Here is a 72,089-nt window from a genome sequence, read left to right as displayed (position 1 = left end):
GCAGTCACATCCTAATTGCACAGGAGAGAACTCCGCAGGCCATGCGGAGGTTCCCTCCTACTCTATGGTGGCGGACGGACTCAGGTCCGTCCGCCATCATTATCGGCCCCATAGTTTGGCGTATTCATGCAACCATGGAGCACAGACAGGTTTATGTATATGCCTAGAGTTAAGGACAGATGGACAAAGGGACAAGTGGACTGATGAATTCATCATCATGAACATTTAGGAGTAATTTAAAAATAATCCAGGCTTCCAGTTAGTGTTGTTTTAAGGATTTGTGGGACTCTGAGCAAGGCATATTTGGGGGACCCTATACGAAACAACTTTTAATTTTAGTACCGATTGTCTGCTAACTAAAGCCTGAATAACGCCAAACTTTCAGAAAGGATCACTCAAGAACAGTTGAATAATGCCCTGTCCATGTAAAGATGAAAATGCTTTCGCTTTTTAGGGCCAATAAGTTCCAGCAAATCTAAAGTATTTATTTAAAGAAATGACATATCCCTTGTTTCGGTCCTAAATTCTTTAACAACACTTTCACACAAGGAGAAAGAGTTAGAGGTAGGAAAAGAGGAGAAAAGCTTGCATAAAGAAATAGATAAAGGTGAGACTGAGGGGCCCCTTGAAAGGTGAGGGCCCTGGGCAGTTGCCCACTCTGCTGATGCCTCAAATGTCTCTGCTGCGCCTCAACTCTGTCAGGCATGCAGAGGCAAGGCTGACATAGTTAACGATCTCAGGTGGGGACTTTTTATCTATACAGCTCAAACCTACACAGCAAGACCACTTTCATTGTAATTGTATGGCTGGCTATCTCATTTTTGTTTTGTTTTATAAATACAAATCCCCACAGTGGGTGCTGTTTCTAAAATACAATATAGGAATGGCACTGATGCTTTGGGAGTTTGTATACTCTATGTTGAGGTCATTGGAAATTTGTATTTCTGTTTTCACCCACCATAATCAATAACATTCATAGCAGTCATGACCAGGAAAGATTGGCGCTGGAACACCCAGCTTAAGAGCCTTATTGCAAGCAGTATCTCCTGGGGATATCACTCCTCCGGTTTATATGTGTCCCAGAGTTCCCATGCCCAGGAATAATGAGTATGGGAATACTGGGCCCTATTTTACCAGGCAGAAATGGAAATGAGAGTTTGAGCACATGAAGAGGGCACCAGCACAGGCCAGCCCCTTTCCAGCCACTCCCACTGCATAGGGGGGCATTCATTGACCCCCCCATCCAGGTACCAGCCTCTCCAGCTTCTGGACACTGTCTTGACCCCAAGGCCTGCATTGGCACCCTCACTCCTATTTACTTCCTGCTCAGAAGAAACACATTTATCTAACATATTCACCAAATCAATAATATAAAGAAAAGCCATCTTCGCAGAAATCATTGGTTCAGGAAGTGCTTTGCCTAGTGGTAACAAAGTCCCTTTATTCTGTTATCTTTTGCAAATTCCAACACATGATTTTTGGCACGGACCCTGTGCTTCTGTTTTAATACTCTAACACTGGCAGTGGCAGTTAATGGAAATATGTGAAATTATTATTACTTTAGATACATATATTTTTCTTAATGGGACACCAAGATGCAAAGAACAGCAAAAACACAAACAACGCAAATTATCAACATCATAACGATAAACAGCAGTTTTTCACTTTCATCCAAGTACATTGTTGACAGGTATTTCTTGTCATTTGTGACACCTTTAGTTAGTTTTGACTTTTTATCTAATAAAACGTTGAATTGGGGGACGAATAGTTTTGCACTTTTACAATTATGGTGATTAAGAATCCCAACATGCAAAATGCGAATTGTCAAACAACTCAAGAGAGTCTGCAAATATCCATACTGTAAACCACACAATGCCACCTGCTGCAGCACCAATCTGTGTTCTCCTCATGCACATCAAACTGTTCTCTTGTATGACTGTTGCTGTGTGTGCATCGATACCTGTACATTTCCTGATCCATGTACATTGGTATGTCTATTGGAATTCATGAAAATGAATGCATATATATATGTTGTTTTGGTTGCTTCTGTTCATGCTGAATGTATTCATGGCACCAGTATGTAATGTGCATTTGCTTGTATGCAATACTCAAAAGTCAACCCTATTGGCTTTGTCAACACTAATTTCTTGTTGTGCACTGGCAGTGCTTGGGGTTCTAGGACCCTTTAACTTCCTCCATCCGCACAGAGTACCACATGGAGCAGACACTGCTCATCCCTACTGTCCCTTCCTTGTCCTGACCCCTACGAAGCCCAACCCTACTTTCTGCCCTAACGGGCACATTAGCTGACCTTTTCTGCCGCAACAAGCAGGTGGAACATGTTAGCACATTTGTCAACAGAACTGGGGAAAACCGAACCGTTTTCCAGGGTCAGTGTAATTATTCCCCATTCTGGGCGTATAACGTGGAATAGCTGGAATTTGGTGCAAGTATGGCAACCAGAAACAAAGGTTCCCACCCCCAGTATCCCATAACCAAATTCTCGTCATCTGATAATGATGAGCATAAGTGCATAACCTCCCACAAGCCCTCTGCTTGCTTGGGTGACTTGAGTATACTGGAAAGCTGATCTTTTGGACATTATTATTTTTGCTTGGTATTTACTAGTTTTGCCTCTTATTAATAGGTGTCTTTTACTTTGCAGGTTAAGCGTAAATTACTTATATTTGCTCTGTGGCCTTGTCCAAGTTGTTTTCTTCGTCATCTTCCTGGTTGTCCATGTTCTCCATTGGATTCATCTTCCGTGTTCAACTTCATTGATGGGCTCCTCAACTGGTAACTTCTGCTATTTACGAAGAAAACATCCTCGTCTGAGTCTCTTCTTCCCTACTTCAGAAGGACAGATTTCCATTCATCTTTAATTTGTGCTGGTGTCGCTTACACTAAGAGAGTGGGTTGATGAATGAGGCTGCCTCAAAGAGCCGCAACTGATGCACCATATTGTTTGTCATCAACTTCTATTGCTTCTGGTCCAGCCAGCAATAAAGGAATTTGCATATTGAATTTGCTTCTTTGTCTTAATAGTATCTTAGATTTCCTCTGCAGAAAGCTGGGAAAATGCCTATTGGAACTGAGGACTTTGGAGGGGAAAAAGGCTAGACCCACAGGCAATAGGTTCATTGTATGTTACAGGCAATCTGAAATAATCCAAATACTCTTGACCACATCAAGCCTGTAAAAAGACTGGGAGAGGTAAAAGGTATTTCATTCTACTAGTCTTTCTGGTTTGGCTAACTGCTGATCAACTTACTGTAGCTTACAGACGAGCTTGACAGGGAGAGAGAGAGCTAATGGTTCTCTTAGGATACAAGCCAGTGCACAGGAAAGCAGTGATCATACACACCTCTTATATAAGTACCTGAACAGTTGTGATGTTGTGCTGCTAATTGGGTTGATAAAGGCAGGAATGGCCCACCAGGATAGTTAAGTTCCTCATCAATGACTCGAGAGAAAGGAAGGAACCCTAATAAGGGCCCCAGAGCTCAAAGTAGCAGATGTTAAAACAATCATCACATAATTTGACTTCAGTTTCTGGTGTTTATTGCTTAAAAACTAGCCTTCCACAAAAGACATGAATTGAAACCAGTATGCAGGAGTAAGAGAGAAAGATGGCGAATTAGCAAGTCTCCATATCTCCCTCTGATTTGAGGTATCTGTGCCTACCAGAGGCTCAGCCAATGGGGAGGTAAAAATCTGAGTTCACCCCGGTAACTGCCTCCAAACTTCACTGGGAGACTAGCAAAGGTTCAACCAATGGAGGGGCTAGATCCTGACACAGCCTCAAGCGCCCAGCTACAGACATGTTTTCTTTTTTAACTGAGCCTAGCTGAGTTTCAGTAAAGGGGAGGGGAGGTGTGGACCTGGGCTGGAAGGGATGGGGAGCTGTCATTGTAAACTTTATTCTCCGGCCCCTGCAGATTCTCACATGCCTATCAATCACCAACCCCACACATAATTCCACTACCCACATTGCCCCTGCTGCCATGCAGTTCCTGAAGTCTTTTGATGGGTCTCAAAACCATACAGTGGAGTTGATATCAAGATCACAGGGATGTTATGTAAAAGGAAATCAAGTAGGTAAGTGAGACAGATGTGTGAGTGTGTTTTTATTCAAGGAAATGCTCAGCGTATTAACACCAGCCTTGAGGCTGGAACTGTACATCAGCAATGGAAAATGTATACATAATTTTTCCCATTATTCATAAGTCCATTCTTTTAACACTTGGACCTCCAGTTTTGGCCTCTAACGGTGCTGCTGCCTATTGGGAGGATATTGGAAAATGTGATGGGCTAATATGAATCCAGCTGTCTGGAAGATCAGGCAATTCTCTTTCTTTAGCAGACTGACTTTTTTCTAGGGCAGTGCAATGACTACTTTGTTGGTAGAACTTGCCAAAGACAGGTGTTTTAGATGAGGATGTTGCAGCCGGATATAGTGGAGTACTGGCTTTAATGTGGCTTTCTCCTGCCTGCAATTGCCTCTTCTTCATTAGAAGTCAATGGGAGAAATACTTTCACTTGATTATTTTTTTTAATCTCCCTCTTTCCTGTTCTTAAACATTGCCATGCATGCTGTGTATGGAATGTTGTGTTCCACATTATATTTTCCTGATGGGGCTCTCCTGTCTGGCTAGTGTGCATAGGGTGACCCACTGCATCTGACTAACTTGAATAAAACACTCTTTTCCGGATCCTCCACCAAGTGTCTGCTGCATTTCTTCTAAGTGGTTGCCACACCTTTATTTATCAGCGCAGAGCTTCTCTCTTAGCCTGTATTTTTTCCCATTTTTATCCAATTAGTCTAACTGCCTCCTCCATTTCCTTTTTAATCCGCTGGAGATTAACCTATTAGCTGGACAAATTGTTTTGATGCCTATAAAACTTCTTTGGGGGCCTTTGGTGCTTTGAGATTTAGTCAAGAGCGAAATTATGTTTGCTACTCGATTCATTAAGCTTCAAAGGAAGGGTCATTTTCAAACATCTTCCAGAGTTAGAGCTGAATGCTGATGAATCAGTACTCGATCAGTCCTTATGGAGCCTGGATCCACATTCTAGAAATGGATGTATGACGTTACAACGCATACTTTTACAACGACTACCTTTACCACGCATTTTTTACAACGCAGGATCCATTACAACGAAGTACCATTACAACGCATGTATTTACAACGCAGATACCTTTACAACGCATACCATTACAACGTAAGTATTAGTAAGTATATAATATTTTATGAAATATAAATTAATTAAAATTAATTTAATTTAATTTATTTTAATTAATTTAATTTAATTAATTTAATTTATTCTAATTTAATTTAATTATTTTATTTAATTTAATTTAATTAATTGTAATTTAATTTAATTATTTAATTTAATTTAATTTAATTACTTTTTTGTATTTAATTTAATTTAATTATTTAATTTAATTTAATTTATCCTGTACACCTTTACCCCAAAAACCCAAAACTGACCCTGAACCCTAAAAATACCCCTTTACCCAAAAACCCAAAACTGACCCTGAACCCTAAAAATACCCCTTTACCCAAAAACCCAAAACTGACCCTGAACCCTAAAAATACCCCTTTACCCAAAAACCTAAAACTAACCCTGAACCCTAAAAATACCCCTTTACCCAAAAACTGAAAACTGACCCTGAACCCTAAAAATACCCCTTTACCCAAAAACTGAAAACTGACCCTGAACCCTAAAAATACCCCTTTACTCAAAAACTGAAAACTGACCCTGAACCCTAAAAATACCCCTTTACTCAAAAACTGAAAACTGACCCTGAACCCTAAAAATACCCCTTTACCCAAAAACTGAAAACTGACCCTCAACCCTAAAAATACCCCTTTACCCAAAAACTGAAAACTGACCCTGAACCCTAAAAATACCCTTTTACCCAAAAACTGAAAACTGACCCTGAACCCTAAAAATACCCCTTTACCCAAAAACTGAAAACTGACCCTGAACCCTAAAAATACCCCTTTACCCAAAAACTGAAAACTGACCCTGAACCCTAAAAATACCCTTTTACCCAAAAACTGAAAACTGACCCTGCACCCTAAAAATACCCCTTTACCCAAAAACCCAAAACTGACCCTGAACCCTAAAAATACCCCTTTACCCAAAAACCCAAAACTGACCCTGAACCCTAAAAATACCCCTTTACCCAAAAACCTAAAACTAACCCTGAACCCTAAAAATACCCCTTTACCCAAAAACTGAAAACTGACCCTGAACCCTAAAAATACCCCTTTACCCAAAAACTGAAAACTGACCCTGAACCCTAAAAATACCCCTTTACTCAAAAACTGAAAACTGACCCTGAACCCTAAAAATACCCCTTTACCCAAAAACTGAAAACTGACCCTCAACCCTAAAAATACCCCTTTACCCAAAAACTGAAAACTGACCCTGAACCCTAAAAATACCCTTTTACCCAAAAACTGAAAACTGACCCTGAACCCTAAAAATACCCCTTTACCCAAAAACTGAAAACTGACCCTGAACCCTAAAAATACCCCTTTACCCAAAAACTGAAAACTGACCCTGAACCCTAAAAATACCCTTTTACCCAAAAACTGAAAACTGACCCTGCACCCTAAAAATACCCCTTAACAAAAAACTGAAAACTGACCCCGAACCCTAAAAATACCCCTTTACCCAAAAACTGAAAACTGACCCTGAACCCTAAAAATACCCCTTTACCCAAAAACTGAAAACTGACCCTGCACCCTAAAAATACCCCTTAACAAAACCCAAACATATAACATTTTAAATATAATTATATACTTACCAATACTTACGTTGGAATGGTATGCGTTGTAAAGGTACCTGCGTTGTAAAAACATGCGTTGTAAATACATGCGTTGTAATAGTTTTTGCGTTGTAAAAGTTTCGTTGTAATGGTACTGCGTTGTAAAAGTTGCGTTGTAAAGGTTGTTTTCCTCTAGAAATACTCTGGAACTCCTGGCAGATGGGACTTTGTTGCTTGCTGTACTAGTGAGGAGGGGGGGAAATCATCTATAAATTATACATTACCATTTCCCATAAGGATAAAGGAACACAGATGCCTAATCCAATTTTAGTAGGTTTATTATAAGGCCAAGAAAAGTTGAACATAATAACACCTCAAAACGAGAGTGTAGCTATACATGGGCACTAATACAAAACCAAATCTACGAATGACCAATTCCAGAATTAGGACACAAAAGATTATAGAAACTACATCAGGAGTCTTCTTCATTGGTGGGTCATAAATAAAAGCATTAGTCTGTCCCTACTCTACATCTAGTGTGACATCCCTACTTAGCATTTCCCCAGGCAAGGTCTCCTAAAGGTGTCAGCTCGTGATGACTTCGTAAGAAGCACACTCATGTTAAATGGGTCGAGTAGCGTAAAGCTACAGAGCTCGTTCTAAGATGCTCTCTTCTCTCCAGGTAAGGCGGAAGTGCCGGACTCTATCCCTAACCCCAATACAAAAGCCGAAGATCACACCCTCAAATACATCACGTGACCACCTTATTCAGTTAGACACCTCCTTGTAGGTAATTTTACAAGAAGGAACGAAACTTTCAGGCTCTTGCCTAGTGACCTTGGTTCCCAGGCCTTCTAGTCATGAAAGACATCCTCCTACATTATCAGCTCCGCTTGTTCAGAGGCCTCCTCTCCTCCCTAGATTCCTCTACCTCCTGAAACAAAGATGTTATTCTAACTAACGAAGATGAATTCTTGCACCTGCAGCAGAAACATGAAAAGAGAAAATTCCACAAGCACACACATTTTCATTAGCAACCTTCAACTTGTGAGCAAACAGGGAGAAACAAAAGTTAGGCCTGCTAACTTCAGCTAACTTAAGAACAGTGTGCACGTTTAAAACACATATGAGCCATTAATATACACACTGATATGAGCACTAATAAGAAAACGTTCATTAATCATGGATACATTGTACACAAGTATAATGTCCTCTAAATACGTACATTTACTACTTTAGTTATTTGTTTACTTGAAGAAAATACCCAACACTTCACTTATGATTTATTACAGTTTACGTTCTAATACCCTAATATTAACACATCAAAACAGATTATATGTGGAAGCGAACTAGCCATGATTATAATACACACCTACAAATGAAAGAACAAGTTGCTCTCTCTCAGTACCAAGAGGGAGTTGCGAAGTTGCACAGTCCTTTTGATCTGTCGCACGATTGGTTGTGTAAAATTTATTTTTATCAGGAGAACAATAATTTGTGGAGAAAGTGTAGACTCATACATCAAAGCGCCACAAAGTCTGGCTGCAGAATGCCAATTTGGTGATGAATACAGTGGCCAGTTGATCGGAGATCAGTTTATTAGTCACTGTTGCTAGAAGAGTATCTAATAGAATCTTATCTCCACAGTAAATCCATTTTTTGATGAAACTATTCGCATTGCAAAAAGCCTAGAGACATCTCAAATATCGGCTAGAGAACTGGGTAACAAACTCTCAGAGGTGGTGTGCACTGTTCAAAGAGGGAAGGAGACATTTTCTAAAGAACTATCTGCCGTGAACAGTTCCATTTTCAGACATACAAAATGTATGGTTTTACCAGAAATCTTAGGTGTAGATTGTGTAATAAGCTGAGAACTTTGCAAAGGTGTATCAAAAGATGAGGTGTGAAATATGGTATGAACAGAATAATAAATTTGCATGAGAAGGATGCCTCCTCATTCGCGATAAAGATAATGGAGAGTGACTTCCATGACGTGGTTCTAGTTGTAAAAGGCGACAAGGAGCTGCAATGGAATGCGACGATCAATACGTTTATATTTAGGTAGGGGATAAGGTACTTCATGTGCTTGTGGATTTTCGAGCGAGAATTACAATAATGACCAAGGAGTTAATTGTGAGCGCCCGAGAAAACAGGAAACTTTAGCCCCATATAGGGCACCACTTTCATATGATCGGGAAAAGATTGAGTTTTTCTAGTCATTGTTTGGAGTTCAGAAGGAGACACATTCAAGGTAAAGTTGATGTTGCCAATAAAGGCTTGAACATTCTAGGGTGGCACCTTCAAGATTTTTCTCATATGGTACTGAGACTGACAGCGAAGGACCAATAGCTGGTCATTCAGGAAGTGGTTGGTTGTTGGAACGTTTGAGTAAGTATTACAAAAAAAGGACATATCTTTGTGAATGCTAAACAGTTTCAAAAACAGGATCAGGACGAAAGAGATTCCTGTGCCTATTAAGCATAATCTGAGGGGTGTGAGTTTTAGTGGGAGGGGAGTTGTTAATTTTTTCAAATACATTTTCTGAAAAACGAAAATTTACAGCTACTGTTCGGATCATATTCATATAGTACATTGCAATAAGTACTACTGCAAATTAAATGTCCATTACAGTATGCCGACCCATTTCTTCAAGTGAACACTTAGGTAAGTAGTACCCTAATATCCCATTTGAAAAAGCATACTGTTAAACCTTTGAAAAAATAACTAACATTGGCAGGTGCTAATATTAAAGACGAGCCTATGCAACGTCTACGTATACACTTGGAAGCTATATCATATCAGAACCTATGTTATGTATTTTCTTGAAAACCAACAAAACAACCTAATGTCATTGTATTATACTGCAAAGGTTTCAAAAAAGTGTGTTAAAAAAAAACTTTGGCAGGTGGATTTGTCCCTGAGTCACCTTGTTCTCACACTGTCCACTCAGTTGGCTGTAAACTATTGCCCTTTGTGTATCATTGGATTGTAACCTTTAAATTAACATCAACAACACTTGCTTGTTTATAGTCACCGCCACCTATCTTCCTCTTGGGTTCTAGTGTCTCCAAGTAATTGTCCCATTTAGTGTACCTCTCTCCGTTGAAGTCACCGCATCTGGTAGTCAATCATGAAATAATTTCTGGCTGTTTTAATACATCTTTGCACCACTCTGATATCGGGGGAACGACGGGAGACTAGCATGCCATGGCTATACGGCTCTTCACCAACATCAAACCCACAAAGGCCAATGTTGGGTTTTTTGTAGCAGGACGGGCACTTGACAACCCTGGAGGTGACTACGACTACTTTAGACAACTCAGCACCTCCCCCCAAGTTCAGTAGATATTGGCCATTGTCACACACAGTGATAGACATGTGCAACCATTAAATACGTATGGTATATAAAGTTAAATGTCTGCCAGTTTTCGAGATTTACTGCACTGAGCCAAGACTTCTCTTCTGTTGGACCTGGCCCTCTCTGCTTGGTCACACCCAAAATATTTTCCTTCAACCCTCCTGCTTTCTGAAACTGTTTCTCTATGCCATTTGCCACTGCTAACCAGTGCTAAAGTGGATGTGCTCTCTCTTTTAAACATGGTAAAATTGGCTTACAGACAATTGTCATATTTAATTTAAGCAGTCAGAGATAGTGTCGCAAATACCCTATGTTCATCATCCATTGACTCAATTTCTGCCAGGGAATGTTGATTCTAGTATGCAGAGCATGCATGTCAGAGTAAAAGGAATACTCCCTAACATCAGAATGCATCTCCCGCCACACATCCATTACATTTGTATTAATGGCCCACTATTGTAACTGGTGTGTATTTACACTTGATTCAGGACTGTGAAGTAGTGGAGTGGATCTGTCCAGATTTAGATCAGGGGCACAATTGAAATCTCCACACCATAGCATAGGGCCATGAGGGTTCTGGAGAATGACTGGTGTAAATCATTATTAGGGTGAAGGGATCTCTAACCAAACCTCCCACAGTAGCCACATATCTGCTCACTGGGTAAATCACAGAATGTTTTAACACAAACGGCAACCGGGGGGGGGGGGGGCAATCATTATCAGAATTCCCCCTTGAAAGCCCTGAATATATGGTATCACAGGTTGAGCTACACCATCTCTTACGGAGCTTGTGTAATTCCCACATAAAATAAAATCTCCTTCAAGCTTGCAAAGTGAATGCATCAACATTTCAGGTATGTATATATCTTATATCTCTTCGTGTGGGTCACTTGCCTTATTCAGGAGGTCCCATAGTGATAATCACTACTCGCCTCCTTTCCCACTAAAACAACAAGTATATACTAATATTGAATAGCCTATCTTAACATAAACAAAGCCCACACCCAGGCTATGGTCATCGATCTTACATGGCCAAACATAACGCACTATAAACCTCTGCGGATAACAAGTTCCACAAGGAAAGGCGGGTCTAGTGAATAACAGCAGGTTATGTGTCCTTACAAAAATGCTCTACCTGCTTGCCCTTTACTGACAGTATCTGCCCTCCCCCCCAGAGGAAGGTCACACAAAAAATTGCAAAATGATATAGTCAAAAAAATGCATGGTCAAACTGTAAATCAAGAAAAAGAATATTGACATGCTGCTTCGTTATATAATGAACTCAGCAGTCAATGGGGCACTTCTGATGTCCTCGACAATCTCTTCCTTTGCGGCATACTTAGGAGTGTCCTGTGTCTGTAAATCTGAGACATGAGTGTATGAGCCACCAAAGCCTGACTTTTCCAGTACCGCCAAGACCAGTGTCCTTTCTCACACTGCCTGCTCTTTCATGGTCTTCTGCACAGCTTTTTTGGAGGATCGGGTTCTCCCTTCAACCAAGGTACAGCTCACCTGCAAATTCCCAGCACCTGGTGGAGGTATTTCTCCTTTAGTTTTCAGTGAGGTCCACGCTGCACTTGTTGTTCAGAAAAAAAGAGTGTTATCCACTTTGATCACCTTTGGTGTCACTGAGAACATTCCACTGCACCTGCCAGCCAAGTCTAATCTTCACTAAGGGCCAGATGTAGGTAGCCCAATACCGGTCGGAAACGGCCGAAAATACTGATTTTCGGCCGTTTCCGACCGGTATTGGGCTATGGAGATGTAGGGGCTTACAAAACATACAGATTCGGTAATTTTACCGAATCGGTAAAATTACAGAATCGGTAAATTTTCCGATTCTGTAAATGTTACCGATTCGGTAAATTTACTGATCGGTAAAATTACCGAATCTGTATTTTCAGATGTAGGTAGCACTTTTAACAGTGCTACAGGCCTTTCAGGATTCGGTATTTACCATGTAATACAATTGCATGGTAAATAACGAATCCCTGTGTACATGCACATCTGTGCATGTACACCTGTGCCATGTGGCACACACACATGCCCTAAGGGCATGTATGTGTTTCACATGGCACACAAGCCTGAAACAGGGGTGCAACAGGGTGTCAAAGTGACACCCTGTTCCCCTTGTCAATTCGGTATTTTACCGATTCGGTAATTACCGAATCGGTAAATACCGAATCCTACCGAATCGGTAAAAATTACCGAATTTTTACCTACATCAGATTTATCGATTCATAAATACCGAATCAGTAAAATTCGGTATTTATGATTCGGTAAATCTGATTTACCTATATCTAGGGAAAAACTAAGGGAGTCAGAGGGTTACTAGCTAGGCTCGCCCTCCAGTCATTAAAGTCAAAAAAAGGTTTCTGTTTCCAGATACCTGAGAGCCTTGCTATAGGAAAGGACAGCCACTACTCAATGGGGTTGGCTGTTGGGATAGTGTATCATATGTAACAAAGGAAAAATTGTTCCTTTTTTAGGTGTCCCCTCACTCACCGGGGTTGCCCCACGGTGACATGCTTCATCATTGGGGCCATCCCAGTCCTCTACGGGCTGGGGCGTGCTACGACTTGCGGAGTTACGTAGGAGCACTTAAAAGGACTATGTGTGGTGCATGTGTATTTGTGGGGAGTGGACTATGTGATGAGTTAAAAAATACCTGCCCAGTAGGTTACTAATAAACTTTATTCTGGCCTCTAGGTGGTAGTATTAAAAACGGGGTAGGGAGATAGGCTATCCTAAACTTAATGTGTTCAGAAGTACCTATCAACTCCTAAGTCGACATGTTTCGTGCATACCCCAAGCACTTCTTCGGGACTACACAGGGACCAGCCCTGTGTTCGCCACTCCTTACTCTGTCACTGAGATATTTACAAAAAGGGTTTTATGCTGCAGCAAACTCTGTTAAGTGCATGCATTTATACCTACGTATTTTGTTCCAAAAACACGTGGTTCCTGAAAGATAGAAAACAACTTTAAAATTCAAGGGGTGGTTGGCCCCATTAGTTATCACACACAGTTTTTTACAGAAGTGATGTACTCTGTGAATTCGGACCCGGACTCATTGGCCGTGCTTGTTTTCATGCACGAAGACGTGATTGATTTCGTGCATTTTTCGAACGTGATTTTTAACAAAACACCTATCGCAGTGTCACACCCATACATTCAACAGTCATACACACTCATACATACTTTCTTATGAGACCTAACTGGGCCCCATGGAGTCGGAGGGGTATCGGTATCCTCGCAACTCTGATGAGAAAGAAATGGAGTTGTTAAGTCACCCAGTACTGTTCGTTTTCTAGGCATTTTCTCCGTTTCAAAAATCGGCATTCCTTCGTGCCCTATTCCACTTACTTGTGCTCTGGTTACCTCCTGTATTCAGGCACCTACTCTTTCTCCCTCCGGTCCGGATGTTATCGGACTGGAGGTTCCGTGTTGTTTAAATGCTGATGCCATTCGCGGTATCCCAGCGCTGTCGAGGGAACGCCCTTTGCGCACGCTAGAGCGTGTGTTTCTCTACCCATGCCCCGTCTACGTGGCGGCCATCTTGGGGGTGTCGATCTTCGCTAATAGTCGGGATTAGGTGTCTAATGTGACTATTATCGCGTTACGACACCTCTAAATCAATTTAGGGTGATATACAAAGTACTTGCCATATTATCAGGGTTTTTACCCGCCGTGTTTGAAAAAAGTGGAAATAAGTTCAAAAATGAACCGATTGAACTGTCACCAATATCTCATGGTAGTTTATAGCTAGTAAAGTACAGTATTTTCAAGGGATCATAACCTTCCAGTGGTGGATTCAGCCACACAGGATAATATTTCATCAGTGATTGTACAGTTATTGCCAAAAGATGGTAAGAACTATATATACATGAGACTTCGTGAATTTCACATGTACCGGGTCTGGTTTTATAATGTTTACATGTGTCTTTTATGTAAACTGTCCCCAGGGAATGTCGTCATTCAATCCCACGATATGGGAGCGAAGTTTAAACACCCAGCGTTGCTCCTTTTCTAATAGTTTCTTTTCCATGTCAGCATGGGGTGGTTGGGTTTCCAGCACCACCCAGCGCATATCGTTGGGTGTGTGTGCTTTTTCCAAAAAGTGTGTTGTCATTTTGGTGTTCGAGTGTTTGCACCTAAAGTTGCTGCGATGTTCAACCATTCTGGTGTTAACCTTTCTGGTTGTCATTCCAATATAATGCAAATTGCACACACATGTGATCATGTAGACAACTCCTGATGTATTGCAGTTTGAAAACTGTCTTAACTCCCATTTGAGGCCTGTATTACAAATCACCTGTTTGGTGGTTTCAGTCAGGTGGCACACGCTGCAGTTGGAACATGGATGGTGTCCAGTTGGCAAGGGGTGCATACGTCGGACTGGGCCTTCCATAGATCTAGGGCGTGTGTGCACCATCAAGTCCTTCAGGTTTTTCCCTTTCCGATGACTGAACATTGGTTGGGTGATGTTAAGACCCCCGCTGTTCAGAGTTCTCCAATGTTTCTTCACGATCTTTGTCACCTGTTGTGAAGCTACTGTATACGTGGTGATGCAGATGGGCCTTCTTTCCAATGGATTTGATGGTGGTTCCTTAGGTTTGGGCTCCAACAATGCATCCCTGTGGTTATTGGATGCCCTTTTCTTAGCTTTCTGAACAATCTTTTTCGGGTATTGTCTCTGATATAGTTTGTCGCATAATTCCTTGGCCTGCATTTCATAGTCACATTTTTCTGAACAATTCCTTCTTAGTCCCAGGAACTGCCCAAATGGCAGGTTTTCACGGAGTTGGCGTGGGTGGAAGCTCTCAAAGCTAAGTAGGCAATTTCTAGACGTTGGCTTAAAATGTGTCGTAGTTATTAGTGTCCCTTTTTCTGCCTTAATGTTTAGGTCTAGGAAGACTAGATGTTCACGGCTCATTGTGGAGGTGAACTTCAGGAAAGGGTCCTGGAGATTCAGCCAGTTTAGGAACACATCTGCCTCCTGCTCAGTTCCATTCCAGATGAGGATGACGTCATCGATGTAACGTCTCCACATCTGGATTTTGGTGGCATGGGGGTTGTCTGTATTCAGGATCTTTTTTGTCTCTAGCCAGTGCACATACAGTCCCGCCACGCTCGGCGCGAATGTGCTTCCCATGCTGGTTCCATGGGTCTGTTTGTATATAGTTTCCTGGAAGAGAAAGAAGTTCTCGGTTAGGGCAAGGCGGCAACATTCTAGCACTACATGCCTAGGTGTTTTGTAATCCCATTGGTTTTCGAATAGAATGTCCTCTAGGATCTGTAGGGTCTCTATGTGAGGTAAGCTTGTATTCAGGCTCTCTACGTCGAGACCTATTAGTATCTGTATGGAGGGGTCAAAAGGTAGGTCTTTTAGGAGGCACAGTACTGATTTTGTGTAGAATAATAGCCTCCATGCTCCCCCATTCAAGCACTACCTACAAGGATACTAGTGAATCCCAACAGAGTTGGGATGAAATAACAGAACTTAAACGCAATCTAGTCAAAACCATAATACATGGGGTAATGATGAGTGAGTATCATAGGGCCAACGCAGCACCGCGCGGCCTTATAGTGAATAACGAACCTTTCATATTTCAAGATGACCTCGTTTTTAAGAAAGATTGGTCACTGATAAGCTGGCATTGCACCAGGGACTGGCTAGTCCTCATTGTAAAGACCGCGGCACGCAGAGCTGAGGCGTTGAAGGTGCAGATCCAGGACCTGGAAGTTAAACTAAAAACATACCAATCACCGGCAGAACTTAAGAAAAGGCTGGACGAGCTAAACAAGTCAATGACTGAATTCGAGATATCCCTGAAAGACACTAAGTATACTAAATTTTACAAAGATAAAAAAACTTTTTCTCATGAAAAGGTGTACCCATACATTAAAGCCGAGTATGTACTTTCTGGGAGGAACCCAGGTTACAACAGTGACAGCGGAGCCTCAGACACAGGATCCGACTCCTCTGATAACAGTTACAATCGCAACCAACCGCGAAATAAACGAGGCAGAGCGGGGAGAAGAATGAACAGGGGAAACAACTGGCAACCCTACCAAGGACCACCACCGCAGTTCTTCTATGGACCCCCTCCTTTTCAGCAACCATACCCACAACAACCTTTCCCATTTTGGGACAATGCCCAGATGTCAGGAATACCACAACAGCCTTTTTTAGGGAGGGGCAAAAAACCAGGCCGAGGCAAAACCAGAGGACAGCAAGTCCAATGGGCCCAACCTCTGGAAACCAACAGAACACACACAAGGAGCCAAGGACCGGTAACAACACCATCAACCAGCAACATCTAAGCCTAGTGGTAAACCTCTCTGACAAAATTTTGACACCAGCTCAGGAGAGAGTCTTAGAAAAAGGTTTGGGTTTTGTTCCGACCACAACCCTGGATAAATTCAAGCTGTACTGTGAACTGAAAGAATTTGTACGCAGCATAAAATTACAAGTTTTTTTCAAAGACAAACCACAACCTATAGGAACTACTAGTGACACAGGACTAAAGAAAAAATCATCTTTCACCCCCCCCACGAATAGCCTACCAGTTGAGGTACTGGCTTTCGAAAAGGCAATTTTGAAAGATGTAATGGATCTGGACACCAGGGCTTTGAATACATTTTATAATACCAGTAGAGCTGAAAAGGAAGCCATAACTGAACTAGCCAACGATGCAACAATAACAATAAAACCAGCCGACAAAGGCGGGGCAATTGTTATACAAAACTCAGAAGACTATGAGACGGAATGCATGAGACTACTGGCAGACCAAAGAAATTATGAGGTACTGAGGGCAGACCCAACAGAACGCCTAAGGATTGAGATAGCTGGGATGGTGGAAGAATGTCTGGTCAACGACTGGCTAACTAGAAAGGAGGCAGATTTCCTGGAAAACAAACACCCTAGGACCCCGTATTTTTATACTATCCCCAAAATCCACAAAAGGTTGGAAAAACCACCTGGAAGACCAATCGTCTCAGGCATAGGATCAATACTTGAGCCTTTGTCTAAGTTTGCGGACGCTTTCTTGAGACCTTTGGTACAGAAGACAGTAACATACCTACAGGACACAAAATCAGTACTGTGCCTCCTAAAAGACCTACCTTTTGACCCCTCCATACAGATACTAATAGGTCTCGACGTAGAGAGCCTGTATACAAGCTTACCTCACATAGAGACCCTACAGATCCTAGAGGACATTCTATTCGAAAACCAATGGGATTACAAAACACCTAGGCATGTAGTGCTAGAATGTTGCCGCCTTGCCCTAACCGAGAACTTCTTTCTCTTCCAGGAAACTATATACAAACAGACCCATGGAACCAGCATGGGAAGCACATTCGCGCCGAGCGTGGCGGGACTGTATGTGCACTGGCTAGAGACAAAAAAGATCCTGAATACAGACAACCCCCATGCCACCAAAATCCAGATGTGGAGACGTTACATCGATGACGTCATCCTCATCTGGAATGGAACTGAGCAGGAGGCAGATGTGTTCCTAAACTGGCTGAATCTCCAGGACCCTTTCCTGAAGTTCACCTCCACAATGAGCCGTGAACATCTAGTCTTCCTAGACCTAAACATTAAGGCAGAAAAAGGGACACTAATAACTACGACACATTTTAAGCCAACGTCTAGAAATTGCCTACTTAGCTTTGAGAGCTTCCACCCACGCCAACTCCGTGAAAACCTGCCATTTGGGCAGTTCCTGAGACTAAGAAGGAATTGTTCAGAAAAATGTGACTATGAAATGCAGGCCAAGGAATTATGCGACAAACTATATCAGAGACAATACCCGAAAAAGATTGTTCAGAAAGCTAAGAAAAGGGCATCCAATAACCACAGGGATGCATTGTTGGAGCCCAAACCTAAGGAACCACCATCAAATCCATTGGAAAGAAGGCCCATCTGCATCACCACGTATACAGTAGCTTCACAACAGGTGACAAAGATCGTGAAGAAACATTGGAGAACTCTGAACAGCGGGGGTCTTAACATCACCCAACCAATGTTCAGTCATCGGAAAGGGAAAAACCTGAAGGACTTGATGGTGCACACACGCCCTAGATCTATGGAAGGCCCAGTCCGACGTATGCACCCCTTGCCAACTGGACACCATCCATGTTCCAACTGCAGCGTGTGCCACCTGACTGAAACCACCAAACAGGTGATTTGTAATACAGGCCTCAAATGGGAGTTAAGACAGTTTTCAAACTGCAATACATCAGGAGTTGTCTACATGATCACATGTGTGTGCAATTTGCATTATATTGGAATGACAACCAGAAAGGTTAACACCAGAATGGTTGAACATCGCAGCAACTTTAGGTGCAAACACTCGAACACCAAAATGACAACACACTTTTTGGAAAAAGCACACACACCCAACGATATGCGCTGGGTGGTGCTGGAAACCCAACCACCCCATGCTGACATGGAAAAGAAACTATTAGAAAAGGAGCAACGCTGGGTGTTTAAACTTCGCTCCCATATCGTGGGATTGAATGACGACATTCCCTGGGGACAGTTTACATAAAAGACACATGTAAACATTATAAAACCAGACCCGGTACATGTGAAATTCACGAAGTCTCATGTATATATAGTTCTTACCATCTTTTGGCAATAACTGTACAATCACTGATGAAATATTATCCTGTGTGGCTGAATCCACCACTGGAAGGTTATGATCCCTTGAAAATACTGTACTTTACTAGCTATAAACTACCATGAGATATTGGTGACAGTTCAATCGGTTCATTTTTGAACTTATTTCCACTTTTTTCAAACACGGCGGGTAAAAACCCTGATAATATGGCAAGTACTTTGTATATCACCCTAAATTGATTTAGAGGTGTCGTAACGCGATAATAGTCACATTAGACACCTAATCCCGACTATTAGCGAAGATCGACACCCCCAAGATGGCCGCCACGTAGACGGGGCACGGGTAGAGAAACACACGCTCTAGCGTGCGCAAAGGGCGTTCCCTCGACAGCGCTGGGATACCGCGAATGGCATCAGCATTTAAACAACACGGAACCTCCAGTCCGATAACATCCGGACCGGAGGGAGAAAGAGTAGGTGCCTGAATACAGGAGGTAACCAGAGCACAAGTAAGTGGAATAGGGCACGAAGGAATGCCGATTTTTGAAACGGAGAAAATGCCTAGAAAACGAACAGTACTGGGTGACTTAACAACTCCATTTCTTTCTCATCAGAGTTGCGAGGATACCGATACCCCTCCGACTCCATGGGGCCCAGTTAGGTCTCATAAGAAAGTATGTATGAGTGTGTATGACTGTTGAATGTATGGGTGTGACACTGCGATAGGTGTTTTGTTAAAAATCACGTTCGAAAAATGCACGAAATCAATCACGTCTTCGTGCATGAAAACAAGCACGGCCAATGAGTCCGGGTCCGAATTCACAGAGTACATCACTTCTGTAAAAAACTGTGTGTGATAACTAATGGGGCCAACCACCCCTTGAATTTTAAAGTTGTTTTCTATCTTTCAGGAACCACGTGTTTTTGGAACAAAATACGTAGGTATAAATGCATGCACTTAACAGAGTTTGCTGCAGCATAAAACCCTTTTTGTAAATATCTCAGTGACAGAGTAAGGAGTGGCGAACACAGGGCTGGTCCCTGTGTAGTCCCGAAGAAGTGCTTGGGGTATGCACGAAACATGTCGACTTAGGAGTTGATAGGTACTTCTGAACACATTAAGTTTAGGATAGCCTATCTCCCTACCCCGTTTTTAATACTACCACCTAGAGGCCAGAATAAAGTTTATTAGTAACCTACTGGGCAGGTATTTTTTAACTCATCACATAGTCCACTCCCCACAAATACACATGCACCACACATAGTCCTTTTAAGTGCTCCTACGTAACTCCGCAAGTCGTAGCACGCCCCAGCCCGTAGAGGACTGGGATGGCCCCAATGATGAAGCATGTCACCGTGGGGCAACCCCGGTGAGTGAGGGGACACCTAAAAAAGGAACAATTTTTCCTTTGTTACATATGATACAATATCCCAACAGCCAACCCCATTGAGTAGTGGCTGTCCTTTCCTCTAGCAAGGCTCTCAGGTATCTGGAAACAGAAACCTTTTTTTGACTTACCTATATCTAGCCCATAGTGTTCAGTTTTTCATAATCCATTGGATCTTGAGATCTGCAGTATATTATCTCGGTTTTGATGTGCCATCACGTTTCATTTCTGTTAAGTTTACTCATGTGGATATAAAAAAGTTGTCCCTGTTACTAGGTTTAAAATATTAAAAAATAAAAGTCAGGATTCGATCATCATTCCCCTGTAGTCATAGACCTGCTCGCCGATCATATGATAAACTTGAACAGTAATCTATCTTCATGTTGTATATTGTGTGTAGGTGATTTTAGTTGCACTTTATGTCCACTTAGTGGGAGTATGGTTTGTGGCCTGGGGGATAATACGCATCAGGAGGTGACCCATTTTAGGCACACAATATATGGAGACACGATCAATAATATGTTATTGAACTGTGATCTTCTCTTTGCAGGAGAGGGTGTTTGGGATACACCAAATCCCTGCCCATCCTTTATGGGGGGTGGGGGGGGGGACGACTCATATAGTAGTATTAATTTCATTCTAGTTTCTAAAACATATAGTTCCCTAGTATCAGAAATTGAAATTGTTTCCTATTGATCTTAACCCGCTGGTAGTGTTAGTTCATGCTTTAGGTACAGAAGCTGCCCATTAAATGTTCTGCTAATAGCGGAGTTCGTATTAAGTGGGCCTCACTTGATCCGCCGTCTTTCCTGAAGTTTATGGTGTCCCATAACTTGAATTTAGTGAATAAATGTTTAGAAATTAATGTTCCTGCTTCCCAGATAATTGAGAGTTTTGCTTGTCTTTCTCCTTCAATGTCAGCAGCCTTAACCACAAAAAACAAACCCTGCCCCTCTCCTCCTCTTTGGTGGTTTAGCTCAGCATGTTCTAAGGCACATCAGGCATTGAAGTTGGCCCAGAAGGCCATGCAGACAAATCAGACCATTAAGTCTGCTAGAACATTGCATAAAGTCACACATATGGCTAGAAAGACTGAGCTACGAGAGTCAGCATGGGTGGACCTTCAGATCACAGGAGAACTAAAGGATTCAAAACTATTTTAGCAGGTGATAAACCATACTTTTTTTACAGTTGGATCCCTGTCACATATTGATTCGGTAATATTACCTGACTCTTAGGTTTCCCATTTTTTCTGCAGTTTTCCAATCTAATACCGATTTAGCTTGTGAAGAAGATACAGGGGCCATGTCATTAGATGACTGTGAAAGTGCTATTGATTTTAGTCTGACAACTGAGGTTAAAGATGTTGCATTGGAAATTAGATAGAGTAAAAATGGGAAAGCCCCGGATTCGAGCGGCATCCCTGTGCAACTGTTCAAGGAAAACATAGAGTTCTGGGCCCACTTCTTACAAATGTCTTTCGTGCTGCAATAACTGGTCCCATTCTTCCATCTTGGAAGGAGGCAGTTATTGTGCCGATCTTTAAGAAAAGGGACTAATCAAATCCTGTCTGTTATCATCCAATATCTTTATTGGACTCAACCGTTAAGATACTGGTGAGGGTACTTTTGGCGAAATGTGAAGCTTGGGCAGAGACAAACAACATTATTTCTGACCTTCAGTATGGGTTGAGACAGTCCCTTGGACGAGAGAACAGTGCCTAACTCTCTCTCTTCTAATAGGAAAATATGTCCATGTTAAAAAGTCTGCTTGAACTTAGCTATTGATGGAGCAAGGTTGCGCATGTAAAGCGACTTGCTTGTAATCAACCCTCTCTAATAACTCGTAATATACTAATCAACATGTTTTGTCTTATTAATATTGCATTACACGACATCTAGGAGAAGCTTGCATATGTGCTTTTACTAACGATAATCCGCTTGCACTAAAATGGCCGCTGCTACGCGGGATTTCTTACTGCGCATGCGTCTGTCACACTCACGTGACATGACATACTTTCTGCTTTTAAGGGAATCTTTTGCTTCGGCGCACTAGAACTAAGATGGCTGCTTTATGTCCTCACATGCAAGATGCTTGCACTGCTGCTTGTACTAAGCTGTTCGTTCTGCCTAATTTATAACGCAATAGTTAAAATAAAGTAATGGGAATAGAATAGAGATAAGTGGTATACAGTGCATTCATTTATTTCGTGTTCTCAAACTGTTTCTTTTCTATTCGTACATGTAAATCAATTTGGGCCTGATGCCTATTTCTGAACTCCATCTTGGAGAAACTGCGACTGCACATAAATCACAAAGTCCATAAAGCAGACTGATCTTTGAAATGCTGCCAAACAGCCAACTTGCTAGAAGATGCCTGTGGGAATCTTAACTCTTGACCCCTCCGGAGGAAGCAAAATTCTCAAATGGACTAAAATGTAACCAATATTGGAACATTCATTGTTGGGTGGGATAAAACATACATGGGAAAATAAATTTGATGGGGGGAACGCAAATATTAATATTCATCGTAAAAGTTTCATTTTGGTATGGTGTGATGACCTCTCCTCATCCTTTTGTCCAATCAAAATTGGGGATCCTTACACTTTTTTTTGGGGGGTGATACACTGCCCTGGAAAAGGAGTCAGTTGCAGAGCTGCACTGACGTCACTAAGAGCCGCGCTGGTATTGGTTGAGACAGCGGGCGTGTAGCTGAGGTAATAATTGTAAAGGAGGGGTGAGTACACAAATGTGAGAACTAGTCTCAAGGGAAAAGCCGCAAAATTATTGGTTGGATTTATTTGAATTCAAAATTTTGATTGGCCACTGAAAAATAAGAGACGCACTGGTATTGGAAGTATTTTGTAAACAAATTGAGAAATTACCACAAAGGTTTAAAATGTTCAAATTATATGTAGCACTTCGATCCAGGATTTATTGGAAATCGACCTGATAGAAAACACCTAGGTTTTGCAAAAGAACAAATGATAAGAGGAAGACCTTATATCATGTACGGAGGTGAAAGAAAAATGTAATTTGTCAAGAAAATTAAGAATTTCTTTAAAAGGATAAACCGATTAAAACAAGAGAAGGAATTATTGTCCCACCACCAAATACGCCCGCATCATACATGATGTTTGAAAGGGGCTATCACACATGTGTGTGGTTAGAGAATTGGGTGGAATACACTAAAAATTATGGAGTTTTAGCATTCCCAGAACATGGTACCTTTAATGGCAGGATTTTGTATAATTTGAGAAATTGCATGAATGAGTTAGATCCCAGACCTAGGCTAACGCAGTATGAGGCACTAGAAGAATTGGAGATTGAGGCTTTTGAGCGAGATAGACCCAGCAGTGACAGAAGTCAGATATTGAAAAAGTGCCTTGAATCTCTGGTACTGCCCGGACAGTCAGTCCTGGTCCAGTATATAGATGACCTTTTGGTGGCGTCTAAAACTTGAAATGACTGTGTTGTTGATACCATTGCCTTGCTGAATCATTTGGATGATGGAGGGTATAAAGTGTCACCTGTGAAATTACAATTTTGCACCACGTCAGTGAAATATCTGAGGCACCATATAGAAAGAGGGGTCAGAAGAGTCACCTCAGAAAGGATCAGGATAATCAAAAACATGAATCTACCTCAGACTCAAAAAGTGATCAGAATGTTTCTTGGAGTTGTAGGATACTGCAGGCAGTGGATTGTGGGATTTGCAGTCCTAGCAAAGCCATTGATACAAATGACAAAGAAGAGAGCAAGAGACCCAGTAGAATGGGATGACGAAAGCATGACTGATTTCTTGAAATTATGAGAATGTTTGTGTACAGCTCCAGCATTAGGGATGCCTGACTATTCAAAAGATTTTGCGCTATTCTGTGATACACGAGATAATTGTGCACTTTCAGTTCTGACCCAAACTCACGGTCTGATGAGACGTCCTGTGGCATATTTTTCTTCCACACTGGACCCAGTGGCATCTGCATTACCAGGGTGCCTGAAAGCAGTAGCTGCAACCTGCATGAGCCTTGAGCAAAGTGAGTCCATTATTATGGGACATCCAGTGACAGTGTATGTTCCACATGAAGTTGTGATTTTGTTAACAGGGACTAAGACTCAGTACCTAACTCCTAGTCGGCTGACTAAGTATGAGCGAATCATTGTAGGTGCAGGAAACATCACCATTGCCAGGTGAAATATTCTGAACCCAGCAACACTGCTGCCTGATTCACACTTTGCAGAAGTGAAGGGAGAAGTTGAACATGATTGTATCGACCTGACTGAATACAGTACAAAGCCACGTCCAGACATAAAAGAAGAGCCATTCATAAATTCCGAATATGAGCTATTTGTAAATGGCTCATGCATGAGACATGAGGAAGGAGGTTTGAGTGCTGCCCATTCAGTGTGTACTTTGGGGGGTCCAATTGAAGCATTTACCTGTAGTCAAGTCTGCACAAGTAGCCGAATTGGTTGCATTAACAAAAGCTTGTAAATTTGGGAAAAATTGGAAAGTAACCATTTACACTGATAGCCAGTATGGTTACGGGGTTGTGCACGACTTTGGCCAGCTCTGGATGCAAAGGGAGTTTCTGACTTCTTCAGGTACTCCTATAAAAAATGGTCATTATGTAAAAGATCTGCTGGAAGCAAATCAATTGCCAAAAGAAGTGGCTGTGGTCAAGTGTGCTGCTCACCAATCCGGAAATGACAAAGTGACAGCTGGTAACCGATATGCTGACCAGTTAGCCCAGCATTGTGCCAAATTTAAAATGGCCGTAAACAAGAAAATTGAAGCGAGTGGAAACAGCTGCCAACTTATGTTGCTTGAAGGTGTGAGAGGAAGTGAGAGATTTGCAAAATGAAGCAGAACTAAAGGAAAGGGAAGATTGGAGAAAGATAGGTTGTCAGAGAAGGGCTGAAGATGGTGTCATTGTTTACCTTGATGGTAGGCCTGTGTTACCAGACTGTATGCTTGCTCCTATGGCTAGGATGTACCACGGAGACTCTCCACCATGATACGTTTGTTCAGACAGTCATGGTTCAATGCGAAGTTCAGGAACATATCAGAAGCACTTTGTCATAGATGTTTAATTTGTCAACAAATGAATCCTGGGAAGAACACTGTGGTGTTACCAGGAAAGATTGGGAAGGCAGAGGGTCCCTTCATACAATTACAGATTGATTTTATTCAGTTACTCCCTTGTCGAGGACTAAAATACATTCTTGTCATTGTCTGCCTATTTTCAAAATGGGTGGAAGCTTACCCCACACGTAGGAATGATAGCATCACTGCAGCCAAACTCCTACTTAGAGAACTCATACCTAGGTTCAGTTTTCCAGTAACGATTTAATCAGACCGAGGCTGTCATTTTAATAATTAAATAATTGGCCTAATCTGTGAAGCATTCAACATTAAGCAAAAGCTGCACTGTGCTTACCGCCCAGAGGCTTCTGGAGTGGTAGAACAACTGAATGGCACAATCCAGTCAAGATTGGGAAAGATGTATGAATCTACCCGATTAGAGTGGCAAGATGCTTTACCTCTTGTTCTGATGGGACTCCAGACCGGAACACCGGCTTGAGTCCTCATTAAATACTGATGTGAGGAGCAATGAGACAAGCATGGATGCCAGGACACAAGCTGATAAATATATCTGATGAGTTAGTACTGTAGTACTGCAAAGAACTGGCTGACCAAGTGCGTTCTATCTCTCACCAGGTTGGGGAAGATGCTGTCGCCAGACAAGCAACTCTAGCACATGACCTGAACCCAGGTGATTGGGTAGTGTTAAAGAAACACACTCAAAAATCTTGTCTTGCACCAAGGTGGGGAAGGCCACGTCAAGTAATCTTGGTTACCACCACAGCTGTAAAGTGCGAAGGAGTTCCACACTGGATTCATGCCAGTCACTCAAAAAGATTGACTGAACCTGATGAAACTGAAGCTGAAGGTTGTGCAGCTGAGAAGTCTCAAGATATCGATCCTGAAGTAGCTGCAGAGGAACAACCGAGCACCAATCAGGATGATTGGATTCCAGTAGTCAACATACCTGCAGAATACGTGAGAACCCGAAGTCAAACTTATGTAGACAGTCAGAGTGATAGTGAGGACGAGCTAGGTCTAGAAGAGCGTACTCAGATTACAGAAATCCAAGCCAGTAGTAATTCTGAGGAGGACCAGATAAGGAAAGATCAGAATACTCAGACAAACGACACTCCACCAAGAACTCTAGAGTCTGAGGAGAGACAGATAGGAAATAGGGCAAGAGCTCAGGCAGAAGAAAATCAAGGGTTCGAAGAGCTTGAGCAGGACCAGATAGGTGTAGAAAAAAGTGTTCAGGAAGAAGAAGGTGAAACAAATCAAAGTCAAATTCAGCAGACATATGAATAAGGCCAGATTAGTAACCAGGCAGAAGAGACAGAAATAAGACCTGGACCTAGTTAGATAGAGAGGGATACAGAAGACAGCGTTGAAATGAATGTGCCACAACTGAATGAAAATAAGAGAACACTTGAAGAAGGGCAGAACACAGTGCCAGCTAAAAGACTCAGAAAAGGAGACAAGTGGCCTAGGTTTGTCAAAAGACTGAGATTTCGTCTAAAGACAATAAATGAAGAACCAGAATAAGTAAATGAAATAACAAGTCAAACTGAACAATCTATAGTACAATCAAGAAGGAGAAGTCCACAACTGAAAAGGCTGAATAACAAATTCAGAGGCCCTGAATGGACTTACGTCATCCTTGAAGATTTCGAGAATTTAGAAATAAGTGACAAGAGTGATGACGAATTAATTGATGATCAGACTGACGGAGAAGTGAAACCCACTTGAAAAATTCACAGGTTAAAAGACTGTGTAAAAGCTACAAAGAGGGGTTAAGTCTCCTTGGTCAGAAATGGCTGATCATACTGTTAATGGAAGACCGAAAAGAAACTTTCTTAAGACATGCTGTAGAACATGCACATGTAGTATAGTAATAGTACTCTTAATATGGTTAGGATTGACAACAGCTATTCCCTATCTAATGGGTAAACATGTACAGAATGACACTAATATACATGAAAAGGTAGATGCTCTTGAAAAGATAGATACACATGAGAAAGCATTTAGCATTAAACAACAGAAGTTAGATTTAGAAGCATCAGATGAGGGAGGATTACATTATACTAGAATTAAAAACAGAACTCACTTAAATGTATTTGCGAATCTATTAGTACACTATGTAGAAGCTATGGAAATAGAAGATTTCTATGTGTGTATGAAATTACCTACATCAGTTGCTGAGGGGGTTACGTATCATCATTTACCGCTAACATATGGTATTTCATGTAGTATTTTAGCTACTTTATTCTATAAGAAAGGACCTTTGCGGTATTACTATTCTAATTCAGATGTGATATTTTCTGAACTTCCTATACGTAGTAACCTGAATCCTGTACATACTAAAAGTGATGTAACACATTATATGGGTGAATATTTTCTAACAATAGATACAATAGATATAGCTGAAGCACACAAGAATAATTTAACATGCTTATTACGTCAAAATGAGATATATATTTTTGAATATGGTTGAGAAAAAGAGAGAGAATTTCCAAAGAAGGGCAAATTATAAGAATCATAAAATTCCTAAATGGGCTGAAAATATAGGGTTCACCCCAAATGGCAAGACTCATGCTGCTATGTTGCTGGATTTTGAAATGAAAAGGAAACTCTGTCTCCATAGCGAAAGAACAAGCTATAACAATATATTTATTGGTTCCAGTGAATGTGAACACAATTATAAGGTAATTGGGGGTTGGGGTTTCAAAGATGGAACTGAACCTGTGTTTCCTGGAATTTATTTTATGTGCGCAAACTTCATTGGTATGGGAGCTGTTATTTTGGAATAGTATTCCCAAAGATATATCATGTAAACAAAATCACTGGAAACAATAAAGAAACGATTGGATTAATACGTAACAAAAGAGCTAGCTTTGGAGAAATTGTAGGCAATATATTTAGTGCATTAATACCTACAGTGGGAGTGGCTCTGAATACGCAAAGAATTCGCAAATTGTCAACAGTAGTGGATCGTTTATTGACTGATACTGCTGGAGGGTTCTTAATGGTCAATTCCGAATTGGTTGCGATCAGATCAATGGTTTTACAAAATCGACTTGCTCTTGATACATTATTAGCAAAAGAGGGCGGAGTCTGTAGAATGTTGAAAGCGCAACATTGTTGCACTTACATTCCTGACAAAAGTGTCAAAATTAAAAGGTATGTAAGAAATATTACTAATTTGGAAAAAGAGCTTAAACCACTGGAGGTTGATAGTGCATGGAAGAGACTTACCGATGGTCTCTCCTCTATATGTAGTTGGTTTTATAATGTAGGAAAAAGGTTTGTAGCTAGAACACTGATGCCAATGGTGGGAATAGTATTAGGTAAAAGGGTTAACCCAATAAAGTCACTGGGACCTGGGTAGTATAGCGATAAAAGGAAGGGGTCCCAGTTGAGGAGGGATGCGTTTTGTCGCAACCAATTGAAAAAATCAAATCAACAAAAAATGCATCTATAATGTTTAATTCACATTATAGGGAAAAAAGCAACAATAGTAATTTCAAACATTGCAGTTGTCTAAGTGCCCCTGGAGGTAAAGGGGGGGACGTGCAGTCGTGAAGGTAGTGTAGAAAGGGGATCGTGACAATAAAAACATGTATATATCAGACGTTAGTACAAATTCAATGAACGATATATAACAAAAAACGGTCTTAGTTCAAACCAATAATTTATGTAACACATGCCCCATTGTCCATATTATATAGGAATGGTGGGTAGGAAGAGGCCGTGTCGTAAGTCGGGGAGTAAGTCGACGTTTCGACCCCAGGAGAAGCAGGAATCAATGGAAACCTTGCACGAGGGTCTTCATCAGGACGGAGAAGGGGGGGATGGGGCTAACAACCTAGTTCAGAGAATAATGAAAGTTAATATAATGATTAAAAGAAAAATGTCTGAGTCACAGAAGGATTATGGGGTAGACACAACGTGTAGTGAAGCATACCTGAAAAAATCAGTGCTTCTTAGTCCATGTTCAGGGTAGCAATCGATAAGAGGTATTAAATCCTAAGAAATATGGTAACAAAGTATTAAAATTTCGTATTGTCGGGTTGTCATAGTAACAAGAAATTAATTAGACTTACTTAATTGGATTAGATCCGGTGTCTCGGTAGGATAGGGAAATTAGATCCGGACACTGGGCATAGGAGACCACTCTACGTATCTATACATAAAAGGGAAAGTTTATTCAATTTTGGCCGAGAAGTACTCACTTAAGGCAAGAGGTCGGTGGGTAGGACAGCTTACCGATTAACACAAAGAGTTTCACAGGGTCCCCGATTTCAAAGGAATACGTCCGTCATAATCAGGAGTCGTATCCTAGTTGAAAGATAAAGGGGGGAATTCAGGGATATTGCGGTATTGAAAAACACCAGTATTAGTGTAGTTAAAGGCCCGTGATCGGTGAGCTTACCGATCCGGAATGCATCCGGCGTCTCTGCGGGAGCCTCGAGGAGAACGCCAGGTTTCCTGAAACGTTGGTAGTCATAGTAACATGATTACCACGTGACCAATAGTTACGGAGAAAAGACTATAGAGATCTGGATAGCCAAAGTATTAGGATGGCTAAACATTGTTAAAATTAGTATACGGAAAAGCTTTCAAAATATTTGGAAAGGGGTCGTTACCAGAGTGTTATGTAGTATATTTAAGATGTGCCATGGAGATTGCGAAGAATCGAGATCGTTTTTGGCAGACCGGAGCGTCAGTCAGGTCTACTCCGTGTCAAGTGATCGCGGGGAAAGGGAATTAATGCGATCTACTATAGCTAGGGTCTAACATGATGAATCAGACAAGGCACAGTGGATAGACGTGCCGTCCACCTTACATGGTGGTACAGTAAGATCGTAATCATAAAGACGGAGCGTAAGTCCTCATTGCGCCGTGTGTCTATGTCAAGGGTAGAGAAATTTTTAAAGGGACATGCTATGGCTGGGGTTTGTCATTATGTATCTGAAAAGGCATAATTAAATCCACAGGCCGTACCTATCATACGATGGTAAAGGGCCATGTTATTAGAAATGGAAGTATTCAAACCTTGAGAGACATGATAGTAATCAATTGCCATTATGAATCTGAAAAGGCATAATTAAATCAGCAGGCCATACCTATCACATGATGGTAAAGGGCCATGTTGTTAGAAACGGAAGATATCCAACATTAAGAAACAAGGTAGTAATCAATTGATATGTAGTTCAGAGGTATAACATAGGTGTACTGCGTACCTATCACATGATGGTAAAGGCAGTGTCAGTACATCAGAATCGTATGAGTCATGTGTATTATAGCTCAATCATGAATCATGTCTAAAGACCAAAAAACATATCAATCACCTAATACGCACAGCGTTTTTAAAGATTGTAAACTCCCACATAAGTGTACTGCGTACCTATCACATGATGGTAAAGGCAGTGTCAGTCTATCTGGTACGTGCATCAATAATGAGAGTTGACAAAATACATTATCAAATCAGAAGTCATGTATTGAATCAAGAAGGTGCAATAGGCCCTTATGGCAGAGTTGTCAATTGAGAGAAAGAACTATCCTGTTCATTTAGGCCAGATTGTATGGAGTCAAAGAAAAACATCCATTTTAGTTCACGGATATTTAGAATAGTGGTGATATTCCCACCCCGGGGACCCAGGGTGGCTTTTTCAATTACAACCCATTTCAGACTTTCAGGTGGATGGGTAGCTGATCTAAAATGGTCGACAAGGGGTGCACCTGCCACTTCACATCTGATTCTGCTCATATGTTGCAAAATGCGTTGTTTAATCCTTTGTTGGGTCTGGCCGATATAGATGAGGTTGCATGGGCAGATGATGGCGTATATCACAGCTGAGGTATTGCAATTAGTCAAACTCTTCAGCAGAATTTTATTCTGATTGTATTGAAATTCTTTGGTCTATATAGTGTTATCACAGGCTTTACAATGGCCGCATTTGTAGTGACCTATAACTGGTTGGAGATTCCAAAGTGATCTGATGGTGGGTTCCTCCCTGGTGGGAAGGAGAGACCGCACAACATAGTCTTTGACACTTTTCGATTTTCTGAAGGCATGGAGTGGATTGCCAGGGTGTTTAATATCATCCGCAATCAGTTGCCAATGATGGTTTACAATTTTTTTGATTTGGTTACTCTTTGTAGAAAATGTAGTCACGCAAACAATACGGTCAACTTCGTTGGTGTTGGAGTCTTTTCTTTTTAGAAGTTCCTCACGAGGGTAGAACCAGGCTCTTTTTCGGGCTTTAGTGACCAGTCTTTTAGGATAACCACGTGCTTTTAGACGATCAGACAGGTCTTCTGATTGTTGTAAGTAATGTTCTTTAATGGAACAGTTCCTGCGTATACGCAGGAACTGCCCAAAGGGAAGATTATCCCTCAATGCCCGGGGATGATGACTGTTGTATTGGAGTAGGGAGTTCCTTTCTGATGGTTTTCTATAGAGTGTTGTAAGCAGTTGACCTAGATGGTGATAGATAGAGATATCTAAAAAATCAATACTTTGAGTGTCGGATTTAATGGTAAACTGTAGGTGTGGTGATTGTTGATTCAACCAGATGTGGAAATTAGTTAATGTTGTTAAATCTCCATTCCAAATGATTAAAATATCATCGATATAACGAACCCACGTGTGTAGGTGGTCTCTGAAGGGATTTTGAATGTTCAGTATGTTATTGTCCTCAAAGGCTGCCATATATAAAATGGCTACATCAGGGGCAAAAGGAGCCCCCATTGCCACTCCTTGGGTCTGTACAAAGAAATCATTTTTGAATGTAAAAAAGTTTTTGGTCATAGCAATCCGTAGTAGAGCTATAATGAACTCGGTTGGAACTTGCATGGGTGCCGGTCTTTGTTGAAGACACCTAGTGATGACTGCTAGAGCCTCTTCTTGGGGGATGGAGGTATAAAGAGACACCACATCACAAGTGGCCAGCAACTGAGTGAGAGGATCACATGGTAAGTTTTCAACCAGGTTGATAGTTTGTGAGGTGTCCCTTAAATATGTCCGTGTAGCCTCAGCCAGGGGTTTCAAGAAAAAATCAATGGTGGGAATAGGCCAACTAATTTGAGGGATAATGATTTGTTGCAAATGTCGTAAAAACAGAAAAGTGATATACAGTAAATGAAAGAGGAAAGAAAAGAAACTGCAATGAAATGGAGCTCAAAGAATTAAATGGGAAAATATATAAGAAAATGAAAACCTTTCATTTAAATAATGAGACAAATCCTAGAAGAAAGTTTTAAGAAATTGAGCTGGGTGAAATGTGAAAAGTTGGAATCTGTTTCATTAATTGAGGAGGATATAAAATATCATCAAAGAGGGGTTTGATGGAGCAAGGTTGCGTATGTAAAGCGACTTGCTTGTAATCAACCCTCTCTAATAACTCGTAATGTACTAATCAACATGTTTTGTCTTATTAATATTGCATTACATGACATCTAGGAGAAGCTTGCATATGTGCTTTTACTAACGATAATCCGCTTGCACTAAAATCGCCGCTGCTACGCGGGATTTCTTACTGCGCATGCGTCTGTCACACTCACGTGACATGACGTACTTTCTGATTTGGAGGGAATCTTTTGCTTCTGCGCACTAGAACCAAGATGGCTGCTTTTTGTCCTCACATGCAAAAAGCTTGCACTGCTGCTTATGCTACGCTGTTCGTTCTGCCTAATTTATAACGCAATAGTTAAAATAAAGTAATGGGAATAGAATAGAGATAAGTGGTATACAGTGCATTCATTTATTCTGTGTTTTCAAACTGTTTCTTTTCTATTCTTACATGTAAATCAATTTGGGCCTGACACCTATTGCTGAACTCCATCTTTGAGAAACTGCGACTGCACATAAATCACAAAGTCCATGAAGAAGAATGACCTTTGAAATGCTGCCAAAGAGCCAACTTGCTAGAAGATGCTTGTGGGAATCTTAACTCTTGACCCCTCCGGAGGAAGCAAAATTCTCATATGGACTAAAATGTAACCAATATTGGAACATTCATTGCTGGGTGGAATAAAACATACATAGGAAAATAAATGTGATGGGCGGGTACGCAAATATTAATATTCATCGTAAAAGTTTCATTTTGGTATGGTGTGATGACCTCTCCTCATCCTTTTGTCCAATCAAAATTGGGGATCCTTACACTTGCAACAATGGGGGGTGGTACACTGCCCTGGAAAATAGTATACCTAGAGTAGGCATAGTTAGCAAATTTGTCCAACTTGTCCGAATAGCTGACCTGTCACTGACCCAACGCACTCAATAGGTGGTCGTGAGCAGAGGTGTAGGCGGAGCACTCTGTCTGAAAATTCGATAACCCAATCGGGGTTCGGGAGTAAGGGTGCTGGCGGAGCACTCTGTCGGAGAATTCGATAACCCAATCGGGTTTCTGGCTGTTAGCTGCAGAGAGGGTTGTAGCGCTGGCGTAGAAACTTTAACTGCAGGTGCCGGTCTTAGTCTGTGGTGGTCCTGTTCTGATCCAAATCTGGTTGCACCTGTCCGGATTTCTGGTTGGCACCTGTTATCTCGCTGGCACTTGGTATGTTATGTTATATGGTCTCTTTTATAGTGCGCGGCTACTCCAAGGAGTGTCCCAGCGCTTTGGCAAAGAGAACTGGAAAAGAGTACACAGCACAGCAGCTCACAGAGGGCCGAAAGAATATTATTGAGAGAAAACCAGGTCTTCAACTCCTTTCTGAAAGAGAACAGTTGCACTTTGGGTTCTATCCTTTGACTGATCCGTGGCCAGGGTTGGTCTCCACGCTTTTCTAGGTAATTATACCGTGTGGAAAAATGTCATTGTATTGCTTCCTTTTCTTTACCCTCCCTGATATCAAATGTGTAATGACTGTCTCATAAAATCTTTGCATATCTTCATCTCAATCGTTATCTCTCTCTAATAGAAAGATATTTGATGTTTAATATTTGGATTAAGACATTTAAGAAATTTAGATAAAGAGTTTAAACCTTTCCCGAGTTTGTGGTTATTATATGAGCGCAAATGTTATTATTCTACCTATTATTCTAACTCCTTTGATCCCTTAGGACTTTAGGTACCGATGACAAGGATTGGTAAGTCAATGGTATAGGTCCTAAATGAAATGTATAAATCACTGATTAGAGTAAGTGCACAGGTTACCTGATTAAATCTCATGATATGTTGTTTATTAGCCCAGGTGAGTATGGTAATCCGAGTCGGGTGACCTGCGCGCTCTATCACTTTCATGGACCTATCAAGTGCATTCGATACGGTAAATAGGTCCAAATTATGAAACATGCTGGAAGATTTAGGGGTGGAGCTACCATTCGTTTTACTGTTACTTAGACTTCACAGGGATAACTCTATGAAGATTCGTTATTGCCCAACTGGAGATCTTACTTATCCTATAAAATGTCAACAGGGTGTACGTCACTGCTGTATTTTATCACCTTTTTTGTTTTTCATTTATATAAATGGGCTTGAGAGTCATCTCCTGTAGAAGAAGGTAAACATCCAGCGGGTGGGGAATTGCTATATTCCAATGCTTCTCTATGCTGATGACACAATACTCTTAGCTAGGACTGCTAAAGGCCTTCAACAGCTGCTGGATGGATTCGTTGAATTTATGAGTGCTCTTTATTTGAAGGTCAATGAATCCAAGTCTTTTATTTTAACTTGTGGTCCCAAAAGGACAAAAACAAGCACGTTTTGCATAAAAGGATTGCTAGTTTGAAGGGTTCACAATTTTAACTATTTAGGCATCCCCTTCAATTTCAAACTTAAATGGGCACCTCTGCTGACACACAGAGCCCTACAGATCTCCAGGACTATTGAAGGGATTTTTTATTTTGCCTGTACTCTGGGACACAAACCTATAAAGGAAATCATGACGCTGTTTGAATCAAAATGTATCTCAATGGTGTTCTACAGGGCAGGAGTGTGGGGGCATTGTAGTACTGATAGTCTTCAGAAAATACAAGATAGATTCCTCAAAAGATTACTGTCAGTTCCTGCAGTTACAGCCAACTTTTTTTTGCCACTCACATCGGATTGTCCTATCTTGAAGATAATCTTGGACTTGCCCCTCTTTTGCTATGGGTGAAGACATGGCAGTTGAGTGACCTTCCAAAAAGATTTATCTTAGATTGTTTGGCCTTTAAAAAGGGGGGTGAGATTCCCCTCAATCATGAATACCTATCAAGAATACCTGCTTACCCTTGGAAGTACCTGAAGCATATAATAACACAGAGCTGATAGTCTCAGCTACAAAAGCTCAGATTAAGTCAAGTTTTATGACCACCACCAGAGCTCTTGCTTTGCTGGCGCTAGAGTGGGATTTACTATACAATGCACTCAGAGGGGATCTTAGAGATACCCCCTGAAAAATGACAAGCCTCTGGTGGGTTCCCTGGCTGGCAAACACCTGCCTGCTACAACGAGTCATATTTCTGGACCTCTCTTGTGGGAGCTTTTGCTCCCTGGGCTCAGAAACAACCCCTTTCCTGGGCAGAGGTGTTCACACCTACCCTAGGTATCATCTGTGGTAGGCGAGCTTCAAAGTCCTTGCTGCCTTTGTATCATGACTCCCAACCTCTCCTTCTATCAGGAGCAGGCCCCCATCCTGTCTCACCCCCTTTTCGGTGGGAAGGCAGGAAGGAAATATTAGAGCAGCCCAGAAGGTGTGCCCACCTCTGCCAACTCCACCCCTCAGGTGAGTATGGCGAGGTGAAGCCCACTCTACAGTGCCCGCCATCTTGTATATGGCAAGCACTCTCCAATCAGGATCAGGGATTGTGTCCACTCCCCCACGTGGGGTGAGCACACCAAGGGTGTAGTCACCCTAAGGTCAGTAGCCCGTTGGCTACTGATCTCAATACCCTTAACATGCCTCCTAAATCCAGTATTTAGGGGGCAGCCCTAAATCCAGCAAACATATTCCCATAACCTGCGAAGTTGAAGGACGAAAGAATATGCCCAGCATAGGAGACTGCAGAGAAGAACTGACTTGGCCCCAGCCCTACCGGCCCATCTGCAGTTTCCAGAGATCCTGTGCTAAAAGTCACCTCGTCCTGTAGCCAGCGACCTCCAGAACCCCTGGGAGGGAGGACAGACTGCCTTCAACAAAGACCGGATCTCCTGTGAACAGTAGCTCTGTTCAAAAGAATCACCAAAGAAAGACTCCGAGCCTGCTGAGGACAAAGAAACCTGACGCCAGGAACCACCACTGCTCGTGACGCCTACGGCCCAAGTCTGAGTGGCCCACCAGTCCCATCGGGGTCCCCCATCACTCCAGAGTTCAGGTCCACCGTGGGATGACCCCTACAGGACTCCCCGATGTCACCTGCAGCCTCTGCAAGAAGACCCACCAACCGCGAGTGACCTGGTAAGGTGAAATCCGACCTCAAAAGACACCCCTGCATCTTGCCGCCCTGCGCCCTGGAGAAGAGGTCCTGAGGTGCACCTACGTCCTGAGCCCTCCAACTTACCTGCCCAGCTGTTCGTTTCTCCCGGAAGACTTCCTGGACCGAACCTGCAGCCAAAATCCAAAACTGACAACTCCCGTTGAAAACAACTGGGCACCCGACACCAAATGAACACTCTGCAGCCCGCCTCCCCTGTGCCGCTGTGGGTGCACCTTGTGTGCTAACTCGGATCCCCCTTTGCCCTGAGCTAAACCCTACTAGCTTTTCTCCCACATCCAAGTGGCATGCCTGTAAGCAGTCACCAGCCGGAGGCACCCTATCCCCAATTGGATAACATTGGGCCTCAGCACTCGGCAACTGGCTGCCCTAGTGCTGCTGAGGGTGTTCTGTGAGTGCATCTTTGACTCTGGGTAAACCCTGGTTCTAAACACAGAAAGACAACTCCCACAACCAAGCACTTACCTTTAAACCGATACCTTCATTTCCTCCCATAGGATTGCATTGATTGCTTTTCTGTGAAAAAAGTTCCAAGTGTGGATTTGGAAATTGTATGAGAACTTAAGAAACTGTGTGTTTACAAAAGCTGACTTACTTACCTTTTATTTAGGAAATGTCCCAGTGTGATATCTAGGCATATCACACTGTGTACAGAAAGCTATCGGAAAAGTAATCTGAAAAGTAATCACAAAGTAATTGCAAAGTAAATGAAAAGTAAGTTCAACTGTTTCTGAACATTTGACCTACCAGTCAATTACTATTTTTACTTACCTGCACCAAGTCTGGCTTGGTTCTAAAAATAAAATACAACAAAGAAGTATTTTTATACAAAACAATTGGTCAGAGTTCAATCTTTGAGTGTGTGAAATCATTTCTTGCCTGAGTGTGTACAATAAACGCTTAACACTACCCTCTGATAAAGCCTTACTGCTCGCCCACACTACCACAAATAGAGAGTAAGGTATTATCTACTTTTACCTCTGCCTACCTTTGGGATCCACTGGACTCTGTGCACACTATACCTTACTTTGGTATAGTATATACAGAGCCATCTTCCTACACCTATGTCAACTGGTCTTCCTCAAACGTGGACTTTTCACAAAACAGCCCCCATCTACGGAGATAATACTCGTATGTTGTACACAATAGGCAGCCCACAAGATGAGTAGAGGTGCATACTGGCAGGCAATGTTTACAGCGCACCTGCTGCATGGATTAATGCTCTCAACAATTCAAAGCAGCGTGTCCTTCCTGAGTCTGTCCAAGATACGTTTTTCAGACGGTATGAGGGCAATGGCAGTATGAGTGCCATTGCAGAGGTCCTGACTTTTTTTCAGTACTTTCAGTTGAATCAAGATCTCCATAATGGCTCGAAGATAGCAACGGTATTTCAGCACAATCCGCTCACGATCCTGGAGGAGGAAGTGGCTGTGCCAGCATGTACCATGGGATGAGACAGCACCAATCGCGGTACTTTCAAGGAAGAGAAGACACAGTAGAGATCCAATCAGGACCTCAGGCACACTCAGAGGCTGGGCCATCACTTCACTTCATCCGTGAAAAAACATAAAGTGGAAGAGGCTGCAGTTGAAGAGTGAGAAACACACTTTCAGCTTAATCAGCTGTTCTGCATGAGCATTCTGGGACCTTGCGGTAATGCGCGGAAATTCACAAAAAGCATTAGTCTAACCCTTGATGAGTGACACTTGGCATGGTTGGCTCTGGTTAGAGATGCTAATAAACATTTCTTCCTACTAGCCAGGTATTTTTTAATTCTTTTATCTTAAACTAACCCATTCCTATTATTTCTCATCTGGATAGGTCATAACACTATCAGTGCTTCCACGTATACATTCGTCGTAGCATGCCACTTTTCTGCAGCCTAAGGTGCTTCACATTTATTGAATGTATTGACTCGTTAACCAGGCTTAGTTGAGAAACTCGAACCATCCCGAAGCGCTTTAAGGTCCCTGAACTTATCACAAGGAAAAACCAAACAATAGTAACAATGTGCCCTGCGTTTATATGCTCTGCTCACAACCAGACAGATGTGCCACTCCAACAAACTAAAACTTGCTGCAGGAAAACGTGTTACAAAAGGGGGTGGTGATGGACGGAGCATCTGAATCAATCAAACACTCACACCCAGTCAAAAGATCTGGGTTTAATCCATCACCGTTCTTTAGCCCACTCTGCCACCCCAGTTCAGACATTGCTATATGAAAATCAGTCTGACCCTGTGCCTCATGGGAACAGTCCAGCCCGAACTGCCAAGCCATGTCTTCCCTGGACTGGAAACAAGCTTCTGGGGACCGGTTTCTGGCAGGAAAACGTGTAACACTGAGGACAAATCACTATTTGGCATATATTTTCGTTTCCCCACAAGGTTGTGTTGCAGTCGCAAGTTGCTGGCCTCTCCTCGCTTTGTATTTCCACATCAGAGATGTCCCGGTCGTAGGCCCATCTCTTGCTTTCTTCACAGTAGTTAGTATGTTTTTCAAATCCAATTACATTAAAAAAATTACTTTATGTTGGTATACATTCCAAGTCAGCTGTCATATCAGACTGCGAATTTCTTTTAAATACATTTTTTTAAAGGCAATGAAACCCTCCGATACCTCATGTGATTGCGTCCTGTAACAGTGTGGACTGGGAAAAGTACATTTGATCCTTTCAAAAGCTGAAAATTGCTCTGAAAATAAAACAAGTGAATTAATTTCCAAAAAACAAATCAATATATTTTCTAATTACATTTAGTGAGTGCCTGAGTCGATTAAGGGAAATGCAAATACCAGAACTAGCTTCTTTTCTGCAAAGACTCTGAGGCTAACCTCTATACTTCACCCACAAGCTTTGATTTATGAGGAGAAACAAAGATTTCCCTAGAGCCAAAATAAGGGTGCCAGCAAAGAAATCTCATAAGTAGCTTCAGTGGCGCAATCTGTAGGAAGGCAGGTAAATGAGAAAGGGCTGATAGGAGTGCCCAGAACGTGGAGAAACATTGGCGGCCATCTTAGAATTTAGTCTTTACATGTCTCTTGTGTCTGTCAAAGTACCAGGAATGTAAAGATACTTGCTTCTATACCACAAGTAAGGGAACCTAGAGATGTACAAAAAGGTCCAATTGAAAGGCCCTGATTTAGAGATTAGAGTACTGTTTTAACTCTGTCAGGGAGGTGGAGTAAAATATCCATCAACTTGACAGAGTACCCATACTCCATATTTAGGAGGATATTCTCAAGAACGTGTGATAATCATCGCCAAAATAGGTTAACGCAAATTCACATAACGCCGTCTATCGTGGGAAAATAACTCTGTTTTTAACGTCGTATTCACAACACGACGATAACATGTGATAGTTTCTTGATAACGCGTCAAATGTCCGCGATAAAATCACCAGGACGGCGACAAAAATCGAAACCTGAACATGAAAAAAGTTGTGATGGGCCTAACTGCGATAAAAAATTCAACGATAAGCGGCGCCATGCCTGCAAGTCCCACAAGCCAGGCGGGAAAAATCACTATAAAAGTGGCAACAAAAAACTCAAACAAAACAAACAACTGAGAAGCACCATGGAGGTAGCTGGAGCAAGTACAGAGGACAACCAAACCCCCACAAGCCCCACGGAGAAACAACCTGGGACCATCATTGGGGAGATGGGGGACCGGACACTGCACAACGTGACCTGAGCCAACAGCAACAGAGTGAGTAAAGACCAAGGACTGGGGGGACGGGGGAGATGGGCACAATGGCACACATGCACAATTAAGTATAGCACATCTGCGGACAAACCATGCCCAAGAATCACAACTCCGACCAAAAGGCCAATTTACCCAAGTCTGCAACATCTCAGCACTGTATAAGCACAGAAGTGAAAGGCACACCACCTGAAAGGGATAAGGGCCAGCCAAATCAGAGCTGAAGGGGCAAATCACCTACAATGCAGCACACACACATAAGAATCAGAGCACCTCAACACTGACAACAGTGTGGTACAAACTGCAACACTTTCACAATAGAACAGAGGACACAACTGCTGTCCCTTGTGTGCAGAAAATGGTCATTCGCATTTGGAATAGCAGGAAACTGTGAGATGACAATGTACAAGTACAACCTCACATCCGTGATCGATTAGAAAGGTCAACTGTCCCGCATTAAATAGGCATCTCCTCACAAACAGTTACAATGTACATTGTCATGCAGACTGTTAGTAAACTTGTACAATGTGTGAACATACATGTGAACACAATGTCAATCTGCATCTCCCCTTCACATTGCAGAGAACGAATCAACACCTCCTGCAGAGCAGACCCAGCAAGACAGGCCTAATGATGAAGAGGACCTCTCTAACATCGACACCGACGCCCTCCAACAGCTAATGGACAACTCTGGCACCTCACCTCCAGGAGCAGGGCAGCCCAGCTGCATCGAGGAGACCCCACCCCCTGTACAGACCACACAGCAGGAAGCACCCACCACCACGGCTGTCTCCCAGGACCCCCACGACCAACACATGGCATTCCAACGCCATGTGTTAGGGTGCCAGGAGAAGATGGGTGATCAGCTGCAGGTGGGTTTGATCTCATGGAAGCCAAACTAGATGCCATACGTGGGTGTCTATGTCCCATCAGGGACCACTTACAGTCCCTAATTGATACCCACTGTCCACTCCATGCTCTCCATCAATCCATGGCTGACATTGCTGGAGTCATGACTCTGAGCCAAGAGCAACTGTCTATTCAGAGTAACTCCAGCGATGTCAGTCGGCAGTTGGGACACATAAGGAGAATGATGGAGAGCTTGGAGCTGAAGCAGGTGGAAAGAATGTTTGCCACGGCTGCACACTAGCGAGATGTAGCTGTGATCTTCCATGCCCTGTGATCCTCTTCATGGCATTGCCACCACAAGGCCTGGCATGGATGAATGCTGCTGCTACCACTCCATCCACATCTCCGCCCCTGAAGTGTCAGTGCCACACAGTGCGGCTGACATTCCACCTTCGGCCTCTGATGTGTCACTTCCACACAGTGATGCAGACAAATCATCACCACCCACATGTCAGGCACCTGACACATCAGAGGATGAAGATGATGATGAATCTGGCTTTGTGTTAAGAATGAAGTGGTAGCATTCATCTCCACCATATGGCCGGTTTCAGCTTGGTTCTGTCCTCTGCATCATGCCCTGGAATAACACCTTCCACTGTCCCCTGATACACTCAGCGACACTCACCAAGGACCGCAACATGGACTGCCATATTTTGTCTGGTTACCAATGACACAGCAATCACACTGCGGACTGAAGTCTTCCACTTCCGATAAACTTAAAAATCCCTAAAGGACTCTGGTGGCCCTCCACGGGGCAACACTGTAAAGTGGGGTTTGCATGGCCCTGTACTGGTCCAGCTTCAACACACCACTGACTGTGAATAAAACATTCTAACTCACACAGAAGTATCATGGCTATGATCAATCAAGTATGTAAGTATGGATGAATGTAGGGACAGTGATTCAACAAAAAGGTACTCTTTGGGTAATGCTATCAATGCGCATGTATGGCCGTGACCCAGATAGGCAGTGAGACACACATTGTCATTCAAATCAACACTCAACACAATTGAATACAAGTGAAAGTGCGTAGGCTTTATTGGCTTATGCGTGTCAGTACGGGCAAGATAAGTGCCACAACATGCAGATCAATGCAGAAGTATGTCAGAACGAGGAACGTTGCCAAGCGCCGCTGTCCACTCCGGGGGAGTGCCTCACCTTTCACAGGTGTGTGTTAACCGGCGTTGTTGTCCACTCATGTATTCAGAGTCCAGGTGAATGCAGCCATGTCCACTGTTGTTGTGGGATATGTGATCAGATCACCAAGATCCAACAAGGTGTTGGGACATATGCAATGGGTTACAATCAGTGTGACTGCAGGTATGTAGTTACTCGTCCCTGAAATCGATTGCAGCTTCGTAGGCCATCATTTACAACATGAGGTCGTTGTCGGCTTCATCAAACAGGACGGCGAGTCGATCCATTAGCAGAACCAGACAGATGTGCTGTGTCCACCCCCTTACACCAATTAGCATTACAGCCCAATAGGGGAGTGGTTCAATGAGGTCACTGCCCAAGAGGATTTGTGCAATCTCCCAGGTCCAGCTGCCAGAATGTATGCCAAGTATCAAGGCATCCCATAAACTAGTATCACGGTGACACTCCTGGACGTGTGCCAACAGGGGGCATGCACACATGTCAAAATCCAGTTCAGCTACCGTCCTGTTGGATAGGCAGACATCCATGGACCACTCGACTATGCATGATTGACAATGCAACACAGGCTGAACGCAGGTGACGTTGGCAAGGCAGAAGCTTAGCGGGTAATTGAACCCCAGCACTGCCAATGGCATTGCCCCCAGTAAATGCAGCATACGTGAACGGTACAGTTCCACGTGACAGGGGTTGTGCATGTGTCCGGGATGTTCTGCCATTGCGTCAGTGGCTCTGGTTGAAGCGGCACTGTTCGGACCTGTGCCAGTTCTGTGGATGAAATGCCACAGCTCGGATAAATGAGTTGTTTTAGTGTGCAACGGTTGTATGCCTGAGATGGTGTGGGATTAAGTGTGAAGGCCATTCCATGCAAGATAACTTTGAACAAGGACTTCTGTCTGTGAGGTGTGTATACGTTGGTCTTTTATTGGGCTGTGCGTAGTGAGGGAGTCGTCATCAGCTGCTATAGTATCTGTCAGGGGGTGCAGGGCACATGCAATTCCGAGGTCAGAGGTGCAGATGTGCTCCTGCCTGATAGTTCAGACAAAGGAGCATTCATCCCTAATGTTAGTTTGTCATTTGCTGGCATTCAGGAAATGTGAAGTGGCTTGTTGGGGGTGGGGTGGAATGTGTGCGACTGTGGGATTCATGTTTGAAATGTCTTGCATGTGGCAAATGTGCAGCATCACTGAGTGTTACATTGCCTCACAGCTGCTCCTCCCTCCTGAGCCTATTTACATCAGTGGCACTCCTATGGCACACCATTGTCATGCTGGTCTGCGCATGTCCCCAAGCCTGACACCGACACAGTGATGTTGGCCATTGAAGGTGGGTGGCCATGTGAGTGTAGGCCTATGGTAAGGATAGGGTGGACACAGATGTGGAGTTCCTGCCTGGCTGAACTCGCTCTGCGAGTAGGGATAGGCATTTGGCTCATGCTGCGGCAATACAGATACACACAACACTTGGCATGTATGAGCCAAGACCCCGAGCAGTCTTGCGCTCCTTCATTTCTCCGTTTGTGCGAGCCCGCCCTCCGGGTGCATGCTACATTGCAATTTTGTCGATTGTGGGCCGGGTCGTACCGACACTACAACAGAGATACACGCATTAGTTACTCCCTTGTCCAGGCCAGAACTGAACCACGCCCAGAGCCCCAGGCAAATTCTTCACACCCCTACGCTGGACTGGCGTACGCCGGTATGGCCCACTCCGCTTACGCTAACAGAGGGGTACGACAAAGCTACATGTCCAAGGTCTTAGCCACTGCCTGAGGTGACATGGTTGCGTCCGCTGTCCACAGCACAATTTAATGTGGTAGGGCCCGGGGCCATAATGCATACATAATGACTACACGGACACACTTAGATAGATAGGGGAATTGGCTACAGGCAAGTACGCACTGCCTCTTTTTATTACCAGGGTCACATGTCCAGTGACTCCTGTGCTGGATGGGTGTGGGGTCAGTGTAAGCCAACCCTCAGGGAGTGGTTGGTGCTGGCAACAACTAGAACAATGATCAGCAGTTCACACACAGATTCAATCATAAAGGGTCCATGACTTGTCGTGCACTGAGGTAGGGGGACCAAATCTGAAAATACACACAAAATATTCAATCACAAAGGTTAGACTGAGGTGGGGCATCAGAGATGAGTTTGCTCATGTGAAGAAATTGTTAATGATTGTGTCTCTTCGGGATATTCCTGCTGCAGCTGAAGTGGGGTGTGGTACACCTGCCTCATCTTCATCATCATTGTCCCAGATCTTTCCCACTGCCTGAGGTGACATTGTTGCGTCCGCTGTCCACAGCACGAAACTCAATCATAAAGGGTCCATGATTTGTGGTGCACAGAGTTAGTGGCACCTGATGAGCTCAGTGTGTATGCAGCCAGCGATGATGGCGTGTCCTTGCAGGTCAGGATCAGATTTCATATGTGTGAGCCCTGCTGACCGCAGTGTAGGCAGGAGGCAGCGGTCAACAAGGGTCCACAGCCACGTGGCGTTGACTTGAGCTGCACAGAGTTAGTGGCACCTGATGAGCTCAGCGTGTATGCAGCCAGCGATGATGCATCGTCCGGGCGGGCCGCACTGGATGCACCGCCCGCCGCAATGTTAAAAATGCAGGATGCACCCGCCAGTGTGGCGGGGGCATCCTAATTCCAAGGACGGGACCCCGGCCCTTATGGCGGGCGGTCCCTTCCTACGACAGGATGGCGGGCGGACAAAGTCTGCCCGTCATCCTAATAAGCCCCTTGGTTCCCACCTCTCCCCACATTCTGCAATTGTGTGTCTCGGGACCGTACCGTTTATGGAAGGTCAGCTGTCTTGTTCTGTGCTGCCTCGGTGGTAGTCCGGTGGGGGTCCGGGGAGGCCTGGGGTGGTGGTGGTGGGTGTTGTGGCCCTCTTGGATATCCAAGCTGCATAATCAGTAGCTCCATGACATGTTTTGGTCTTCAGATGTGGTTCTGGGCTGGGCTCTATTCAAGCTGCAGGTTGTTGTCCTGCTTAACACCAGTAAGACGATACAAAAGGGGATGATGGACGGAGCGTTTGAACAAATAAAACACTCACCCCCAGTCAACTGATCTGGGTTTAATCCATCACCATTCTTTAGTTCACTCAGCCACCCCAGTTCAGACATGGCTATATGCAAATCAGTCTGACCCTGTGCCTTATGGGAACAGTCCAGCCCGAACTGCCAAGCCATGTCTTCTATGGACCAGAAACAAGCATCCTGGGACCGGTTTCGGATTCATAATCCTCATCAGTCAGGCTATCTTGAATCCAGTGGCCAAGTGAACAAGGGACTCACGTCTGAGCATACCCTGCCACACTTAGGGCAAACAAAGCGATACAAAATGGGATGATGGACGGAGCGTTTGAACAAATCAAACACTCACCCCCAGTCAACTGATCTGGGTTTAATCCATCACCATTCTTTAGTTCACTCAGCTACCCCAAATCAGACATGGCTATATGCAAATCAGTCTGACCCTGTGCCTTATGGGAACAGTCCAGCCCGAACTGCCAAGCCATGTCTTCTCTGGACCGGAAACAAGCATCCTGGGACCGGTTTCGGATTCATAATCCTCATCAGCCAGGCTATCTTGAATCCAGTGGCCAAGTGAACAAGGGACTCACATCTGAGCAAACCCTGCCACACTTAGGGCGAACAAAGCGATACAAAAGGGGATGATGGACGGAGCGTTTGAACAAATCAAACACTCACCCCCAGTCAACTGAATCCAAAACCTGAGTCCCTTGCGCACTTGGCCACTGGATTTAAGATAGCCTGGCTGAGAAGGATTATGAATCCGAAACTGGTCCCAGGATGCTTGTTTCCGGTCCATGGAAGACATGGCTTGGCAGTTCGGGCTGGACTGTTCCCATGGGGCACAGGGTCAGACTGATTTGCATATGGCCATGTCTGAAATGGGGTGGCTGAGTGGGCTAAAGAATGGTGATGGATTAAACCCAGATCAGTTGACTGGGGGTGAGTGTTTGATTTGCTCAAACGCTCCGTCCATCATCCCCTTTTGTATCGCTTTGTTCGCCCTAAGTGTGGCAGGGTATGCTCAGACGTGAGTCCCTTGCTCACTTGGCCACTGGATTCAAGATAGCCTGGCTGATGAGGATTATGAATCGGAAACCGGTCCCAGGATGCTTGTTTCCGGTCCATGGAAGACATGGCTTGGCAGTTCAAGCTGGACTGTTCCCATGGGGCACAGGGTCAGACTGATTTGCATATGGCCATGTCTGAAATGGGGTGGCTGAGTGGGCTAAAGAATGGTGATGGATTAAACCCAGATCAGTTGACTGGGGGTGAGTGTTTGATTTGCTCAAACGCTCCGTCCATCATCCCCTTTTGTATCGCTTTGTTCGCCCTAAGTGTGGCAGGGAATGCTCAGACGTGAGTCCCTTGCTCACCTGGCCACTGGATTAAAGATAGCCTGGCTGATGAGGATTATGAATCCGAAACCGGTCCCAGGATGCTTGTTTCCGGTCCATGGAAGACATGGCTTGGCAGTTCGGGCTGGACTGTTCCCATGGGGCACAGGGTCAGACTGATTTGCATATGGTCATGTCTGAAATGGGGTGGCTGAGTGGGCTAAAGAATGGTGATGGATTAAACCCAGATCAGTTGACTGGGGGTGAGTGTTTGATTTGCTCAAACGCTCTGTCCATCATCCCCTTTTGTATCGCTTTGTTCGCCCTAAGTGTGGCAGGGTATGCTTAGACGTGAGTCCCTTGCTCACTTGGCCATTGGATTCAAGATAGCCTGGCTGATGAGGATTATGAATCCGAAACCTGTCCCAGGATGCTTGTTTCCGATCTATGGAAGACATGGCTTGGCAGTTCGGGCTGGACTGTTCCCCTGGGGCACAGGGTCAGACTGATTTGCATATGGCCATGTCTGAAATGGGGTGGCTGAGTGGACTAAAGAATGGTGATGGATTAAACCCAGATCAGTTGACTGGGGGTGAGTGTTTGATTTGCTCAAACGCTCAGTCTATCATCCCCTTTTGTATCGCTTTGTTCGCCCTAAGTGTGGCAGGGTATGCTCAGATGTGAGTCCCTTGCTCACTTGGCCACTGGATTCAAGATAGCCTGGCTGATGAGGATTATGAATCCGAAACCGGTCCCAGGATGCTTGTTTCCGATCCATGGAAGACATGGCTTGGCAGTTCGGGCTGGACTGTTCCCATGCGGCACAGGGTCAGACTGATTTGCATATGGCCATGTCTGAAATGGGGTGGCTGAGTGGGCTAAAGAATGGTGATGGATTAAACCCAGATCAGTTGACTGGGGGTGTTTGATTTGCTCAAACGCTCCGTCCATCATCCCCTTTTGTATCGCTTTGTTCACCCTAAGTGTGGCAGGGTATGCTCAGACGTGAGTCCCTTGCTCACTTGGCCACTGGATTCAAGATAGCCTGGCTGATGAGGATTATGAATCCGAAACCGGTCCCAGGATGCTTTTTTCCGGTCCATGGAAGACATGGCTTGGCAGTTTGGGCTGGACTGTTCCCATGGGGCACAGGGTCAGACTGATTTGCATATGGCCATGTCTGAAATGGGGTGGCTGAGTGGGCTAAAGAATGGTGATGGATTAAACCCAGATCAGTTGACTGGGGGTGAGTGTTTGATTTGCTCAAACACTCAGTCCATCACCCCCTTTTGTATCGCTAACACCAGTAAAAGGCAGGTGTTTAATCCCTGCTGCTAATGTGCCTTATCGCCTGTTTTTGGATCACAGAGCTGGCAGGTCATTGAGAATGTTGCGAAGTGGTGTTTTTGTGTGTTTGTGCCCGGGAAAGCTTACTCTGCATATCATTAGCGTTAGTTGTCACTCTCATTCGTGGGGATGTTTTTTGCAGCAGCTATTACTGGAAAACTGGAGATGTCGGCAGTTTGCACCAGCTTGACAATAGGGTGATAAATCTATCGCCACTTTTGCGTCGCTTAAGTGCCAATATATCGGCAATAAGTCCTTGAGAATATGCCCCATAGAGTTGGCTGCCAGCACTGTGGACAAATCTAGTCATTGACAGGAACTGGCAATATGGCTGGCCAAATGAAGTGACCTCATGGTCAAATGGCAAAACCTCCAATGACCCTCACTCCATTGGGGCTGTCAGAGGTGTATGTCAGCAACAGAGCTGGAGAATGCTTTGTCGTTGACATATTTAAAGTCTACCCACATTTAAATCAGGCACTGGATCTTCAGTTTGGCAGGGAGGGCACACCTTGCCATTACGAAAGAGTACCCACTCTAGCAAACTCTAACTCACCAAACCTTAGATTACTTAATAATTAAAATGTTGGTCATGCCCTCAGACTACACACTTCCTCACACAAATGATTTGTTATGGTTTTCGTTTTACCTTTTCATGTTCATGTTTTTAATGGTTCTGCAGAGTCTTGGGCGGGGTCTGTCGAAATTTTAAACACTACTTTCTTCCAGACTAAAAAAGTACTTCGATGCACTCTTTGATGGGATAAGAGCATGCAATGCTCTTTATATTCATGCACTTCAGTTTGCCATTCACCAGCTCATAAGTAATTCAAAGAATCTCTTGCATATATGTGTTTAATTCATTTTTGGGGGATTCATTTTAAAAACTATCCAAATTATTGTCCTTTTCCTCAATTTTCTTCTTTGTCATAACAAACATCTCCATGACATATGATAATTCTTACAGCTCCTCTCCATGAACACAATTTGTTTCAGGACAGATTTTCTCCCTTCATCAGGGGATTTGTTATATGATTTACATCCCGAAACACAACTAGACTACTTTCATGTGTTCATTTTTACAGGCCCTCCAATACATAAACATTAAATGAAACATAACTTAACATAACGTACTTGATTTGCATGACCGTTGAAATAATTTACTTTAAACATAAATAAATAAGCAAGAAATCAGAGTATCCGATTTTACAACAACTTAGTTATGCATATAAAATCAAAGAGAGGTTGGTTAAAATTTCCCAAAAATTACCACTAGGATATTGTGGTTCCGAGTCTAGCTAAGGAGAAAAGTGGGCAAGTTCTATGTGCAAAATTTACAGGCTTGCCAATACATAAACATTAAATGAAACATAACTTAAATTATAAAATAAATATAAATAATAAACTTAAATTCATCTGCATACTCCATATCTATTTTTATCTATTTTCAATGATGAGACCATCATATATTTTTACAACGTGTATCTCACTAATCAGTGTACCTAACAAATTTGTGATGTAATTGCAATACTCTCCCACTAGAACAAGGCAGATGCATAAGTCATTACACTTATAAAACCGATAAATTACTGTTAAACTGCAACCCTTTATAATCCAAATTTACCTGCCTTGACAAAGTGTATTATTGACAACTATGTTAAACATATCCCTAAATATGTGATTTACATTCAAATGTTTTCTTGAAGGTTCATGCAGCCATGTGGAAAAACAACTACACTATGAAATAAAAAAGGATTAAGTAACCGATGCCTAATACATGTTGTGATCATGTCTAATCTAGGTCATGTGAACAGTCAGAAGTATTGTGATGCTATGTTGGGAGAATCAACAGGCATTAAAAGTAATGGTGAATCCAGTAATATAGTGTTCTTAATCCTCTAAGAAGTGAATAAATGGGTCGGTTTTGAAACTTGAATAAGTATTACTAAACATACTCATAATTTAAAGAAGTATTCTTACTTGCGTATACCTTTGATATCAGTGTCATAATATTACTGAGCCATCTTGAGACAAAAAAGTATAATTGAGCGTACATGCGTGTTGAAATGAGAAATGCCTAATTCGGAACGTCAATTGCCGTGATGCCATCCACAGACTACACTATTACTGGGATATCAGATTAATGGGTGTATCTAGTGATTAGTCTACCTTTGCATAATTAAATACAGTAATTTAAACTAAACGGTGAATAGGTAGCTGTTTTGGTGGAAGTCTCTGGGCTTAGGTGCTACAAATGTCAGGGCCCAATTATGTTGTGGCACATTCCTCGTGAAAGGCTTCACCCAAGAGCCATTGTAAGGTTAAGTGTAGAAGAAAATTGAGGAATAGTGCCCTCACGATTTGTCAACAAAAGTTCAAAAAGAAAATTCAAGCGTTCTTTAGAAGTTTCACGTGCGTGGTTTTTATTTTTTGTTACATCTGCGGAAAAAGGAACAGCCGGCACTTGTTTCGCCCTAGTGGCCTATTGGCCGTGGGCTTTTTCAAGGAAAAATCAGTTTTGTGGAGAGGTTGCATTCATGATGCTCTTGAAAGCTGGTATGTAGTCTCTGCGGTCCTGGAACAAAAACCACGCACGTGAAACTTCAAATGAACGATTGAATTTTCTATTTGAACTTTTGTTGACAAATCGTGAGGGCACTATTCCTCAATTTTCCTATACACTAAAGGGTGAATAGACCAGTGGTTCTGAACCTTTTTACTTCTGTGGATCTCCAGTTAATCATTACCAGCCCCACCAATGACTTATTAATAGAATCTGGGGGCCCCCGGTAGTCATTAATGGAAGCCCAGGACGCTGGCCTTAGAATTTCTGATGGTTTGAGCTGCATAGCAATAAACCAAAAACACAGAAATAAGCATTCATCCAACAAGTCATCAAATGATTAAGTATGTTATCTAATACACAAACAAATACAAAAGAAGTAAAAAAAAATACATTTCAAAGGGAAGGTTAGAGCTTTTCTAAATTCAATTGAGGCTGCTTATTGTTCATACTATATTCAGCTTGATGCACTGCCACTGATCCCACAATTCAATCTGAGGATGCCAACTTAGGGGCATATTTATAACAAAGTCACGCAGCATAGTGCAGCGCAGCAAGTCACCTTGCTGTGCCGGTCTGCATGACAGAAAGGGCAGGAATGCTCCATATTTAAGAGAATACGGCATATTCCTGCCTTTGTCCCTGTGCTGGTGCTATTTTGACTGCCTAGCACCAACGCAGGCACCCTTGCACCATGGTGCAAGAGCGCCTGTGTTCCATGCAGGAATGTTGTTGTGCAGAATGGGGCACCTTCCTGCACAAAAACAATCCTGAGATTCATATTCCTTTTTATATGTGTGCTGCATTCTGGAGCACACATAGAAAGAGGAATTAAAGAGGAGAAATAATGATATTTCTACTTGTTCGCCTCCCTTGAGAAGGCATATCTTTTTGGTGCATTCCCAGGTCTACCACTTTTGGTAAATTTGGGAATGCATCAAAAACCATGGGAGTTGTGTGGGAACACTCATGCAATGCCCATGGAACACCGTCCCAGTGTAGAGTAACGCAACACACAATTTTTGCTGTTCTGCACTACTCCAGATTTATGAAGCCATTCAGGGCCATGCAAAGTGGCCTTGCATAGCTTCATAAGTCTCATTTTTGAGTTGCGTCGTGCATGCACCATGTTGCATCATGAAAGTGCCACGCAACTGGCTCAAAAATATGGTCCTTAATTGTTAGACTGCAATTTAAATTGCTCCACATTTTCAGAACATTTTAAATGTTACGTTTTGCTTCTTTATTTACATACACTTTATTAATCTGATAATATTATCTAATTTCTAAGCAGTCGCAGACCCCCAAAGTAGACTTTGTAGATTCCCCAGGGGTCCCCGGACCACAGATTAAGAACCGCTGTGCATTGAAAAAAAGTTCAGAGAAAGCTGCATAATATTGTCATTCACATACATTACGCAAAACATTACCTTTATGTAACACCTCCAGCTCCTGGTAACGTACTTGGCTGATGTTTTGCTCATGTTCATTAAAATCAGAATCACCACAGATTTTTGATTCTTTGCTTTTGTATGGTTATTATGTTCACTCGGTCTTAGGTCTATGTTACATTCTGTTTTCCTCATGGACATTTCAGCGAGTATAAATAATTTTTTGTGTCATGTACATAGCTCTGTGATTTAAAATAATCTTTTTCTCACTGTGTGGGTGCGTTTTTGTTTTAATTCTTGTACTTGTAGTCCTTTTTGTCCGATAATACATGTAGGAATACATATATCAAAAGATCTAATAAAAAACGGTGCTCATACCATGAACCACTGTTTTAGATAAGTGCACAGTGAAGATCCTTGTTTTTGTGTTTACCCTTATAATGCAAATGTATTTAATACAGAATTTCTCTGATTTAGTACAATTGCTGCAGACAGAAAATCTTGCAGGCAGAGGCTCACTGTTTTCGGGCTATGCCTGCTGCAGTGCAAGCGCTAGCACCAGGCGCGTCCTGTGCAGGCAAGAGTGGTGGGGCAGGGTGGGGGGAGTTGACAGACGAGGGAAACCTAAACTAAAAGAAGGAGAATCACTTACCTTGTGCCTGCCGCATCGCATACTCAGTGATGTGGCAATAGCAAGGTAAGTGATTTCAATTTTTTTTATTTAACTTTCCCTCATCGTCGTATGTTGGCTCCCACCCTGTCTCACCGCTCTTACATGCATGAGCCGCACCTGGCTAATAAAGAGAAAGTGGGTTAGAAGTATGCAGTTTAGACACACACTGTAAATGCAAAGAAACAGGTTCACCTGGATGTATGACATTACAACGCATGCTTTTACCACGCATGCCTTTACAACGCATAGCGCTTTGGGGTGCTGGATAGTGAATAGTTTAATATACTATTCCAACTCCAGTCCCCGTGGATAGTAGGGAAGGTGTTGGATAGTAAATTAAATGTATTCCCTATCCTAGAGCGCCCCCCAGCGCAATGCGTTGTAATGGTTTGCGTTGTAAAAGTTGCGTCGTAAAGGCACTGCGTGGTAAAAGTTGCGTTGTAAAGGATGTTTCCCGGTTCACCTCAGTGCTTTGAGGCAGGGCAGCTGTTCATGAGATGGTCCTTCATTTGGATGAGCAGGACACGCTTAGATCTTAAAATTTTAGAGTTCTGCTATGAGTGGAGACTCATATTGGATTAAAGTCCTGGCAGGGACTAGTATTCGGCCCAGGAAGCAGAAAAGGAAACAATTGTAAATTATAATGCCATTTATTTATGTTTTAAAAACGAAAACAAAAATGAAAGGCATTGTTATTTGCAATGTCAACAGCTCAGACTCACGTAAATGTGAGACCTATTGCATTCCAAATGCCAGTTTATTTTACTGAAGGACTTTAAAATATGCTGAGTTCAGCCAAAGCAAAGTATCTGCCTAATTTAAATAAAAGCTATAAATGTACCGTAAAGCTGGAGTATAAGTTTAACCCCTTTAGTGCTGTCGTCGGCCGTTGGACGTTGCGAGCACTACCTCTGTAGTGCTGCGCACGTCCAACGGCCGACGTGGCCCCACCCATTTCTTAGAACGTTCAGCACTGGCGCTAAATGTTCGACGCAAGAAACGGGTTAAAGTTACATAGGTGCCACTAAAAACATTTGTTTTTACGCTGTCTTGTGTAGCAGTGTGAATAAATCCTAGTGTATTGGCATTTGTTCTAGAAAAAAAAGGAGCAAAAAAGTCTGCATAGCTGCAAAATCGGCCCTGTAACAAAATCTGCCAAAAACCGGCCCCGGCAAAGAGCTCGGTTGCACCCCAAGGGGGCCGGCCGAGCACTTTGCCAGGGCCAGTTTTGGCTCTCAGTCCGGCCCTGTTCCCCACACAATCCTGAAAAAGGAGATTTACCCCAGCTCTATACTGGAGGAAACCTCTGGCCTTTAACTGGGCTGATGAATGATTGCAACAAGTTTGTAGGCATCCACACACACACTTAAATAAATGACTTCTTCATCCCCCAGTTTCCATCCCTTGCATGGGGGTTTCCTACTGTCAAATGTACACAGTTGTGGCATACACATAATTGCGCAAAGTAAATATATGCACAGATGCTCAGGTCCTTTTTGTAGCTACCTGGCAGGTGCAAATGAATTAATTTTGGCCACAAACTCAGGGGCTTATTTATAAACACCTGCGTTACTTATTGCACAGCCATTGCATCACTTTTTGTGTAAAATATGCGCCACATGTGCCCTATTTACAAAGTGACCCATCTATGCAGATGCGTCACTTTGTAAAGCCCTGCGCCACATTATACCTGTGTCAGGTATAAGGTATGCAGGGTGGGCGTTCCCCCGCAAAAAGCCTTGTAGAAGTGGTGCATTTAAATCTAAAAGATTTCAGTGTGCCACTTCTAGGATGCCAATGCGTCAATATCTTATAACTGCCTCCCTGCAGGCATAATACTGACACAGTGCTATAATCATAGCCCTCCCCCTGCATTGCTGGAGTTGTGACACAATTCCAGCAATGCATCAGTTTTGCACCAACCGTTACATCAGTAATACTGACATATCTGTCATTCCTTGCGACATGATGTCTGAGTAAATATGACTCATCCATAATGTTGCAAGGAGAGTGCACTGAGAAGTGGTGCATCGTTGTTTTCACGCAGCGAATGTCACTTCTCATAAATAAGGCCCTCTGTGTCATTTTACGGATTTTGGGGGCCGTCATCAAGAAATATTTCGGGGGCCCCCTTTTCGGAATAAATTAGAAATGTATGATCAGTTTCTGTTAATTCATGCCTACATGATGCCGAACAATATTAAATTCTATTTTAACTTTCACAAAATACTGCTGAGTCTGTCCTGGGAACCCAAAATTCATAAAAGTAACTCTGAGTAGAGAAAGTCAGAGGTAAAGATGGGCAGAGAGTTGGTCCGATAGATAGAGTGGGAGAAAAATTGCTTAATAGGGGGCTCCATTTAAAGTGGGGACCTGTGCAGTTGGCCACGCCCACTTTGCCCATGCCTTAACAAGTAGCTGGCATATATTGCTGAAATGGAGGGGCTCGAGAATGTCAGACATTGAGGCGTAAACGCGGGGAAATCGAGAACCCAGAAAAAACACGCCATAATTGGACAGCCGAAATACCACCCATGGACTTTTTGCACCTATTTACTGGTTGTGAAAATTATAATAAACCTTGCTGCTATAATTAAATGCTGATGCGGCTTTGTAATGTGAATGTATTCCGACAGCAGTGTGAGTGAAAGACATCGGACTGCATATATACTGAACAGCTGTTACCAGAGGAACAGGTCAAATAGGAAAATAAGTATTCCTATAGAATATGATGCAATGATGTGGATAGCTTACTGCTGCAATTGTATTTGAACCAGTGGCACTGGATGCACCATTAAAGCGTGTGTAATACTTCATTCTACCAGTAGATGTCAGATCTTGACCATGGAAGAATATATCAAGTACACTTTGTCAGAGAGGTGGTAAAAACGCCTTAACAAAGAAGCCGTTTGCTTCATGGCTAAATGAATAAGTGGATAGGCATGTATATATTAATGCATTACACATTGACATAGAATAGAACAAAGTTTTTGCTCGTCAGACCCCTACATTGGAATTAGTCTCATATTAGCGATGCTTTATACGTTCAACACTGCCTCAGATACTTTATTGATTTCTGACAAGATGCAATATTGTAGAAAATTAACTAACAAAATAATTCCCTTGATTAACACTTGAGAACTAACCAGACACTTTAATTAAGAGCCAGGAATTGCTGACATCTGCTTTTCTTTCCTCTGGCAGAGAGGCAGACAGTAGCACTGCCGTATAAAAGGTAGCTTTGCTGTTATGATGCTCTTAGGTTTGGGAAACATATGTAATTCAGAGTTATGATGTCTATGAAATGAAAAATCATGTGTGCATACTTAGGGCTGACTGCTGCAGGATGAGTGTACAGTGTATGGGTGAAACCACAGGTTAGTGTTATTGTAAACAAGTAGGTCAAGTATGCCATCTCCAGTGCACCATTTGGCAGTGTAACATGTCTAAAATATGCCAGGTTCTTATTAGATAGTGTCGTCTAGAGCAGATTCTGATGACTGGTCATAGGTGTGGTGTCTCGCGCTGTTCCTACATCTCCCCACTTGGGTTGAAAAAGACAGTTGGAACTGAAATTGCATGTGCCTTTTTAGGTCTCGCGCCTGCGAATGCAGGGCGAAGCCCTGCTGTCGCAAGGCAGCCTATAGTGATCGGTTCTGCTTTCAAGGACTAAAGAGGAGAGGACAAGAGACTGGCACGCGCACGCAGCCTGCCGGAATCGGATCAGGTCGCGCGCGTGAACACAAGATCCGATTCCGGCAGGCTGTTCACACACACAATGGATATGGATGCGCACACACAAACAGACAGGTACACATAGCCATACGTACACAGACACACGTACACAGACACATGCACACACACACACGCAGACACACGCAGACACACGCGCGCACACACACGCAGACACATGCAGACACACACGCGCACACACACACACACACACACGCAGACATATGCAGACACACGCGCACACACACAAACATGCGCCCCTCCCCCCACCACACACTGGGCTCTTTCTGGTACAGGCTCCGAAAATGCGGGGCTCTCGCATGGGAGCCCCGCGTCACCACTGCTCCTCTGGCCGGGCACTCCGTGGGCGCGGGCTTCCGGCAGAAAACGGAAGTCCCGCCCCACGGCAGGTTTCGGCAGTGCACGCGCACGCCTATTCCTGCTTCCGCTCATTCCGCTCTCTCGCCCTGGGGTCGCATATCTGGTATGGGTTTTACCTTGTTTTACAATAGCGATCGTTTTTATTTTTATTTATGTAATGCGATTTTGTATAGCGCGAACTTTACCCGAAGGTGTTGCTCTCTTGTTTTACTGGTCAGCAATCTCTACTTTTAACCTGTGCAGTTGTTGTTATAGAACCCGAAACGTAGAGTAAATTGTTAACTGTCTGCTAAGGGTTTAAAGAAAGGTAAAACAAGACGTGTGTGTGTGTTTTTTAATGAAATGGTGTAATGTTTTGCCAACCTGCTTTTGTGTAAACGATGATTTGTCTTTTGATTGTATCTAAAACAGGCATTTTTGTGTACTAGTTCCCTTTATTTTTAGTAACCTGTAATTCTATAGATTTCTTCACAGCATCGATATTTCATTGCATTTTACTTTTGTTCATGTTTCCATTTGCGAGAGGAGCTCTTCTTCCTGCAGTGTAAAACCGTTATCTTCATCTTTAACCCTTTCAAATCCTTGATTCGGTTTTCCTAGAGAGCGGCTGAGGTTTCTCTCTTAGGGTCGGGGAAAGTGAATCCGTCCACTGCACACATTGACATTGATGTGAAATATGGAAATCCACCCTGAAGTGTGCAGTCCCTGGAATCTGTGTGTTACAAACATAAATGTGTATAACTACAAAGGCCGGTCCGTGTGTGTCAGACACCGGGTGTTCTGTTTGTATCTTTTATGTAACTCATGTAATCTTAAATCCTTATGTATCGAAACTGGTTCATTTTGTAAAGCGTTCTGACACCTTCGGGTAATGTTCGCGCTAAATAAAATCGAATTAAATAAATAAATAAAGTACTGTCATTCAAACTGAGGGCCTCAGGCAATGCCAGTCCAGAAACACCCTGTCATCAAAACAGAGGCAATAGACTGTATTAATGTCCCACCACTAAGCATTTACTTTGAGACAGAACTCTCGTGGCAAAAATTTAATCAGCTGTGATCCAAACTAATTTTACCACTGTACAACGGATCGTAACCATCTGTCAATGGTGGCACATGATCATGTGGAGCCTGGGCCAGCTTCTATTAGAACTTCATACAATTACATCACAGACTTGTCTTGAAGCATTCTCTTAAGTCGAGCCTACTAGAGAGCGCCTGCTATGTCTGTTGTTAGGTCACACCTGATTGTTGGTTCACTCGCTGTCTGTTGTGAGCCTTATTGTGGACTTGGAGCCTGCCTGTTGCTTACCATAGGTTTGTTTTCTTGCCACTTTCAATTTTTAGCGTCTTATTCGTCTTGCCCATCTTGTGTCTGTCCCGCCCCTGGATCAGACAATTTACTTGTGACTTCCCCTGCGCTTGTTTACAGTGTATTTGCTGTAGCCATGCTGCACAGCACCAGCAATTCTGTACAGGATTGGTAAGAACCGTCACCAAAGCCCAGAGGTACCAAAGGCAAGGCTTTGCCAGTCCTTGTTTGTATTTGTTCACCCCCTCTGTGTTTTCCCGTTGTTCTTTAGTAATTAAAAAAACATTGTAATGTATGTTTCCTTCCCTGTACATGCCAGCCCACCTCCCACGCTTCTCTGTCATGGCATCCCCTAACAGTGTTATTTATGAGCTTTGTGTCTGCAGAGCTGCAGACAATAAATGCCCATAAGCAACTAGCTAATGTTTTAGTGGTACCCAAATCTCCTGCCAAGGGGGCCGAGGGCCAGTCCTCGACACTTTAGCTGCTTAAGTGGGGGGTTCACTGCTCCTCAGGCACATACACATATTCGGTCTAATACATCGCTAGTTCTGTGGTACCTTTGCTGTAATTAGGAGTACTGTACTGCTCTTTCAAGATAAACAAGCATTTGCAATGCAATTGGTCTCGCATTTGCGAGAGTTTAACCTATTGCCATTGTAATTGACAATGCCTTTTATTTACGTTTTAAAAACCAACACATAAATAAAAGGCAGTGCCATTTACAATGCCAATGGCTCAAACTCTAACAACTGCGAGACCTATTGCATTGCAAATGCTTGTTCTTCTCAGTTATGTTTGTCACCATTTTCTTCTCATCTTTAGATATTGGTGACTTACACTTATTTTGATGTGGAGCTGATATCTGTTGCTGCAATATTTATGGTCCATTCTTCGTGTGGGCATTCTGGTGGTGAGCTGTCAGGTTGATCTGGTGAATGTGAGGGTGGTTTAGATATAGTTAGGCCACCAGTAGGAACACGAGAGATGTCTTCTGGTCTTCTGCTAAATGTGAAAGTAACATCGGGGGAGGGGCAGTGTGTAATTTGTAAAAACATAAATGCAGGGCCCAAACTTTTTCTCAGGGTCCTATTGCTGAAAGGCAAAGTTGCTACAACCTTTTTCTTTCACTACTATACACTTGCTTATTTTTGCTAGTTCTTTTTTCATCCTATTTTCTTCCTTCAGCATTGTGTTCCTATCTCTCTTTCTCCCCTTTCTGTCTTTCTTTCTGTTGCTGCAAAATGAACAAGGCCTGATTTACAGCGGAGCTGGTTTTTTTGTGTGGTGATTGTGACCATTCCACTTCACTGCACAATCACCACACTGAAAACCAACTCAGCTGTAAATCAGACATTGTAGCACACCCGGGGTGCACTCGGCACCTTGGGTGGGACCCGATCGTGAAGAATGCCACCAACTAGGTTGGTGGCTGAGGGTTTTCATAAAAACAAATGTTTTTTCCAAACATGAACATTTAACGTCCTTAGTGTGAGCTAGTTCTTCTTGATATTTTTTGTACTCACCAGGGGAAGTGAACTTGCCCCCACAGACACTCGCCCATTTGATATATACATGTTGCAAAATGAACCCCAATCTCCTAAAATGAGTGCAGGTGCCCACCACAGGCATATTTTGTGGTGGGTAGGGCTAAGTAAGCATTCTTTCCATAGGAGAGGGTCTCACCCCCAGAGAGCGCAGGCAGCTAAAGCAGTCACATTTACATGGAAATGTGCTTCATGTGGAATATTACACCTGATCGGGAAGGCTGGTGGCAGAGTTAATTTGTCAATTCTTGGATAAAGGAAGCTTTATGCTGACAAAAGACACAATTGTTTGATGTGTAGCTTACAAAAGCTTGAATCTTCTGCCTAAATCAAGAGTGTTTGTGTGTACACTCACAATGCGCTCAAATGTACTCATTATATACCTGCTAAACATATGTGTGAGGTCTTAAGATCAGATGTCACTTCTTTTGATGCCACTTCTTGTAAAGTCATGGCTGTGATGCCACTTCCTCTGATGTCACTTCATGTGATTCCACATGCAATGCAACGCCCGATGTCATGCGCAATGATGTAATGGGCCCTGATTTCACGTGCCGTGATGTCACCTGTACACTGCCTAAATTGGTTATTTCCCCCACTTCATTTCTTTTGGGACTGTGCCCTAGTAATGCGTAAGAGTCAACAATAGTGTCTTTCTAGTTATGGTTAGTTCAACTGGTGTATAGGAAATATGTTTTTATCGTGCTCGCTAATAGCTGTGGCTGCCTTTCATGAATCTACATGAATGTTTCAGAAAAAATGCTTCTTCACTTACCATAGGATCAACATTAGCAGTGGCCAGGGTTAGGCTTGCCTCCAGTGCAATCTGGGAATGTCAAAAAAGCTGGTCTGGCCAGTCAGTATGTGGCACTGTTTGCGGGGCTGTTTTATGGTCAGGTGGAGTGTTTTTATAGGTTTCGCCTGCACAGCGCTTGCGATGTGCTTGCAAAAGTTACTGTTTTTAATATAAACTTAAAAGGGAATTATATCTTACCTTTTCTGGCTTTCCATTAGTTCCTGTACTTGCCACTTACTTTTCCTCCATTTCTATTGGCTGTAGCATATTTTACTGCATTTACCAATGCTTGAACATCTGCTTCTCTTATCAGTTTCCCGTAGCCGAACTACTGTCAACATCTGCTATGGTGGCACTATTTTTTCAGCTTTTTCATCTTGCAGCACATTTATACAGGGCAATTTATCACCTAGTGAGATTAAGTGATATGTCTCGAATCACGGAATATTGCGTCACCCGTGTTTGTTGCATTTTGCCCATCTACCTTGCATGAATATATGACGTTACACCACAAGCAAATACCAGGGAGTAGGTTTCAACGTGGACGTTACATCGTCCGCATTGTAACCACGCATGGCATTACATCGCAAGTCGCTTCTATGACGTGCGCTTGATGGCACGCCGGACTGAGGAATAGTATAATTTACGATTCCTACTCCAGTTAGAGCAACAGCAGGGAATGTGTTGGACTTAAAATCCAACACATTCCCTGGTATTGCACGCCATCTAGCGCAAGTCGTTGAAACAACTTGCAATGTAATGCCATGCGTGGTAATAACACGGACGATGTAACTTCCGCGTTATCAACCCGCGTGGTACTACCAGCGTTGTAAACGCTGTCTCACACCTTCCATACATCGCTGCTTCCCTCAGTGGATTTTTAACATTAATCCCTAGATCAGGTCTTGTGGCAGGCAAACCATTTAATTTTTCCAAAGCCTGGCCACATTTTTTGTTTGTTGTTCGTTCAGATAATGCTCCTCATGACTTCAGCTTGACTTCATCCTTGTTTGCTTCTATGCCAATTAGGAGAGAGGAATTGTATTTTCCTACATCAAGGAGGACAGCAGCAGCTACCTTATCCCTCTCGTCCGGTACGTTTTTGTTTCACTTTGTTCTAGCAATGAAAGTACAAAAAACTATGACCCGTTCGGTAGACATGCAATCAGGTGTGTCTTGAGAGAGTCTTCTGACAAGCATATGTTTTTGCAAAATTTTTGGGCAGATTTATGAAGGCCTTGCGCCGCCGGTGCGTCACTTTATTTGACGCAACAGCGGCGCAAACCATGCGCCCTATTTACAACGTGACGCATCTAGGAGATGCGTCACGTTGTAAAGCCCTGCGCCATAAGGAGGCGTTCCTGCGCAGGCGGGGGGGGCGTTCCTGCGCAGGAACGCCTCCTAAAAGTGGCTGAGTGAAATCTATGAGATTTCACTCAGTCACTTTCAGGCCAATGCTGCGTCAAAACCCTGCGCCTGCTTGAAGCAGGCGTAGGTCTTGACGCAGCATTGTGGAGATGGGGCACCCTCGAGCCTTGCTGGAGCTGCGTCGCGCTAGCGACGCAGCTCCAGCAATGTGCCACCTTTACGGCACAGATGCGTCACGCATCTGTGCCGTTTTTGCCCCATGGTGCGCCGCATTATAAATGTGGCGCACCATGGGTGGCGGAGCAGCGGCGCAGGATGACTGGCGCATCCCTGGGGATGCGCCAGTCATCATAAATCTGCCCCTCTGTGTATTAGTTTATCGGCATCTATACATGCGCCCCCCACCCAAGCAACTGGATACCCTCAGAGGAGATATGCAGCTCTATTCAAATTCAAATTGATTGATTGATTGATACATTGCGAAATAACTCTACTGCATTTTTATATCCCCCAGACGGGAATGCTACTGTTTTATTGTTTCCTTGACAAGAGCTGAGTAACCCGTCAATTGCTATGATCTTTGTTGGAGTTCATTGTGTATTATTGTCTAAAGTGATAAGTCCCTCAGCCTTCAATTATGGCCTCAGGCAGGCGTGATGCGATGCATGATGTGGCACACAAAAAGCATCCCTTAGAACATAGTGTTTCCTACAGAAGTCCAGTCCATATTAAGATGTCTTGGGCCCTAGGCCCACATGCTGGACAAAATGACCACAAGGACACATTAGTAAGGTACTGGAACTGGCCCAGGGCACGCGCGCCCAGCCCTTTTATTTGCAGGGTCACCTGACCGGTGACACCTGTGATGGGTGGGTGTATAGTGTGTGGTGGAAACACAATGGTTAAATAAAAAAGGATTAGGAGCAGCCCATTCACATAGAGGCAGGCACAAAACACACAGACACGACTTTGTACAGATACACCATAAGAACACATTAATATTCCCACACAAAGGCGCATACCACGTCAAAACATCCAAGCATACACCCCCACAAAGTAATACACCCAAAACACAAACAGCTACTTAAAGAGAAATGCACAGGTCAGGTGCTTACAGGATGTCACAAAGACACATGCTTGCGTGCATACAGTCACAAACCATCCAGAAACACCCAAGCATACAGAAATATCCTGTATTTAACAACGTGTTTAAAAACATTGACAAAGACCGTAGATCTCAACATAGGTGATACCTGTTGGCATTGCCAATGCTTGTTACTGTTGATTTTCCTCATATACAACAACTACAGCAAACACAAGTGCATGCAGTTTTCCATACTCTCCAAAAGACCGATACAGCGTGTATGTACCAGTTCATACTGTCCCAAATTGCAAATGTGGGCCTCTTTGATTCTGGTGCCAGGGCTATTTCCTGTCACAGTCCGACCTTGCCAGCACCCAGTATCCTGTGTGCTAAATATCACACATGATAAAATCTGAAACTTAGGAGTTCAGAATTTTGCAGGCAATTTTGCAGGCATGATAAATATTGCCTAGTGCAAGTGTTGTCCACAAAATGTTACATAACAAGCCAACTTTGGTACTTACTGCATCAAAACCTGCATGTCTAGGTGTTTTACCTTGTTTAACATCGGCAGGTTTGACCTGTTAAAATGTATCCAGACAATATAGATTGTATAGCACCAGGTGTTTAACAACTGCATTAAAATATAACCAACTCACAATCCGATACATGTGGTAACAAGAGTTACCACACATATCAGAATTGGGTTCAGGGTGTGATCAAAGGTCGTGCCTAGTCTTTGGTGCATGCAGAGCTTAGCATAAGAAACTCCTTAGTCGTCCCTCAGTGTACGAGGACTCTACGCCGTGGCGTCCGCTACTTAACGGGGGTGGTGGGGTGGGATGGGGAAATGAATTTTTAAAAACTACTTCCTGCAAGACTGCCGCCACATCTCGGTCCTCTTCTGCTCCTCGGTCGACAGCAGGAAGCAGAAAGAACACAGGCTCACAGACTCCCCAAGCCAATCACAATGCTTCCTTACAGCAGCGTTGTGATTGGTCTGATTGCCATAGTTTGAGGGACTGGGAGGCTGTGCATGTTCTCCACCCAGGCTGTGCAACACAGCCTTGTAGAGAACATGCAAAGTGCGCATGACTGCTTGGCAGACCCAAGACGGGCGGTCAAACTGTCATGCGCTCCAAAGAGTGTGCTTACCACTCCTCCCCCTGGCCCCTGCTTTGGCCAGCCGAGCCCAACCCCACCCTGCACCGCACCTAAGCAGGAGCGGAAAACTAATATGATAATAAAATTGGTTATTATCATTTTAGTTTTACTTTTTAAACTCAGAGCAGTTGGCTACGCTCCTTCAGCTTAGCGGAGCAGCTGCTGCTGACTCTACGTAGATGTCAGCCAATGGTCAAAAGCCAAGTAATCTGAGGTTGTATGGACTGTGTGTAGGGTGAGACTAAAGCCTATGCCCTGTCACCAGAGACTGAAGGCATGGCAGATAATCATGCGTCTTGGGCTCTTAAGGCTGTACGACTGGAACCAGCATGTGGCCGAAGGTTCTACTCTTCAACAAGAAAGAAGCTAGAAAAATAAAAGACCTGCCATTGTGAGCTCTATGGCACAAAATGACTGACAAAAGTTTTATATGTAGGTCAATTACGTTTTTTTCCCCTGAGGAAAAATTAAAAATGCTGCAAATTAATAGATTTTAAAGTATGATTTTCAATGCATTTAACCAAAACTGCACATTTATCAGTGATGGTTCTTTCATTTATTGAGTCTTTCCTTGTGTACATCTTGTTCCTTTCCATCTTGTTTGTTTCCTTTTATTTTCTTTAATTTTTTTTCTTTCTTTCTGTGTCTTCTTTCTTTCTATGAGTCTCTTTTAACTTCTTTTAATTCTTATTTCATTCTTTCTTATTCCCTATTCATTTATCTTTCATGCCACTAGTCTTTCTTTCTAGTGTTTTGTTCTTCTTTATATCCCTGTTTGGTTGTTTCTTTCTTTCCATCTTTTATTCCTTTCTTCCATTCTTTAATTATTTTCTTGTTCATTGATTACTTCTCAACATCCTCCTGTCCTTGTATTGCCCCTTCTTTCCATTCTTCCTTTTTGTATTCTTTCTCTATCTCCCACTGTTTTCTTTTTTCAACCATAGAGGCCCAGAAGTTGGAGAAAATGTAAACAAATATTGGAGTCAACAGGAATGGATACAAGTTGAGGCTGTAGGCCAAGATATCACTCAGAACCACTGGCCATGGCCAAACCTTAGGAACAAGGGCACTGTGCAAAGGGTGTGGCTACATGTTATACCATGTAGACTGTAGACTATAGGGATAGGTCGACTAAGCACAGAGACCCGCCATCTAGAAGTCTATTTGGGCCAGCAAAATGGCTCTCAGCCATGGTCAAAATCCATGCCAAAAGAGCTCTGCAGTAGGCCACATCCTACACTTACTGCCTACCAGGTCATGGGTAAAGTCCAGGCTCATAGACTCAGATGTAAAGTGGTCGGTGTGCCGGGCATAGATAAAACATTGATGGTGTCCAAGAGAAAACAAATTAAGGAGCAGCAGATTGGGTAAACGGGTAGGTCAAAGGAGGTGATCTCAGTGCTAAAAGGGCATGGCATATTAAGTGCGTGGTCTGTATAAAGTGCTTGGGGGCCTATTACGATGGTGGACCATACCGGTAAACGGGACAGACTGCCAGAGGTGCGGTGACCCTGCTATGGCAAGTAGGATGCGACAGCCGCCCTGGCAGTCTCATCATGCATATTTAACATTGTGGAGGGGGGTGCTGTAAGCCGCACCCGCCACAATCCTGAATATGCATGTTGTGCATTGGTATGCACAATGTGACAGGCACCGCGTGGTGTCTGCCACCTTGTGTATGCCAATGTAGGGGGAACCATAGGTCCCACCAAGTGCAGCCCCCCGAGGGGCAACAACGAGCCACCAAAGTGAACTCCGCATGCCTTTCCATGGCGGAGTCTCCGCCATGGAAAGGCATTTAACTGCACACATCGTAATATGGATGGCGGTGCCTGTAAGGCACTGCCACCATATTACGGGCCTTTTCCGCCCGGCAGGCAATCGTGACGATTACTTGTGGACGGAAAAGCGGCGGATGGATTTTCTGTCCGCCGCAGTACCTCCCACCATGCTAATGTTGCGAAGGGTAAATGGCCGTCCGGCTGTGTGATTTGGCGAGTGAATCGCCCCCGCCGATCGGGTGGTGGCGATCTGCCCACCATGATAATAGGCCCCTTGGTGTTTAGACATAATATTAGGTTGCGAATATCGATGTACAAGAATATCGGGTTTGAAATATCATGACATGAAAATATCGATGCGATACAAAAGGGGATGATGGACGGAGCGTTTGAACAAATCAAACACTCACCCCCAGTCAACTGATCTGGGTTTAATCCATCACCATTCTTTAGTTCACTCAGCCACCCCAGTTCAGACATGGCTATATGCAAATCAGTCTGACCCTGTGCCTTGTGGGAACAGTCCAGCCCGAACTGCCAAGCCATGTCTTCTCTGGACTGGAAACAAGCATCCTGGGACCGGTTTCGGATTCATAATCCTCATCAGCCAGGCTATCTTGAATCCAGTGTCCAAGTGAACAAGGGACTCACGTCTGAGCATACCCTGCCACACCCAGGGCGAACAAAGCGATACAAAAGGGGATGATGGACGGAGCGTTTGAACAAATCAAACACTCACCCCCAGTCAACTGATTTGGGTTTAATCCATCACCATTCTTTATTTCACTCAGCCACCCCAGTTCAGACATGGCTATATGCAAATCAGTCTGACCCTGTGCCTTGTGGGAACAGTCCAGCCCGAACTGCCAAGCCATGTCTTTCCTGGACCGGAAACAAGCATCCTGGGACCGGTTTCGGATTCATAATCCTCATCAGCCAGGCTATCTTGAATCCAGTGGCCAAGTGAACAAGGGACTCACGTCTGAGCATACCCTGCCACACCCAGGGCGAACAAAGCGATACAAAAGGGGATGATGGACGGAGCGTTTGAACAAATCAAACACTCACCCCCAGTCAACTGATCTGGGTTTAATCCATTACCATTCTTTAGTTCACTCAGCCACCCCAGTTCAGACATGGCTATATGCAAATCAGTCTGACCCTGTGCCTTGTGGGAACAGTCCAGCCCGAACTGCCAAGCCATGTCTTCCCTGGACCGGAAACAAGCATCCTGGGACCGGTTTCGGATTCATAATCCTCATCAGCCAGGCTATCTTGAATCCAGTGGCCAAGTGAACAAGGGACTCACGTCTGAGCATACCCTGCCACACCCAGGGCAAACAAAGCGATACAGAAGGGGATGATGGACGGAGCGTTTGAACAAATCAAACACTCACCCCCAGTCAACTGATCTGGGTTTAATCCATCACCATTCTTTAGTTCACTCAGCCACCCCAGTTCAGACATGGCTATATGCAAATCAGTCTGACCCTGTGCCTTGTGGGAACAGTCCAGCCCGAACTGCCAAGCCATGTCTTCCCTGGACCGGAAACAAGCATCCTGGGACCGGTTTCGGATTCATAATCCTCATCAGCCAGGCTATCTTGAATCCAGTGGCCAAGTGAACAAGGGACTCACGTCTGAGCATACCCTGCCACACAAGGGCGAACAAAGCGATACAAAAGGGGATGATGGACGGAGCGGTTGAACAAATCAAACACTCACCCCCAGTCAACTGATCTGGGTTTAATCCATCACCATTCTTTAGTTCACTCAGCCACCCCAGTTCAGACATGGCTATATGCAAATCAGTCTGACCCTGTGCCTTGTGGGAACAGTCCAGCCCGAACTGCCAAGCCATGTCTTCCCTGGACCGGAAACAAGCATCCTGGGACCGGTTTCGGATTCATAATCCTCATCAGCCAGGCTATCTTGAATCCAGTGGCCAAGTGAACAAAATATCGATGTCAAGAATGTCGATGTCAAATACATCGATTTGAAGGTAAGTAATATCGATTTTTAAAATATAGAATTCATTAATATCATCTGCAAAAATATAGCTGTTTAAAATGTCGTTTTTTAAATTAGTGTTATGTATTTTAGTATTTATTTTAAAGATATGTGATGTAATTTGTTGTATAAGTGTTGTTTATGTTTTTTCATATGTTACATTTTTAGTAGTTATTAAATTTAATTATATTTGTGGTTTTTACTTCCCTAGCAGGTTGTGGGTTTATAGGGGAATAAGGTGGGAAGTAACTTCTAGTTTAAGAAATTTTTTATTAATCATTTTGAAATAAAAACCAATACATATGTCGTAAATATTGGGAAAAAGTACATATTAATAAGGATTACAAAACAGATGTACCAAGAAATAAGTAAAGATTGAGATAGGTAAAGAGAAAGGGAAAAGGGAGATACAGGGGGGAGAGAAAAGATAGAGGAAGAAAGGAAAGAAAGAAATGAAAGAAGGAAAGGAGAAGAAAGAGGGAACAGGATTTAACACGTGTGAATAATATATAGCAGTCAAGTAGGAGAGTTGGAAGAAATATAAGTGGTAAAGGGGAGCCAGAGGTTATCGGATTTAATTTTTAGGGGAACAGAAGAGGATGAAGCAATAGCGATCCTGTGTTCATCACAAATATAATTCCACCAAATATGAACAGAAAGCTTAGAGTTATCTTTCCAACACGATAAAATAACTTTAAAAGCATGAGCAATAAACAGGTCCAACAGTCTCGCAGAAGACAATACAATAACAATATCAGTTGACTAAGATCCTGCACAACCTCAACATCATCTCCTACGCCGACGACATCCATCTGATCCTCTCCCTCACCAAGGACCCCCTCACCAACAAAACCAACCTTCACAAAGGAATGAAAGCCGTCGCCGAGTGGATGAAGTTCAGCCACCTGAAGCTGAACTCAGACAAGATGGAAGTCCTCATCCTCGGCTTCACTCCCTCGGCGTGGGACGAATCCTGGTGGCTGACCGCACTGGGAGCAGCACCTACACCCACCGACCACGCACGCAACCTAGGGTTCATCCTCGACTCAACACTCTCCATGACCAACCGAGTCAACGCCGTCTCATCCTCCTGCTTCAACACACCCCGCATGCTCCGCAAGATCTACAGGTGGATCCCCACCGAAACAAGAAGAACAGTCACACAGGCCCTAGTCAGCAGCAGGCTAGACTACAGCAATGCCCTCTACGCAGGAGCCCCGGAGAAACTCCTGAAACGACTACAACGCATACAAAACGCCTCCGCACTCTTGATCCACAACATCCCTTGCCGCCGCCACATCACACCCCACCTAAAAGACCTGCACTGGCTTCCCATCAACCAGAGGATCACCTTCAAACTCCTCACCCACGCACACAAAGCACTCCACAACACCGGACCGACAAACCTCAACAGACGGCTCACCTTCTACACCCTGAACCGCCAGCCCCCCTCCGCGGACCTCGCCCTCGCCACCGTCCCCCACATGCGAAGAGCAAACACCGGCGGCAGATCATTCTCCCACCTTGCTGACAAAACCTGGAACACCCTCCCCATCCTTCTACGGCAGACCCAGGACCTACTCACCTTCAGGAGGCTACTCAAGACCTGGCTATTCAAGCAGTAGCAGCACCTCTCCCCTCAGCGCCTTGAGACCCTCATGGGTGAGTAGTGCGCTTTACAATTTTTTGATTGATTGATATGGCACTCCTCTGTCTGTCAGAGTAACAGGAGTAATCTCCTCCACCACCCTGATGGATAGAGTTACTACTGCAGTATATAAGTCATGCCCCAACAGTTTTAGCCTTTTTGTGCCATTTTTGCAGCATAACAAACTATTCACATTGTTTTGTTTAAGTATTAGGGGTCGTTGTTAAATGCCAATTTTAAATAACAAAATGATTTCAATAATTAGAAAAATAATTTTACTACAGTTCAGACTTATGTTCTGCTTCAGATGCATAGAGGATTTGTAGAGAGTAGACATCCTATACATACAAAAATGAGTGATACAGATAAGGAGCATTCAGACAGACTTAAACAATCTGTACAGGTATTCTATCATGAGTATGAAAAAGTATTTTAGTGTTTTGCAAAGGTATTGGCAAATGTAAATCCTAAATTAAAAATATTTGTCATAGTATTTTTTTATCTCATTGGGCAGATGACCTCATACCACAAGCAATTAGAACGGAAATCACAAGGGGTTTTGAAAAATACACACTTGATCCATCTGTTGCAAGCGTTTATGATTTGTGACCCACAATCATTGCTACTTGTACATTGATGAATTCATGTGTGAGTATATCGAGAGGCTGCAATTTATGTTTCCGGCCAGTAACCCTGCACCTAAAATGCAGCCCCGAAAGTAATATTATTAGAACAGATTTATTAATAAACTTTAATATTCATTTGTATGTGCTTAAGTTATAACAATTATGCTGCAAAGCGAATTTACTGGGCCTGTTGGTCTGGTTTCACACAACCTTACGAGCATGGCCTTCATGATTTCTCTGTCTCATTCTGTTTTTCGTCTTTTCACACAATAGACGAAAATGTGATCTGTTCCATGGTGCTTATTATTCAACTTATATCAATTAATGTGCTTCGAAGGAAGCCTCCACGAAATGTTCAAAATGTTCAAGGGTTATGCTGCCTGTTGTCTCAATTGTGCTTTCATTCATTTTTATTACTTTATAATTCATTCATGTAATGTGATTTCCGCTTGTATATAGGTTAGAGGCCCTCATTACCTATTATTTTGAGATGGTTTGTAGAGTAGTTTTTGTAACATAATTTCTTCAAGGATGATTGTTTTCCATCATGTAACGTTTATTGGTATAGTCTATCTTACGATACAACATTATGTGGAGAGCATGATTCTCTACTGTTATGAAACAATAAAACTTGCCTAATTTGGGATATGAGCCAGACCTTTTCTTGCTTTCACACCAAGCAGCCTCTATGTCAGACTGTTACTAATTCTGTAGTTTTTCTTATTCTAAAGTGAGTGGACCCTAGGACAGTTTACTTCTTGACTTTATACTTACCTTTTGTTTTGAGGTTCACTTAATGTTATCCTCTTGTTTATAATGAATTATTGAATTGACTAACAAATTACACTTTTGCCTTCTGCAATGATTCTTAATTTTAAAGAAACCTTGATGCTTTTGACTTTGAATCTTGTATTGTGTAAATTTCTACTTGCCAAAGGCCCTCGTACTTTAGGACTGACATGGCCTTGATTCTTCTTATTGGCCTTCTGCATCAAAAGCACAGATACTGGCTCCAAGTCTCCTCATGGAATCCCCATACCATACACAAATCCGCTTGAATATAACACCTCCTATGGGTAGTAAATGGGAATAATGGGGTCTCTGTAGGGGTGGGGTGACCAAAGACAAGAGTGTGGCAGGAGCCAGGTAGCAGGGTAGTCTTAGCCGGTTTGGGGTAAGCAGTTTGTGATCCCCGGTGCTGTAAGAGGTGGTAGGGCAGGGATCGGGCTCTGATTGCTGTTTGATCAACATGCAGTTTTACCAGCTGGTAAAATCAGGATCAGTGTTCCTGTATCCAGGAAATCTGTATGCGGGCACACAGGACCAGTTGTCATTGGATAGAGAGATACCCCACAAAGAGATACCATTCTGGCAAAGTCATAATAGCTGGAGCCTTAGTAGGTTAGAAAAATTTGAGTGTTTGATCTTTTCATTTGTTATTGAAAGTTTGCAGATTCGGTATGTTTTTTTATGTGCTTGCATGAATTATATACAGATATTATTAATGCTTTTTTGGCAGTAATATGTTTAGGCCGTATGTAGGTCACTTCAGGGAACAGAATTCTCATTGTTTATGCCTCTGTGATTATACTGGCTCATTCCCATTTTCATAAACAATCTGAGAAACAGTAGCTATTTATTCATGTATTTTTTATGAAAGGCAGATGTGAGATATGCCCATAGGCATGGACTGAAGGAGTGTGAATTGGGCAGATCTCCTCAGAACGGCAGACATTAATGTAGGATTGTTTTTAACAGTTAAAGTTGTCTCTTGCTAAAGCTCTGATAATTGTTGCAACAATTAGATGACATTTTCATATACAAGGTCAGCATATAATGCAGATTTGT

The sequence above is a fragment of the Lissotriton helveticus genome, chromosome 7, assembly GCF_964261635.1.
Source record: "Lissotriton helveticus chromosome 7, aLisHel1.1, whole genome shotgun sequence".
Classification (NCBI taxonomy): Eukaryota; Metazoa; Chordata; class Amphibia; order Caudata; family Salamandridae; genus Lissotriton; species Lissotriton helveticus.
Note: the sequence above shows the minus strand (reverse complement) of the source record.